The sequence below is a fragment of the Camelina sativa genome, chromosome 4, assembly GCF_030686135.1.
Source record: "Camelina sativa cultivar CO46 ecotype springtype chromosome 4, ASM3068613v1".
NCBI classification, from domain to species: Eukaryota; Viridiplantae; Streptophyta; class Magnoliopsida; order Brassicales; family Brassicaceae; genus Camelina; species Camelina sativa.
In genome coordinates, this window is record NC_141883.1 from 3,112,907 (window position 1) to 3,171,463 (window position 58,557).

Here is a 58,557-nt window from a genome sequence, read left to right on the forward strand (position 1 = left end):
TGGAAGTAAGAGAAGCTCTTACAATTTGCTCAAAAGATGGTTCTCTCCATCTTTTGAGGCTCCGGTGTTACCAGACTTTGTCGTCTCATTGTAAAGATAGATAATCTGTTACAAACTTTGTCATATATGATATCAGAGACACATTTATTAGATTGTATATATTTTTCATGAAATGTTTGAATTCTTATTATTATTCTAAAAAAAAAAACAATAAGCAAACAAAACCAAGGAGTTATATGTACAAGGGATAAAGTCATAAAGCTTTATTGGAAAAAAGAAAAACTAAAGCCGGAGCCTCAAAGAGTATGAATCATATAAACAGAGCACATAACAGAGGAATCAAAAACGAAAAAGAGAACATTCCAAACTTGATGTAGTTGAGACCACCGTATTGAGCGAGGGGATCCGACATGTAATGAGTCTGATTAATGATTATACTTTGGTTCAATTGACACGGAGAATGCTGCCCGTACATGTTGATGCTTGTGGCCGTTGCGTACGTTCACGCCAAATGTGATCAGTCACTGCCTGAATGCTTAGCCGTAGTAGAGTGAAGTCGGCAGAGGGGATACATTTTGTCAAATCAAAACAGAGCTGTTTTTTACCATTGCCAATCTCAAACTTCAAAAACGATGATGCAAGTGTAAGGATATTGTAGGATATGATTTGGTAATCAAATCATATATCTTAGTTTGAGAATCAATGAGAAATCGTAATCACTTAATATGTGATTTGATTGAATATATTTATGAAGATTTTCATATATCATTTAAGGATATATCTTTGTGTGTAGATAGAGCCTTTTGGCCATTGATAATAAACAAGAAAACCTTTTCCAAATTATGTTTTCTTGACAGCAAGGTCACATTTATTAGTTTATCTTCTTCTTTCCTCATGTTCTTACTACCAAGCGCAGATACGGATACACTTACTCCTATATTTTGTTTATGGTCGCTGATTATTAATTAGAGACCACTGTTACTTCCTCAAAACGACCAACAACTCTTCGCTACTAGAAGAGAGACATAAATAGCAATCATCAATTCAAACAATGATCGATCACATATACACATCATGTATGAATGCATCAATTCCTTTTTAAGACTAGTTACTTGTTTGCTAAGTAACAACCATTTTTAATCAATTCGCATGAATAACCTTACGTAAGATGCAAGCTATTTTATCACCTGATAATGATAGCATATACTTTCCATTCATCAAGTTCTTAAGAAATATATATGCGGCACATATGTTCAGGATTCATACACTCAATTTATCCATAAACAGCTCCAGTTCTAATATAATGCAGTATCAATCCATCACTTAAAAAATCTTATGACGTCAAGCAGTCAGTAAGCTGTAAACACCAAATAAATACTCATAGAAGTGAAGTGAGCATGCAGGGAAGAAAACATTACATAACGATCTAAAAAGACAGATTTGTAATGTTTTCTAAAGAAGTTTAGTAGAGGTTTCGCGTTCTCTAGATTCTCAAGAAGAGCACGTTCAGCACAAGACCTATAGAGTTATGAACGTTTAAAGTGACAACATCTAGACCTAGTTCTAAAACTGATATAAACGAGGATATATCAAGGTTATGATTGTCTGAAGTGGTGACAACGGTTCTGTCTAAGTCTCTAAGAGAAGGTGGAGGAGAAGAAAAAAATCAATAGTGTATTAGAGAGAGAAGTGAGAAATTTTTCAGAACTATAGTGTTGAAATTGAGGATAAGGGGAGTTGGGTAACACTCACCTTGTACTCGTCAGTCTTTCATAGTAACTTGAAGATTTCACATTTCAGTTTCAAATTTAAGAAAACAGATCAATAAGTGCATTTCATGATTTTCATCTATCGAAAAGATGAAATGGACATACTTAGATTTTCAAATGCATATCGATGATTTAGGCAAAACTGGAAGAGAGAAGTGAAGAAATACATAGGGTAAAGAGTGAATCTCAAGTCGAGTTGAAGATTTAATGTCGTATCTTAAGGCGAGGTTCAAAATTGAGGGTCTTTTCAAAATATTTCCTCAAAAGAAAATAAATGTAATTTTTTTATGAAACGATATAATTTATTAAAAACAAAGCAATAATATAAAAAAACTAAGACGATGTCAAGAAAAAAAAACTTTTACATATAAAATCTATGTGACATATTTCTATTGATCGAGTTATTTTTTTTTTCAATATTAATTCACATATAAATTCATTTGAGTTTTAATGCTTCTTTACAATCTATCTATATGTACATTTTCAAAGATATTTATGAAATAAATCCTGGATTTGGTACTTATTTACAGAAATGTCATTGGGTTAATTTTTTTAATTTATAATTTAATGTATAAATTTTAACAACCAAAATTTACATTTTACAGAAATCTATACATTAACACAATTAATTGTCGAGTATAAAATTTTCTAGCCGATATCACGGATTCACGGCTTCTCTCCAATAATTTTTCAGAATGATTTTTAGAAACAAACCAGATATTACAAGATATCTCTTTCCATCGTTTCCTCTAATATCTGTAAAAATCATATTAAAGAAACAATGATAAATGCCAAAGAGTATAATATTCCTTCAATTTTCCAAAATAAAACCGATTACAAAAGATTTTATACCTAATTTGTTTCTAAAGCCGTGATTTTGGCATTGAAAGATTATAAGAATTATCGACCTAATGATTAGCTTATAAATACTCTAAACCATCACGCCAATTACCATCATCACTAATACAAAACACACAAAAGCTTACTTAGAACCTTGAAGATCACCTTAGTTCTCTTCACAATGGAAGATGGTTTTGTTAGATGAATAGGTAAAGATCTACCTATTAAATACGACTACTAATACAGTTTTTCTTTATTCATTTCAGGGTACAAAAATTCATTCCTTAGTAAAGAAGGATTTGGGTTCCAAATATGTGAATAGGCTCCATGTTGGTGACTGGATTTTCGTCAAGACATTTGGGTGAAGAAGGTAATCATAAAGGTTGATGATTAGAACTTAAAAATCTTGCTCTCTTTCTATGCTTTATTTGATTCTTTAAGTTACTTATCTAATCAACATATAATTCATATTAACTAAACAAAACCATTTACGTAGCTCTAAGCGTGAGTCGAGTCTAAAAATCCGATTGATGAACTACTAATAACACTTCTATTTTTTTCTTTTTCGGGTCATAACGCAGTCTGTAAGGAAATGAGAATCAACTGGATAACCATGTTCACAAGCATCGTGAGATTCAACTGGATAACCATGTTCGCAAGCATCGTGAGATTAGAGGTCTCGCATCACAAGTAAAGAAGAACAGAGGTTTGCGTGGAAATGGTCATAACAACCACACTTGAGCTGCTTGGTAGTCCACATAGTCATTGTACACTATATAATATATAAATAATATATAGATATAAGAGTTGTACATTTAATAAATATAAAATATTAACTATATATATATATATTAAGTTTACTAAACTAATATTATATTATTTTTTTTAAATTAACCCCGCGATGTACCGCGGGTTCCTATCTAGTTGTAATCTATTTATGAGAAGGATTTTTTTCTCTCCCTCCCCCTCCCCACATATTATAACTATTATTACTTTCTATAGTCTTTTGGATCCAATTGGTGACCAGAAAAGAAATGAAAAGGAATGTGTTGATGATTAAATATTTAAATTTTACCAATCTAATCATCAATTTATTATATTTTTAGTTTTTAACTTTAATGTCCAGAACCGGATCAAATTCCATTCCAAACTGGACAAAAACAATTGCAAAATTGAACCAAATAGACCGGAGAAAAACCAAAACACTCTCGTCTTTTTTTTTTTTTATCGTCAAGCACTCTCGTTTATACATAACAATAACACTCTCTATCTTCTTTTCATCATCTCCACTCATCTCTCCTTCCATATCTAATCCAATCATTAACAATGGATTCCGAAATCGCGTTCGACAGGTCTCCGAGTTACCGAGTCTACAAGAGTGGACGCATTGAGCGTCCCACCTGTTGATGTATTCTAAACTGAGTTTTACAACAAGATGAAAAGAAAAGGAAAATGACATTTATGAAAGGCAAAGATGAAGATGAAGATGTTGCTGCAGTCGTTGCAATAGTTCAGAGTACTACAAGAAGTAGTTCAACGAAGAAGATAATGTGGAGCTGAAATAGGAAAATCAGCTAAGGCGGTTAATATTCAAACCATAAAGGTTATGAAGACTAGGAGCTTTGAGAAGAGTCTAGAAGCATGAAGAGTTTCCTTTTTAGTAGAAAAGGAAATATGAAGAAGACTTTCCTATTCCATAAGAGAAAAGGAAATTCGCAAAGAGATTTGGCAATTCCTATTAGGATTAGAATAGGAATTTAGGCTTGTATGGCCACGACCTATTGTGTATAAATAGGGGGCTAAGCCTTTGTAGAGGGTAGCAGAAAAAAGAGCAAGAGAATTCTTAGACATTAAGGTTATGTGGTTTCTTGTAAGAAAGGATAACGCTTAAGGGGACTAAGGGGTTTGTCTTGAGAGGTTCTTGGATTTTGTATAGATCCATGAACAAGAGAGATTAGATAATTGATTGAGTGAAACTTGTTAGTTTACTAAACAGATTATCTAATAAAGAAGTTTTATTTTGAAGAACCCCTGTCTTAGTTTGTGTCTCAGTTTCCATACATATCAATAGCTCTTGCGTTTTCAATTGGTATCAAAGCGGCACTTGTGAGATTACATACATGTGAGATCCTGTGGAGAAGATGGAGAGCTATTATGGACTCGAGTTCGGTTCAAGAGTAATATTAGGTGATGGAAACTATGGTTTTTGGAAATCAAAGATGAAGGCGGTTATAGGAGGCATTGATGTATATGCTTGGAAAGCCATTTTGGAAAAGTGGGAAGAACCAAAAATCAAGGATAAATCAGGAGTGGAATTTGCTAAGCCAGAGAAGGACTGGACTAACGACGAACTGAAGAAATCAAAATATAACGCCAGAGCACTCTCTGCTATTCACAATAATGTTGGAAGAAACCAGTTTGAACTGATTCAGGGATGTGAAACAGCAAAAGAAGCCTGAGATATCTTGCAAACTCACTTTGAAGGAACTACTAAGGTGAAAAATTTAAGGAAAGACATGTTAGCTTCAAGATTTGAAAATCTAAAGATTGAAAGCTATGAGTCAATATTTGATTTTAGTTCAAAGATAAGTTCTTTAGCCCAAGAAGCATTGACTCTTGGGAAAAAATACAAAGACAAGAAATTGGTGAAGAAATTTCTCAGATGTCTGACTACAAGATTCATGGCATACAAGACTGCCTTGAGTATGTCTCATAACACAAAAAATCTTAGCTTTGGAGAAGTGGTTGGTATGCTTCAAGCTCATGAGACTGAACTGGAAGGTGAGGATAAACGAGACATTTTTGCTCTTGAAAGAGAGAATCACGAAGTAGAAGAAGAAGATTCGATTGGTTTGTTGGCTCAGAAGTTTAGTCGAGTGTTGAAAGAAACAGAACAAGAATTAGGTCAGAGGAGGTTCAGCTCGATCAAAAATAATACAGAGAAAGGTGAAACTTTCAAGAAGACATACATGCAATGTCATGAGTGCAGAGGATATGGACACTATAAGAATAATTGTCCTACAATCAAAAGAAGAGAAATTAAATGTTTTATGTGCAAAGGTATTGGACACACTCAGCTAGAATGTGATAATGATCGGAAACTTAGAAAAGAAATATCTAAACTGAGAGTTAAAGATGATTTAAAGGAAGATAATGATAATGAAATAGTACTAAATAAGCTTGGTGCATTCTTGGGAGTCGCTACATTTGCTGAAGGAGAGGAAGTTTCAGAATCTGAATCTGAAGGAAAACAAATAGATGAATTTACAGAATGTTACAAGGAGGTGCGTGAAACACTGATTAGGATTGGAAAGGAAAATCAGACCTTATTAAAAGAGAAGCGTCGTCTTGATGCACTTATTAAGTCACTGCATATTGAATTGAGCGATACAAAGAAAATCAGTCAAGAAAGTGTAACATTAATGAAGGACAAGCAGACTGTCTCCACTAGAACAGGAAAATCTAACAGAAGTTTGGGATATACTGGAAAAGAAGGATTTCAAACAGGGCTAATCAAGTTTGTAGCTGAAGGTGTAGCTCTACCAAATCAATACAAATCTGGTAGTAATACAACCAAACATATTGGTTGTTTTTTTTGTGGGAAGAATGAGCACATAAAAGCATATTGCTATAGATTCAAAGAAAGAGTAAGTAGACTCATACATCAAGGAAAATTTATGTGAAATGGATTTCATAATCAAATATGGGTGAAGAAATCTGATCTGTATCAAATGGCATCAAGTATGTGTAAGAGAGTGGAACATCAGATTATTGATGATGGGAGTTCACATCATATGACAAAAACCTGGAGCAATCTACAAAGTGTTAAGAAAAAAGAAGGAATCATTGGAATCATTCTCAAGCAAAAGAAGAAACCTGAAACTGACTCTAAAACTGCAACAGAACGTGAATGTGTAGAAAATCCTAATTCTGCATCAGAGAATACAATTGACATAGAGACTGCAACTGTCATTGCAACAAAGAATGCAACTGCAGCAGAGACTGCAGCTAGGACTGAAACTGTTACTAAACCTACAAATACAACAGAACCTGCAACAGAAGATTACAACAAGGTAGAGATTGTCAACTACACAATGTTGTATAATAAATGGCTTAAACTAGTTGAGGAGAATTTAGTGTTGACAAGGGAGAAACTCAAGTTAGAGGCTAAGGTTGCTGAAATACAAAAATGTGTTGTAGAGAAAGAAGAAGAAGCATTACAAGCTAGAATACAACTTGAAGAAACTCAAAAGAATTTGAGAATGCTTAATAATGGCACAAAACAGTTGGATCATATTCTGAATATTGGCAAAACTGATCGATATGGTCTTGGATTTAAAGGATATCATTCAAAATCAGATCCAATGTTTGTCTCTGCTGGTTATTAGAGAGAGCTACATCAATGGGGGAGAAGAAATAAGAAAAGAATATATGGTCTACATTATCAAAGTCAAAGCCCAGAAAATCAAAAATAAAAAATTTGCTTGTAGATGATCATCATCGCATGGTTATTTCTTCTTCGTTTTCTTTGGCTGCAAATTTTGGATCATACGTCTGAAAGGTGTTCTGGAATCTTGAGAGCGAGATCTTTTCAGTGATATAAATAACGTGTTTGGGTTCATGATAGTTTCATAGGAAATCGTTTCTGAATTTGGATGCTCAGAAGATTGTCTCACTCTAGATTTGTCATAGGAATCTTGCCATATCTTTTAAACCGTAACTGTAAATTGTGATCTGTTTCTTCCTATGGCTTCATATGAAGGTTGTTGATTTATCAACCAAGTTACATAATTTTCTGGGTTGGTTTACTACTCTGGTTATTCTCTGTTTCAAGACAGATAAGTAAGAGTTGTTACAAGAGTTCTTTTATACTGGAAAGGAAACAGTGAGTGTGTCAACCTGTGAAGATGTTATTAACTTGTGTGTGCTCACAAGCAGGGGGAGAAGAAGATGGTTTTTGATGTTCAGTTCTTTGCTGGAATTATATTGTGCTTGAGAGACACACAAAGTTAAAAAGGGGGAGATGACATAATACAACAAAGTGATTCGGATGTAAAACAAAGAATGACATTTTCATCTGAGCATTAAGTATGTGTTTTGGTTCTAAAACTCAATCATCAAGGGGGAGATTGTTGGTGTTATGAAGATCGAGTTTTAGATGCTGCAGAGATATTTACTTGGAGATTAAGGGAGAGTTTGGAGATCATCAAAATAGTAGTTGAAGCTTATGTTGTGTGAAGCTTGGATTGTAAAACTCAATAAGAAAGGGAGAGATTGTTGATGTATTCTTAACTGAGTTTTAAAACAAGATGAAAAGAAAAAGAAAATGACATTTATGAAAGGCAAAGATGAAGATGAAGATGTTGCTGCAGTCGTTGCAATAGTTCAGAGTACTACAAGAAGTAGTTCAACGAAGAAGATAATGTGGAGTTGAAATAGGAAAATCAGCTAAGGCAGTTAATATTCAAACCATGAAGGTTATGAAGACTAGGAGCTTTGAGAAGAGTCTAGAAGCATGAAGAGTTTCCTTTTTAGTAGAAAAGGAAATATGAAGAAGACTTTCCTATTCCATAAGAGAAAAGGAAATTCGCAAAGAGATTTGGCAATTCCTATTAGGATTAGAATAGGAATTTAGGCTTGTATGGCCACGACCTATTGTGTATAAATAGGGGGCTAAGCCTTTGTAGAGGATAGCACAAAAAAGAGCAAGAGAATTCTTAGACATTACGGTTATGTGGTTTCTTGTAAGAAAGGATAATGCTTAAGAGGACTAAGGGGTTTGTCTTGATAGGTTCTTGGATTGTGTATAGAACAAGAGATATTAGATAATTGATTGAGTGAAACTTGTAAGTTTACTAAACATATTATCTAATAAAGAAGTTTTATTTTGAAGAACCCTTGTCTTAGTTTGTGTCTCAGTTTCCATACATATCAATAGCTCTTGTGTTTTCACCACCATCACTAACCCCACAAAATGGCATTGTCTCGAAAGACGTCGTCGTCTACTCGCCGGATAAAAACCTTTCCGCCCGCGTCTACCTCCCGGAGAAAGTGATCGATGAAAAGCTCCCGATGCTCATCTACTTTCACAGTGGTGGTTTCATCATAGAAACAGCTTTCTCTCCGACTTTCCACGATTTCCTCACATCCGTCGTCGCCGCCGCTAATTCTTTAGCCATCTCAGTAGATTACCGCCGTGCACCAAAGTTTCCGATTCCGATCCCGTACGAAGATTCATGGGATTCTCTCAAATGGGTCTTCACTCATCATATCACCGGATCCAGTCCGGAAACTTGGATAAACAAACACGGCGATTTCAACAAAGTGTTTTTCGCCGAAGATAGCGCCAGTGGGAACATAGCTCATCATCTCACGACTCGAGATAAAACAAAGAGACTCTATTGTGATAATTCTTTAATCTCTAGGATGATCTTGATTCATCCGTATTTTTGGGGAGAGACTCCAATAGATGAGTTTGAGGTTAGAGATGTAATAAGTTGGGGAAGTGCGAGTCCGAATAGTAAAGACAAAGTTGATGATCCGTTGATCGATGTGGTCGTATCAGAAGACTCTGACTTATCAGGGTTAGGATGTGGAAAGGTTCTTGTGATGGTAGCTGGAGATGATCTGTTAGTGAGACAAGGTTTGTGTTACGCGACCAAGCTGAAGAAGAGTGGATGGGATGGTGAAGTTGAAGTCATGGAGACTAAAGATGAGAGCCATGTTTTTCATTTGAAGGATCCTAAGAGCAAGTTCAAAGGTGGTTTTTAAGGAGTTTTTAAGAGATGCTTAAGATTAAAAATTAATCAAAATACATGATAAATGTTGAAATCGATTCTAAGTTAAGCATTTTTATAATCCTTTAGTTATCATATGTGTCGGTCCGTCATTGGTTGGTGAAATTAACAAAAGAAAAAAAAAATTGACCGAACTTTTTTTCTCCTCTCTCCTTCATTTCATTCCATTCTAGCCGATAATCGTTGAATTGAGAGAGTCCGTTGAATTGAGAGAAGATATGAGTCAGAAATGGGTTTCTAATCCGGCGAGCGATGTCGGTGACAACTTCGGCGATATATGGTTCCTCATTTGCAAACACCAAATCGGAAAGTAAAGAAATCGATGAGTTTGGTTCAAGGACGCTCCAATCTTGTCCCCATGGTATGCATATCTCTGATTTGAAGTATAGATCTTTAATATCTTCTGAATTAAGAGTAGATATTAGAAAATTAGAGTTTTCTGATTTATGAATTGATTGGTAAAATTAGGATTCTTTCGATTGGGTATTTATTTTAGCAAAATTAGTGTTTACAACTGTTAGTAGCTTGTGAATTTGATGATTTGAGGGTTCAATGAATTTTAGCAAAATTAGTGTTTAGGATCAGGTCTTCTTACTTCTCTCTCCTTTGTTTCCTCTGTTTGTATACGTTCAATGCTTAACATATGAAGCAATGATACAACAGATGAAACCTGCTCTCCCTGCACTTGAACTACTTCTTCATTCAAACGATGAAGAAGTCGTAAAAAATGCTTGCTTGGCACTGTGACATCTCTAATGGTTCTGAAGATGGTATCCAAAGTTTGACTGAGGCTGACTTTGTCTCAAAACTAGTTCAATTTCTCAAGTTAGTACTTCTCATAACATATTTAAACCCTTTGTGACATGTTTGGTTGCTGATGGCTGATCAATTTTTTTGTTTTTGTTTGCATACACCCTTCTCCAGCGGTGCTTGTTCATTTACTTCGTAAAGAAGCCTGCTTGCTGGGTGATTTCAAACATCACTGTAGGCACTAAGAACAAGATTCATGGGTTTGTACTTTTTTTTGTATTTTTGAGACATTTTTTTGAGGTTTTGTCTTTTGGTCTATGTTTGTTGATAATCTTAATGTCAAGTTGTGGTTTTTTTTGGTTGGAATGTATAGGTTTGGATTGAAAAAGATAGATAAAGTTGTGGCCTTTATCTCTGATGAGAGCTTCTTGTCCAATGCCGGATCTAAGCTCCAAGTAATAATAACTATCTCCACTTCAGATTTTCTTTTGTTGCTCATCTTGTTTCATGAATATTGTACCTATCCTTTTCTCTTGCATTTTGATAAACAGAGTATGCGACGTTTTTGTGGATCCTCCTGTCCAGAATGTGTTGATATCTCAGCCAGATCAAAATTGGCCAATGCACAAGATGAGGCTGAGAGGTTATTACATCCTGTGTGAAGATCTCTTGAGTTTCTGACATCAGAGTTCCATTTTCTGAACTGATTTCAGAAGTTGAAATATGCTTAGACTGTTTAGGAACCCAAAATTAGAATCTACCGTACCATTGGAACATGTCATTTTACAGATTTTTAAAAATGTTTTTAAATTAATTATTTCCAATATTATAATTACAAACATGCTTAAATACTTTTTTTTGGCACCCAACCGTTGAACATGCTCTAAGAGTGTTAATGCTCGTCAAGTTGTGATGAAACTTGCTGAGTTTATTAATTAATGTGATCTATTTTATTAACTCGATCACCTAAAGTTATATGTATTTCGAAAAGGAGTATAATTATATTGTCAAGTCACAATTTTACTTTTGAAGGTTGAATATTTTACGGTTTAACGTATGCATGCCAGCAATTGATAGGAAAGACTATAGTTTTATTTAACTTTTAATGTTTAAATGCATTTTGCTGTTTATTATATGATTAAAATTACTAAGGGGTCATTGTTTTTTGGAGTTTAATGGATTTGAAAATTCAAACAAAAAATAACTCATCTTTGTAGAATGAGTCAAATTTACAAATCCTATGTCATTTAGTTATAAATTTTAAAAAATCTAATGAAGTCCAGTGTTACTGAACTAATGATTTAAAAACTACTTTTATATCACTATTTTAAAAAGTATTTTGAGGACTTGATTTTTAATGATAATTAAATATTTGAGAGAATTTACTTAGTAAAAAAATACATAAATCTAAATTTCATGGTCTTAGTTAGAATTTAAAAAAAAAATACAATAAATCATATCAACTTTTTTAAAATCAATGAAATCATATAAAAACTCATAAAAGTCAAATCATATAAAATATTAGATTCTGTTTGTCCAAAAAAAAAAATATTAGATTCAGTACAGCCCCTTAAAATATAATAATTTAGTGTAATTGTTTTTTTTAGTTATAGAAGTATGTTTTTTAAAAAATAAAGTAGATCATTTTTGTTTTAAAATGTCTTGTATAATTTCCTATAATAATTTCTAACATTGAAGAAAATTGTTTAATCTTAGATAGTTAGTTGTACAACTAATTTAAAATGTCTTTAATTGTAGAAGTATATTTTTTAAGATAAAAAGTAATTACTTTTCTCTTAGAATGATATTGTATCATTTCCTTATCATATTCTTTAATATTATTTAAGGTCAAGCACATATTTTCTTTGGTTCTAAACATTAAAACCAAACCCTAGGTCCACAGAATGCTCGGGAGGTAAATGCATACATGGATACATTGACCGATTTGATGAGAGAGGAGACACAAAAAGTGTCTGAAAATCATGATTGGTCCAAGCTTTGTCCTGATCTTTTGAGAATGTTCATCGAAAGCCTGAGGTCTCATGATTTTTACCGAGCAAAAATTGTTTGCTTAGATTGGCATTCCGTTTGGAAAACATGCGTGAAGCGGCCTCTGCGTCCATGGCGGATCATATACAAGAGATTCTTTGATGTTGTTCGATCCCGTCGAAGACAAGATTTATACGAAACTCATCGGAATTTCGGACAAGAACTATTATTATATGGCTAGCTGTGGGAACTGGCTCTTGATGGTAGATTATTCTCGTCTTGGTTTCTATATTTGTAACCTGTTAACGGGCAAAAGGATCGATCTTCAATCAATGGAGTCTAAAATTGGTGGTGCAGAAACGAGATTTGAGCAATACGACCGTATGGGATACTTTCTCGTCGACCTTAGAGTGTCGGACGAAATATACGAACGACAAGCTTTATCTCTATACTACCGATTTTTGATATAGAGATTTTTGATCTCTCTGGAGATTCCCCTATAGAAGAGATCGAAAATAACCTGTATCGAGATTGTCCTTGTAACTACATTACGGGACCATTGGACACCATTTGGAATAGGAGAATAGCGATTCAGAAATCGGGAGAGGTTTTGATCATCTTGAGAGTTGAAAAAGGACATGAATGTTCCTTTTGGATCTTTAAAATGAATTTTGAGAGTAGAAAATGGGAAAGAGTATATTCTATTGGAGATGATGAGATGATTATATTCGGACATGGGGTGACAATAAAAGCACCGGTTCAAGATGTTGGTGATGGGGTCAAGAGTGGTTCAATCTGTTTCGTAGAATATGACCATCAGCCATATTCCGGTTTCTTCAATCTTGCCAAAGGTCAATTTATAAGGCCTAATAAATTTGATCATTTTATGAGTCATAGTCATTGGATTGTTCCAGGATTTGCTTAGTCTTTCTCTTGTTATTCTAATTTTTCTTTTAATTCGATTTAGCATGATTTGAAGTTATGTTCAAAGGGTTTAACTCCGAGTACAATTAAAAGATGTTATTTATTTCAATTATAGTATGTCGAAACCCAAATACCAATCAGTTGTTACACAACCACCGATTTTAAAGTATACATTGATATGTTGTTTCTAACGAATTTTGAGTTAAAAAATAAAATGCATAAGTACAACCTTAAGTTAAAGAAACTTCTATATAGACGATATTGATACAGAGATGTTCAAAGTCATTCCAACCCCCACCTTTTTTATTACCCGTACGTGATGCCTACGGTCACATAATTGGTGTCTACAATCTGGCTTAGCTGTTCCTTATCTTCTATAGACACATTTGTACTTTAACCGAACCGAACATTTGTGCTAAACCAATTAAACAGCTAGAAGTTTTAATTGGCTGTAGAGTTTCTGTTAAACCAAAGAACAAAGAAGTAATATTTTATAGGGAAAAATGTCATTTAAACCATGAACTTTCAAATTTTGGTCATTTAAATCATGAATTTTGTTGTAGGCCATTTAAAACAACAACAATTTTTTTGATTAGTTTTTTTAAATATGAAGTTTCGTTGACCAAGCCAAAAAAGACATGACGTGAAATCCGATAGTTGACCTACTAACAGACGTTACTATGCCGTTAATCACTCCGTTAATAACAAAACAGCGTCGTTTTGATGGAAGTTTTAGTCCGATAGTTGATCTACTAACATACGTTACTATACCTTAATCGATCTGATTAAACCGATCGCCTAGCGTAATGGAAAACTGGAAACTTAGAAACGTAAAACGAAACTCTAGCTAAAACTGGAATGTATATATATATCGCATTAATTTAGATTTCTTGAGTTACAAAACCTAAAACGAAACCCTAAATTCAATAGAGTCCTCTCGGTAGGTAAGAAACATTTATGGCCGAACATTTTTTTTTTTAATAAAATGTTAAATTATATTCAAAAGAAAAATAACGTTTTACATCTGCAGTTTGGAGTGTAATTTAAAGAGAAGTAAACAGAGCATTTATCTAGAAATCAGCAGAAATCAGCAGAAAAAACTACTAGGTCCTTGTAGCAAACCAAGCTTGGAGTCCATCCGCAAAGTGTTTATCACCATGGGATGTAAGAACTAGAAGCTGAGCGCGCAATTGTTTGTCGATCCAGCCTACAAGTTGAGTGTCAAATCGTGGGGCTTCACCAGGGCCGTGCCTATGAGTTAAAAAAAAAGGCATTTGGCTTAGGCCCCCTAATATTAATATTTTATTGGCCTTCTAATTGGTCCCCAAATTTAAATAATTATTTGATATATTAGTAAAATATATATTTTCAATGTTCTTTTTTTAAGTTTCAAAAATTTGTTTAATATATTAAAAAGTATCTCTATTTATCTCTAGTATTTTACAATATATACTTTTAAAAATTATTATATTTTCGTAGATATAAAGTGTTAATTAAGAAAATAGATTTAAAAATTGTATAATATTATATATTTATAGTATATAACATAAAGTTTTATTTTCATAGATTAAAAACAAAGTACTAATTATCTATAATTTATTATAAAAAATATATCTAATTTTAGTTATAAGTTATAACATTTTTGATCACGAAAATGTATAAATTTTTATTTTTTGCCTTAGGCCTCCGGGAGTCTAGGCACGACCCTGGGCTTCACCATGACGTCTAGCATTCCGCTCACGCCAAACTATATGCAGAGTGAGTTGAAAAATGTTCCGTATCAAGAACCCATGAAGTCGATCAGAGTGATCTTCGGAGATGTAATCCACCAAATGCTGCCATGTATTAGTGAATCGGTGCTTATAGAGGGGCTTCGCAATGGCAGACCATACTGCAGAAGTATATGAACAGGAAAAAAACAGATGTTCCCTGGTCTCGAGAGTTGTTGAACAGAAAGCACAGCCCACGACACCACCACTAGTCCATTGTGCCATGCGTTCCCCTGTAGAGAGTCGATTATGCAGAGCTAGCCAGGTACAAAAAGAGTATTTTGGGGATGCATGTGCAAACCATACTCCCTTGTGCCAGGCGACTGGTTGAGATGTTTATCGAATAATATTCCAGGTATGCTTTGTGGAGAAAGAGGGGTGAAAACCATCCCTCTTTCCCCTCCACAACACTACATCCCTTTGGCCAATAATACTATTCCGAGACGTCTGAGCCAACACTACTTCAATATCTCTCAATATGTCAGCGCGGTGATTGGTTCTCCGTCGGCGAGACCATGCTTCCTTAACAGTCAGATGTTTACCAACTCCCAGATCAATCAATCCTCTGTCCCCGAGAAAATCCATCAAACAACCCTTCTCCGACCAGTTATCAAACCAAAAGGATGCAAGTTCTCCATTACGTACCTCCACCTTAACAAAAGTCCTTGCCACTTCTCGATAGTTCAATAACTTCATCCACATCCAGGATCCCAACGTAGTCGTAGACTTGAGAGACCAAAAAGATTTATTCTTGAGTAGGTGCATTCGAGACCATTGAACCCACAAGGAATCACAGATCAGTCTCCATATCAGCTTCAGACTGCAGACATTATTTGCATCTTTCAGAGAACGTAATCCTAAACCCCCTTCCCTCTTAGGTTTACAAACCTCCTCCCCTGATAACTTAGCCTTGTTTGGATTCATATCCGGACCTGACCATAAAAACGATGAGCAAATACTCTCAATCTCCTTAAGACACCTCCGCGGCAACCGAAAAGCACTCATCCAGAAGTTTACTGTGCTCCATAAAACTGAACCAATCAAATTGAGTCGTCCCGCAAAAGAAAGATGTCGAGTCGTCCAGGTACCTACTCTGTTCCGTAATTGCTCAAACAACGGAGAGAGATCCATTAGTGAGAGTCGCTTTGTTACCAAGGGTAGACCTAGATACCGAACAGGAAGCTGTCCTAATCCAAATGCATATCGACTGGCCATCAGCTCTCGTGTACTGTCTGATACCCCGGAGAGATATAGAGTTGTTTTCTCCAAGCTAATCGTCAGTCCAGACCGCTTAGCAAACATATTCAACACGTCCACAATGCCATCCACAGATCGAACTTTCCCATCCGTAAGAATCATAGGCCGAACACTTTAATAAGAGAAGAGAAGAGTAGAAAAATGTCTGAGAATCACGACTTGTCCTGACCTTTTATTGATGGTAGATTCTCGTCTAGATTTCTATATCTTTAACTTGATAACGTGCAAAGGATCAATGGAATCTCCAATACGTGGTGCACAAGTGAGATTCAAGCGAAGGCATAAGTCCAGATATGGCGAGTGGGGACACTTCGTCGAGCCTTGTCGTAAGGATAATGTGTCCAAAAACATCTTCGGATGCAAACGATCAGGAGCTGCTATGTGGATAAACGAGAAGACAGGGGATTATTTCGTTGCTTGGATTTTGAAACAGCATTACTTGTTCACATACAAGAAAGGAGATGATTCTTGGTGGAATTGGAATAGGGATTGGATTACCGGTGGCACAAATTTGGGTTATCTTGATTTGGCTTATAAGAACAACAACAAGCTTTAATTATCTCTATACTACCGATGATTACATCAATATTATAGATTTCTTGGGAGATTTCCCTAAGGAGGAAATTGAAGATAACCCGTATTGGGATCTTTCGTTACACCTTGGATTGGGACACATTTGGTAGAAGTGTCTAAGGTCTGATTGGTTACGGCTGTAGCTTTAGATTTTTTTTACTATAGATTTTAAGCTTTAGATTTTTTTTACTATAGATTTTAAGCTTTAGATTTTTGTGTTGTAGCTGTAGATTTTATTGCTGTCTTATTTTGGCGGTAGATATTAAAATTCTGGAAAGCTTAAAATTGTTGACTTTAGAAAAAATGCTTTCTACAGAAGAAAAAAAAATGAAAAAATGAAAAATTTTAGCTGTAGATAAAATTAAATAAAGCCAAAGCTTCTAAAGCTTGATTAGATACATTTCAATATTTTTAACAAAAATTGGTTTCGTAAAGTTTCTGTAATTTCAAGTCTCTCTAAAAGTATTTCAAGTATTTTCTAATTCTGAGGATTTCTCATTTTAATATTTTCGAGTCTCTCGTGGTGTTAGAGCAACATTGGAGGTTTCTGACCAAAATTTATCACTTACAAAAAAAAAAAAAAATTGTTATGAGAGTTTCTCATAAAAGCTGAGAAAGATTCTCATTTGGGAATCTTTGATAAACTTTCTCTTTTGTTTTGAAAAATTTTTACAATAAAATTTTATTATCTCACATTTTATTAATTTTTTTTGTTAATGAGAAACTTGGTGAGAAACTAACTACCGCACATAGACTTACGATCTTGAGGTAGATCTAATTAAACACTATTATTATATTGGAGTTGCTTTACCAAAAACTAGTCTTGGGCATTCGGGTTTCTGAACCCGATCAAGTTCGAGTTTTCAGGTTTTCGGCTTTAGGCATATAGAACCCGTTCGGGGTTTTTGTTTTGGGTCGGGTTCGGGTATTACCCGTTCGGATTCGGGTTTTTTTTTATCATTTTATAAATTACAGAACACATGTATATATATAAATATTTAATATTTCACATTAAGACAAAGAAACTAAGATGGCAAAATGGTTTAATATGCATCCTTAAATGTCCAAGTACTGGGTTTGATTCCCCCTAAATGTATTTTTACATTTTGGTTCGGGTTCGGGATTTGGGTTCGGATTTTGTGTAAAACCCGATCGGGTTCAGTACCTCTGAGGTTCGGATACCCAAACGGTTCGGATAATATCCGAACCCGAAATAAAACCCAGAGCTACTAGGCTTGGGCATTCGGGGTTCCCGTTCGGGTTCGGTTTGGATATTTCGGGTTTTCGGGTTTACAGGTATAAAACCCGTTCAGGTATTTCTAGACTTCGGATTCGGATCGGGTTCGGTTCGGGTATTTTGGGTTCGGATTCAGATTACCCGAAGGTCACAAAATTCAAAATTTTAGTATCTAATTTAGTCTAAATTATTCAATAATACGCAATTTATCTAAAAATTTAGAATAAAATTTTACTCAAATTTACTAATAAACAGTTTAAATATTTCAAATTATTAAAAATATCTAAAAATCTGAATATTTTAAACACTTATATTATTAAAATTATAAATATTACTAATATATTACTACTATATATTAATAATGTGGATATATTCGGATACCCGTTCGGATTTCGGTTCGGATCGGGTTCGGATTCGGGTTTTTGGATTTAGAGATTTAAAACCCATTCGGGTATTTTACAACTTCGAATACGGGTTCGGATCAGGTTTTTTGGATCGGGTTCGGATTGGATCTTTGGATCCGGGTATTTTGGCCAGGCCTAAGAGCTACCAAAATCTCTATCAAGAAAAGCATTACTAAATCAAAGCAGATATGTTCACTTATTAAACCAATATAATTTAACTTTACCAGCAATAAAAAAACCAAAATAATTTAATACTACAATCTAATTTACAAAAAAAAAACTAAAATTCAAAAAAAAAGTCAATCTACACTAAAATTACAGAAGAAAACCGAATTGAATTGAATTTTGATCTAATTCGTTACACATTCTTACTTACCAAACAGAACATTTAAACCACACCAAACTGAATTTCTATGCCTCTTTAATTACTCCGGTAGAGTTTTTGTCAAACTGAAGAACAAACAACCAATATTTTAGACCGAAACAATCTGATTAAACCGATTGTCATGCCATTATCCTAACCAGGAAATTATTCTTTGAGTATCCTTTTAGACAAACAAAAAAAAGGTTGCAAAATTGATAATTCAGTCATAGGAATTTATTCGTTGTTGAGTCTATTAACAGATCATATTCTACGAATAACCTTCTCATGTAAAGAATAGCTTAGAACGGAAATTATTCGTCTTCTATAATATTCGACCCAAAACAAAAGATTAAATATTATATTCTATATGAAAATATGTGTATATATAAAACGGCTCCCATCATTACGATGAAACCAAAACATAAGACATTTCTATATATATAAAATACTTTAAAAAAAAAAAAACTTACATTGTGTATATATTCATATATTATCTATGGAAAAACTCTACTAAAGTTTACGCATTTTACCAAACGCGTGGGCTAAAATGTAGTGGTTGTAATCTTGGTAAAAACTATTTTAGTGATGGTTATCGTTGCTTTCGTTCTGGACTCTTCTTTCATAAAGACTGTGCCGAATCCAAACCAAATATTTGCAACTTTTACCATCCACAGCATTCTTTGTACATCAAGGTACTTGCAGAAAATGAAAAAGCCTATGGAAATTGCAAGCTTTGTAGAGGTAACTTGTCAAAGATGTATTATTATTGTTTAATATGTGATTTTACCATTGATTTGATATGCGCAAGAAAAGATGTTATGATAACAATTGAGAGTCTGGATACCCATGAGCACCCTTTATCCCTTGTTCCAAAGATGGATTTGTTTACTTGTCATTTATGTGGATTCCATAGTGACCGGTTCCCTTATGCATGTAAGTTATGCAATTTGAGTTTTCACAAAGATTGTGCCGAATCCACACCGGAGATTAAGTATTCTTGTCATCCTAAACACATTCTTAAGCGTCTCACATATGTTCCAAAGTACACTAATGGAAAATGTTGTTTGTGTGGAAACAAACTTCATTACATATTTTATCATTGCTCTATTTGCAATTTCAGTGTGGATGTCAATTGTGTAAAGAATCCACTCCCTTCCACTCTTGTTAACTTTAAAGCTCATGAGCATTTACTCACTCTTATGCTTCAACGGAATTTTGTTTGCGACGCTTGTGGAATGGATGATGATCCAAATCCATATGTATGTCTTCCATGTAATTTCATGATTCATCGAAATTGTATTGATATACCACGCGTCATAAAGGTCTATCGTCATAATCATCGTATTTATTACAATCATTATCTTGACGTTGGAGATCGGAAATGTGGAGTGTGCAATAAAGAGATAAATTGGACATGTGGGGTTTGCATTTGTTCAAAATGTCCTGATTTTGCCATTCATTCAAGATGTGCCACAAGGTTCGAGATTTGGGATGGGATTGAACTCGAAGACGTTCCAGAAACAAATCTAGAGGTAAATTCATACGAGGTGATCAAAGAAGAAGAAATAAAGCATTTTAGTCACGCGAAGCATAATTTAAAGCGTAAAGAAGAGAGTGATGCTAATGACAAATGCATGTCGTGCAAAGCATGCAAGTATCCTATATATTCTGGCTCATTCTACAGTAGCATGGAATGTGATAATTATATTCTCCATGAAAAATGTGCTTATCTCCCACAAAAGAAAATAGATTCCTTCTATAACATGCTTACTACTCTAATCACAGATGATGTTCGCATATTCATTTGCAATGCTTGTCAAAACATTTCTCAAGGCTTTCGTTACACAAGTAATGACAGTAAGACTATCTTGGATGTGCGATGTGGTTCTATCTCTGAGCCTTTTGTCCATGAAAGTCATCCTTTTCATTCATTATAAATTAACCACTTAACGGAAGATAAGGTTTGTAATGCTTGCGGAGTTAATGCTACGATGGTTTTGAGTTGCGCGGAGTGTGAATTTGTTTTAGACATCAAATGTTCTGTTTTACCAAAGATAGTTAAACATAAAAATGATGAAAATCATTTTCTGTCTCTATGCTATGGAGAAAAAACGAGTGAACAATACTGGTGTGAGATATGCGAGGAAGAACTAAATCCAGATAAATGGTTTTATTCATGTGATGATTGTGGTATCACTAATCACATCAAATGTGTACTCGGAGACTTCATATGGATCAATAGGGAAAAAGATAATGAGTCATTCCCAGCTTATATGGTTTTCAATAATCGTATGAATCGGCCAATTTGTTTATTTTGTGGATCTCGCTGTCAATTATTTTCCATCTTAAAATCATATGGAAAAACATGTTGTTCTCGACTATGTTTTCAAAACTACTTTAAAATGTGGGATAAGATATCCTGGGATTAGGCTTGCTAGTAATTTAGCTGAAGTGGATTTGATACAAATGCATCGTTGATTGGTTGCTTCACCTTAAAAATACTTTGTACAAAACATTTAAACATAAAATTATATTAAAAATAATAGAAAATATTTGATTTCATAAGATAAGTTTGTTTTTTTTGGTTTTTTTCTACATATGTTTTTTTTTTTGTTAAATCTTGTACCTTCTTCGTAATCACAGATTTATTCTCACTTGAACTTGAATATAAAAAGAAACTCATATTTTAATTTACTAGATGATAATCCACGTGATGATCAATGAATAAATAAATTGGTGAAAAAATATGTTTAAAACATTGTAATAATAGTTTGGCAAAAAAAAAAAAAAACATTGTAATAATCTAAATATATACGAACATTTTCATACATTATGCATTAAAAAAAGTTATTTTATTTCAACAACTTATACATTATGCTAACTCACATAACACAACAACTTGTACAAATTTGTGTGGATAATGTATATATATCAAATATAGGTCCCTCATAAGATACGAATGCTATACCATTAGATTAGATGGACGTCTAAGTCAGTGGCTTGTTCCAGGATTTAAGTAGTCTGAGAAAAGATCAAATAAAGACAAGATTGTGTCAGCCGTTGACTTATGATCAACTAAGAATCTAATCTGAACGCATCTCGAGACTGATTTATTTATTTAATACGAAATTATACTATTTGTCAAAAAAAAAAAAAATAAGAGGAAGAAGGTGTTGAATCTTTCTGGACTCTGGATTCGCAAATCATATGACAGCCACGAGCAATTATTCTGAATCTCCTCAGCAAATGGGAAGCAGCTACTAATCAAAAATTTCTTCTTTCTTGTTCTCTGGTTAAAGTTAGAACAAAAGCTTCCAAAAGGTAAATAAATCTCTTGCAAGAAGAAACTCATTTAGTCAAAGATGTTTACGTTTTGGTCTCTATGTTCTTGATTGCTTTTCTTGAATCCAAAAAGATTTGGTCTCTTTCCTTGCCTTGTGGTTGTCTAAAATATCTGTTTTCCTGGGAACTCAGAAGTAACCGAAAGAATCTTCCTTTTTGTTTTTCTTCATGATTTTGTAAGTATATAAAAGAGAGAGAGTGAGAGAGAAAGATGTATATGATAGAGAGCAAAGGAGGAGCAATCACTTGTATGCTCTTGGCTCTGCTCTTCTTAGGGACATGGCCAGCTATCATGACTCTAACCGAAAGACGCGGTCGACTTCCTCAGCACACTTATCTTGACTACACACTCACAAACCTGTTAGCTGCTGTGATCATAGCGTTGACACTAGGGGAAATAGGTCCAAGCAGACCCAATTTCATCACACAGCTTTCTCAAGTCAGTCCCATATTCATTCATACTTCTCTTTAAAAATCTTGTCTAAAAATATTTTGTTGAAACGCGGTTTTGTATTATTATAGGATAATTGGCAGTCAGTGATGTTTGCAATGGCTGGAGGAATAGTTCTTAGCCTTGGAAACTTAGCAACACAATATGCTTGGGCTTATGTTGGTTTATCAGTTACTGAAGTCATTACAGCTAGTATCACCGTTGTTATTGGTAAAAAAAAAGTCTTTTAACTGATTTTTTTCCTCCGTCTCTTCTTCTCTTGTTCTAATGAACTTTCTTGTTTTTCTAGAACAGGCACAACTTTGAACTATTTCTTGGATGATAGAATCAACAGAGCTGAGGTCCTTTTCCCCGGGGTCGCTTGTTTCTTGATCGCTGTTTGTTTTGGCTCAGCTGTTCATAAATCAAATGCAGCTGATAACAAATCCAAACTCCAAGATTTCAAAAGGTTTGGAAAAACATTCACAACTAGATACTTATCTATACTTCGGTTTGGTACTAATCTTGTTCCTGTTTCAGTCTAGAGACTGCTTCATCCCTCGAAATGGAAAACATTTCTTCAAACAACGGGAAAGCGAAAGAAGGGACTGCAGCTTTTCTCATACAGATTGAGAAACAAAGAGCCATAAAGGTTGTAACACTAAACATACTCTTCCTTCACCATATAACTGATATGTATATACATTCTCTCAAAGATTCATGATTGGTATTAACGACAGGTCTTTGGGAAAAGTACAATAATTGGATTGGCGATAACTTTCTTTGCCGGTATTTGCTTCTCTCTGTTCTCACCTGCATTCAACTTAGCTACAAACGATCAATGGCACACTTTGAAACATGGAGTTCCAAAACTCAATGTGTACACTGCCTTCTTCTACTTCTCAGTCTCCGCGTTTGTGATTGCTCTCATACTAAACATTAGATTTCTCTATTGGCCTATACTTGGTCTTCCAAGATCTTCTTTCAAGGCTTATCTAAATGACTGGAACGGGAGAGGCTGGTCTTTCTTGGCTGGATTTCTCTGTGGATTTGGAAACGGTCTTCAGTTCATGGGAGGTCAAGCCGCAGGATATGCAGCTGCAGACGCTGTTCAGGCACTTCCACTTGTGAGTACATTTTGGGGGATATTGTTGTTTGGAGAATACAGGAGATCATCAAGAAGAACATATACACTTCTCATCAGTATGCTTCTTATGTTCATAGTAGCTGTCGCGGTTCTTATGGCCTCTTCGGGGCATAGAAAATGAACTCATAGAAACGTCTACAAGCTAAACTGCCAAAAGGATCATAACTTTATTTCATAAACTTGCAAAAAAACCAAAGATAGAACAGCTTTCGAAATGGTTCTTGAGAGGATGGAGAAGACCACTAAAGATAGAGTGTGTAACTTCACTAATGGTTGCAAAATGTTCAAGTCTTTGTTTATATTTTTACCAAAGAGTACTTCTTTGTTGGTTTCTGTGTAAACATTCACAACATAATAGGTTAAAAGCTGATTTACAAGTAGTGCTTTTTTTCGGTTCAGGTTGGTGGCACTAATCTTGATCTCGTTTTCAGTTTAGAGACTACTTCTTCCTTCCAAACAGACACAAATCCTGAAACCAACGGGTTAACAAAAAAAGGGACTGCAGCTTTCTTATAGAGCTTGAGAAACAAAGAGCCATCAAGGTTGAAACAGGCTTTAACTTTATCATTCCTAAAAGAAACAATATCAAGGTTATTCTCTAACAGTTCAAGATTTGCATGGACAGGTTTTTGGTAAAAGCACAATAATTGGACTGGTGTTAACATTCTTTGCTGGCGTATGTATCTCTTTAATCTCACCAGCAGTTAGTTTAGCGACAAATGATCAGTGGAACACTTTGAAAAATGGGGTTCCAAAACTTAATGTTTACACAGCCTATTTCTACTTCTCAGTTTCTGCATTTGTGATTGCTCTGATACTAAACATCAGATTTCTATATTGGCCTATACTTGGTCTCCCAAGATCTTCTTTTAAGGCTTACTTAAATGACTGGAACGGTCGAGGCTTGTCTTTCTTGGCTGGATTTCTCTGTGGATTTGGTGATGGTCTTCAGTTTATGGGCGGTCAAGCCGCTGGCTATGCTGCTGCAGGAGCTGTTCAGGTTTAGACTAGAAGCCTCTTCTCTGTTTCAATGATTTAAAGAATTAAGAATAATCCTTACTTTTGAATTTGATGAGTTTCAGGCACTTCCACTTGTTAGCACGTTTTGGGGGATATTGCTGTTTGGAGAATACAGGAGATCATCAAGAAAAACATATATACTTCTTATGTGTATGCTTTTTATGTTCATAGTTGCAGTCGCGGTTCTGATGGCCTCATCAGGACATAGAAGATGAGTTGAAAATGCATTTCACGGAAACAACCAAAAGGTTCACAACTTCAGTTTATAAACTTGTAAGAAACGGTTCATGAGAGCCTTGAAAGGAAGAGTGAGTAACTAATCTAATGGCTGCAACATGTTCAAGATGTTGGTGATGTTATCAAGAGTGATTCAATCGTTGACAATGATCTTTTGCCGAACTCTGATCGTCCTGCAAATTGCGATATCTTCAATCTTGCCACAAGTAAGATCACACGGCCTAATAAGTTCGGTGTTTATGTAGATCAAACTCAGTGGTTTGTTCAAGGTTATGTTTAAGTCCTATGTGTTTTTGCTTTGACATTCGTAAGCTTTTATCAACACTCTTCAATAACCCAAATCTTACTTATTATCATTAATCTTAAAACACATCAAGTAGTTACACTATAGGTTAAGCCTAAGCTCAGTTGTTTTTGAAACTGCAAAAGCCATTAGTTGTTCATATATCTACAATAGAAGAAGCTCCATGGGTCTTATTCTTCTTCTCTAACACAAGTTTTTCAGAGAGGGAATACTTTTTTGTGCTTGAAGTATAACACAAAACCAAAATACAATAATCCGCATCCTACACCTGTTATCAGCAAAACATACTGGAATGTCGTCGGATTCTGGAATACAGAGTCTTGCAAATTCATCCCAAAGATAGCCGTTACAGCGGCAAAAATGGCAGCTACAAATGTTGCCGCAGTGAGAAGCAGTTGAAACTGAATCAACTGATTCTGTACGTTTCCCTAAAAAAAAGTGGACAAAGTCAGAGACCCTGAGAATATTGGGATGGAACAAGAACAAGAGTACACGACTTGAACTTTGTCTGTCCTTACCAGCTTAATGTTGATCAGATCCTCTGTATCATCTATATACTCTTTCAGCTGCAAACACAAGATGATGATCAAAACGATGAAACAACATATAGTTGAGAAGATAGATTAAAGAATCTAACCGATGATAATTTGCTCAGAGTGTTATCAACAACGACGAAGTAAGCTTCTAGTAACATCTCTAGTTGATCGATGTTGTCTCCGCTGCTAGAGGAGCTTAACAAGCTTCTATGTGAGCCAACAATACTGCTAAAAGCTCTTTGAAGCTTCCCAAAGGTTCCACTTGTTGAGCCCACAGGTGAAACGGGCGCAGACTTCGAAACTATTCCAGAAGAGTCATAGTCCTCACCAATGTTATCTCCTAGATCCTCTGACGCATGAGCTTCAGCTCTTTCTTTTTTCTCAGTCAAGTACATCTCAGCCATGTCATCATCATCATCCATTAAATGTTCTATTTCATCACAAACCTGCAAGTTTTGACCTCCAAAATCAAATTATGGTACTAGGCTTTTTTCAAATTTGAAGAATCTTTTGTGTTTTCACCTTCTGAACTTTCTGTGTTAAGGTAAGAAGACGGCCTTTTAGCCTGCGCACGTGTTCTAGATTAAGGGTGCTGATGTTAGTGGCTAGTTCATCAAGAACAGGATACACCTCCATCTCAAGCTCATTCACCTATCAAAATTACATTCACCAAAACTTTTGAGCTTAACTATAGCTTAAAAGCTCATTTTATAGTTACACGAGAAGCCCAAAACTAAAACATTAGAGAAGGCAGTGTGGCATACCTGTGCATCTAAAGACAAGCAAGACAATTCTAAAACCAACTCCAACGCTTTAAATTCAAAAGGTAAATCATCTGAAAAACAACACATATAACAGTTTTGGTCAGCAATCTAATCAAATATCATAATTCCTGGCCACCAACCAAAGCTTATATCAAAATCAACTGACCTATAAGATTTAAGTGTTGGTTCGATTGGAGGCGTTTACACAATTCAGACTGGTACTGAACAACAGATGCATCCCTAGCATTCATGAGAATAACCTCTTCAGCTGTGATTATACACCTGATCTTCTCAAGGCTGACCACTATCGCTCTCTCACGCCCCAAAATACTCGAAGGGTAGATAAACAAAGGGTCAAGTAGTCTCAAATCCCTAGATGGTAAGGAACAACGCTTCATTATAGTCGCCTTGTCAAGCTCCAAAACCGCCGAGTTCCCATCTTGATCAATCTTCACCCAAGAACGACTAGATTGGCCTCTCTTTTTAAGGCCAGAAAACGGATGTCCACGGTTACTTTGTCCTTCGAGATTAACCGGTCTACCAATTTTTTGCGAGGATATGAAATCGGGAAGATTAGAAACGGAGAATGGATCCAGCTGTTCTCCCATGTTTGCTCTATCCTCTCTTTATTACTATATACTAACCAAACTCTCACCACTCGGATGAACAGTTTACAGTGAAGCAGAAGCAGTCGAAGTAAAGCCTTTTTTGCAACAATTCTCCAACCTGAAAACAACATGAAACTCAAAATTCAATTTTGCAAACTCACAAATCAAAAGATAATACTTTTCACCAAGAATCCACCTTTAGGAAAATCCTCAAATCTCTAACCAATCTAGGTTTGAATAACTTCGTCTTAAGTTCTTAAAGATGCTAAAATGAAGAAAAGGCACATAATTTACAGTTAAGGAAGATCCAATTCTCAGATTCAGTATCTCAATTCCAAGAATTCGACCTAAAAAAAAACTATAAAATACAAATCGCACTGATCAATTAGGTCTACAGTATCATATCCATTCCCAAATACATCGCCCAACAAAAGGCAAGAATCCAAAAAAAGGAAGAAAATTTGAAAGACCATAAACATCGTCAAGCAAAATAAAAACCCCAAATTCCAAAATAAAAACTTCACCTTTCGTTTACAAAGCTTTCACTTTTCCAAAAGTGCAGCAGCAACAGAAGAAAAAAAGAAAGAACAACAACAACAAAGCTTTTGTTCTTTAACGTATCTGAAAGCCACGTGTTATAAAGTCAAGGCGTAAATCTATTGGATAGAACACGGTTTCTTAAAAAGACCGTCACACAGAGGATCATTTTTATAAAACAGAATCAGATAAGAGTCGTCGACATGGCGCGTAACGCAGCCATGGTTTTGTTAGTTAAAGTTCCGAACTTTACGAGATACCTTTCGTTCTGCTTCTCACCAAAACTACGAACAGAAACCAAACCCTAGATCCCCTTTTCCTCATCTTGATTTTTCTTCTTCCTTCGTTTTCTCTAACAAGAACAAAAAACGAAATTTTCACAACTTAATCCCACAAGTGAAACCAGAATCTTCATCAGTGAGATCAGATTGTTTTAGCTTGATCAAAACCGTTTTCAAGGTATGTATTTTGGTTTTGATTTGTTCGATTTAACACGAGAAAATGGCTAAAAGAGGATGATTGATTTGCTTGTTAGTTTTGGTGTTATGGAGTCTGAACATGAAGAAGATGTGTTATCAAAACCAAAACATGATGAAGATGGAAACAAGGAAGGCTCATTAGGGGATGGAGAAAATGGAGATGCTGATGGTGAGCATAAAAGGATATTTTCAGAGGAAACAGGAAGTGTGATCATTCACTCAGAAGCACATTCAAGATCATCATCATCGTCTTCTTCATCATCATCTTCTTCATATTTATCGCCACCAAAAGATCTACCTGAAGACGGCATAGAATCATCGAATGAACCGGAGATTTCTTCACCTCCTGTTCAAGTAATGGATAGGGATGATGATGATGATAACGGAAACTATGACCCAAATAGGATTCCATCTTCGGTTTTCGAGAGAAGCAAATCGAATATACCAGCTGAATGGAGCTGTACTTCGAACGAATCTCTCTTCAGCATTCATTTAGGACGCAACAGTTTCACTGCTGATTTGATGAAATCAGGCGAGCTCTATAAATCAGGAGAGTTACTCGCGTACAGTCCCGCACTTCCTATGCCTCCTCCACCAGGATCAGAACCAAAACCAGTCGTAGAAGAACCGAAAGTTGTTGATTCGAGAAAGGAAGAGGAAGTTGTACTAGTAGAAGATGCACAGACATCTTCATCTGATGAAGAAGAGGAAGAGAAGAGAGAAAGCCATGAGAAAGAACAACAACCAGCTGTTTCGTGGAAAACTCCTTCAACTTCTTACCATTCTAACCAAAGCTCAAACAGCGCACATTCCTTCTCTTTCCCAATGTACACAATCCATCCATGAACATGCCTTGATATACATTCCCTTCTCTCGCTTTCTCTGGCATTGTTTTAATGAAAGTTTCTCGCCTTTTTGTTTTACAGTTTGGCAGGAGCTGCAAGTGATTCAAGAAAGGGAGAAACAGAGGAACAGAAGAAACAAGCACAAGAAGCAAAACAGCCACAAGAGTCAGAAAAACCAGCAGATGCAGCAAATCAAAAGCAGCCACTGTGTAGGTGGTTCTCATGTTTTCCTCCATGTCCTTGGTGTTGTTCTTCCTGCTCTTGTGCTTGATTCTGTTTTGCTGTTTTATTAGACAAAAAACAAAGCTGTGGAGTTTATCTCCTGAAAAAAAGGTCAGGTAGGTCAATAGAACCTTAAATCAATTTAATTTTTTATCTCCCCTTTGTTCATGAGAGGATGCATAGATCAAAGAGTGAAGAAATATGTTCCAGATTTATCCCAAAACAAAATCTCAAACCGAAAAGATCATCAACTAGAATATCAACGAAAACTAAAATCTGTTTTAACATAGCCTAAAACCTCAGATTCTCAACCAATGAGCAAAATTTGGAAGAAGCAAAAACTAGTCTAGTTTTTGGCCTCAGTATTGCCATGGCCGTTGTTCTGGTGTGTTTTACCATCCCCATCAGACTCACTGTTCCGTCTGCCATAGCCTCGTCCTCCATTGACACCATTGCCCCGAGGTTTGTATCCATCGTTTCTGTAACCATTCTCACTCCTATAGTAACCACCGTTGTTTCGTGCAGAGGATCTGCTGCCATTTTGATTGTTGCTAGCTCCTGCAGAATCCAAAAACAACAATAAAGATTAGGCTTTTGCTTTTACATTTGAATAAAGTTAATGTTGGATACATTATTGCCTTAAGAAACTTGCCTCGCTTTTCTTCAATAGATGCTCTTCGGTTTCCAACTATGATTGGAGATTCCTTGTGAGCCTAGAATTGTGCAGTTAAAGATCAGAAAACAAAAAGTTCAAATTACAGTACATTATAGTTGAGAGTTTGATTGACAAAACATAAACATACCAAGAAGACATTTTTGATTGCTTCACCATTTTCGAATGCCACAAAACCGAAACAGTTTTTATGTTCCTGCAAAGTCAAAGGAGTTTTTAAGCGAGTGAACTAGGGACTAAGGTTTCGCAACCATGCAAATACATTTTGTGTTAAGATCATTGAAAGAATAACTGACCGGGTAACTTCTGACTTGGATACCATCTTTTCTAATAGCTCCAAAACCTTTGAAGGTTTCATAGAGTTGATCGATAGTCGCATCCATAGGCAAGTTTGCAACAAATATGGAACTACTACCCTTGGCTGATACACAGAAATATAATTAATCAAATGAACAACGGCAACAAGAAGATTCCAGTTTCATCGTTCTTAACACTACTATGCTGAATAACCAACCTGGCTGTTCAATGGCTTTAGCAGAAGCCTGTCCAGGAATTGGGGAAGGAGCCTTAGCCTTAGGCTCAGGAGCAACAGTCGGTTTCTCGACACGTTTAGGCTTAGTTGGTGAAGCTGTAACATGGAATGAACTTCCGTTTTGAGCCAGAGATTGAACCTGTATGATTGAAGTACACCAGGAGATTAGAGGAGATTAGAGGATATTAAACGGAAAAAAAATCTAATAGATTACGGAACCAAGCTCAAAGGAGGAGACTCACAAGAATTGATGCAAAGGATTTCTTGGGAGCCTCCTCTTGGAGTTTGGCTTCCGCAGCTTTAGTGACATTGGGGACATTTGCATGTCCGTTTGTGGGTTTTGTCACCGTAGTTTTAGCTTGAGTAGGGACAATAACCGCCTCTACAGTTTCCTTTGCAGGCTCTGCTAGTCAAAACCAATACCATATGAATCAAAACAATGTCAAGATGGTGAACTTTTCAAATTCTTGATAAATTAAACCATTGGTAAAGTACTTACCGGTTACACTCTCTGTCGGCTCGATGACTTCAGGAGTCTCCTCAACCTCCTTGGTAGCTTCTGGTTCAAAAACCACATCAGACACATACCTAAAGGTATCAGTCAGCACAAAGTAGCTTCCATTGCGAGGCACAAGGAAGAAACTTTGAGAAAACTTCCTTCTTCCTCCATCTTTTCCAATCACTAAACCCGTGACTAGAGTCACAACACCATTCTTCAAAGATGGTTGAGAATCAGCAGTCAGAATCTCGATCTCCGAGTTTTTGTAGTCAATGGACATGATCTGATCATTAATAGCCTGCAAAAAAAACACAATGAAACAAATTTAAAAAAAAACTATCTTGATTCCATTAAGACAAGACTATCTTGGTGACTATGACATTAAAGGAACTTACTTTCAAGGATTTGATAGGAACCATCTGACCATCGAGACCTGGCCGTAATAGACCACTGTTCTCAAGATAGAATTTGTGAACTTCAGCAGGTGATTCATAAAGGTGGGTATAGTATTTCTGAACAAAGGCATTGCCCACAGTGCCTGGATCTACTGACGGAGCCTTTGATTTAGTTGTCATCTCTGCACAAATCGAAACAGAATCATACGCAAATCAAACTGAAACCGCACAAGCTCTTATCATCAAGTAAAAGAAGTCCAAAGTTAGTTCATGTTTCTTGAACTCCCTAACTCTAATCTATAATATGCCAATTCAATATAACTGTAGAAAAATCTTTAAAGTTGTACAAAACCCCACAAAACAAAGGACTTAGAACTGTACTTTGTGGATCTAATTGTATGGTACGAAACTGCAAAGTACAGATATTTTATTTCTCCAGAAGTTAAACTGAAGTTCAACAGATCTAAAGTGAGAAGGTTTAAACTTTGCTGCAAACTGAAGCAATTAAAAGGGATTGGAAAATAGAGTAAGAAGTATGAAGCAGAAGCGATTACCTGGTCAATTGGAGAAGACAATAAGAATCAATTTCACAACAAGAGAGAGAGAGAGAGAGAGAGAGGAAGAGTTTACATTTCAATCTAGGGTTATATATGGCTTCTAGGGTTTTTTTACATTTCAATCTCCGACCAGAATTGGGATTTCGTTTCTTTTTTTTTTTCTACTTTGCAGATATCATCCAGTAATATATGGCCACGTAATCATATAGCACTGAGTAATGTAAGCATGGGATCTTTTTTTTATATATACCTTTTTGTTTTTTTTTCTATCTAATAAAAATATTAGCGAAGATTTATTTCCTTTTCCAGATCCTACACATTGATTTGATTAGCTGTTTTAATGATTTTCAAATCCTGTATTAATTGGTGAAAGAAGAAAAATAAAATCCTATTTTGATTTCCAAATTCCAATTAATTGTTTCTAGAACCTTTTGATTTTTGAAACAATTGGCTTTCGTATAAAATCAGTAAAACCTCTATAAATTAATAATGTTGAGACCAAGAAAATTTATTAATTTATAGAGGTTTTAATTTCTCGATAAATTAATAAATATTAATTTATAGAGAGGTTTTCCTAATTTAGTAAAAAAAATAAAATAAGATTTAATAGTTATAACTAATATTTGTATAAAATCAATTACAAGGAAAATAACAATTATCATGTTTTGAATATAATACTTAAAGATTTTTATATAGTAAAAAAATTAAAAATGAACTCTAATAAAAATTAATGTGTATATATACATATACTTAGATAATTTTTTATAATTAATTTATATTACTGATGGGACCATATATTTACAAAGGATTTTCAAAAAAAAAATATTATCTTATTATATTATCGAATTGTTTTAAAATTACACTAGTCTCATCTTGGGACCGGAATAAATTATTAATTTATAGAGATTATTAATTTATCGAGTATTAATTTATAGAGGTTCTACTGTATATGATTTTTGGTTTGTTTTGGTTTGGTTTCAAATCTATTAGGGGGTTATTGGATCCTTGATTTTAATGGATTTGAAATCCTTATAAGATTTGCAAATCCACATGGAATCCATGGATTTTAAAATCAAATAATATGGATTTGAAAATCAAATAATGTGGATTTTAAAATCTTAGAGAATAGAATTCAAAAGTTATAAAAGAAATAGAACTTATAAAAATAATCTCTCATGTAGCATTCTCATGTGAACCAGTCCACATGTTTGATGCTATTTTCTCTCTCCATATTCTCTTTGTTGTTCTTGGGTTGTAAGTACTTCAGCATTATTATCGTCATTAATTTCTTCGACAACTTCTTCTGCACTCTCGATTTCTTCTGGAAAAATATCCGTTCGACAAAACTTTCGCAAAAAATATCCGTTCAACTTCTTCTGAAGGAGAGAGAGAGAGAGAGATAAGAAAGAAAGAATGAGAGGGAAAGTGATGCAAAAATATCATGTCCGATATAAACGTATTGTTAAGTTCTTGCATGAACACCATTTATGCTTTTTATTATTACGTTAGTTTTTTTTCTAAATCCACCCAAATAACTAGGTGGAGACCGTTTTTCCTCTCCCCCAACAAACGACGCTAGAGGCGATTAACCAAGACTATGGCTTCGACAGACGTCGGCTCCAGCGTCGGACGTACTCCTTCTGTTCGTCTTCCATCTTCTTAATTTATCTTATTCCTTCATAGATCTAGTTTTTTGTAAGATTCAGATTGTGTTCCAAGTCTTCTCTCATAAAAAAGAGTGTTCCAGGAAAGAAGATATTCATTTTTAAGGCAAGGTCTATCCTAATTATCTCAAGCATCCATTTTGGTGATTATGATTATGGGTGTAAAATATGAAATGGATCTCGTTTATGGTTATACAAAACTTATAGCAGATCTTCAAGTGGCGCCATGGCTATTGTCTCCCAGATATTTTTAAAGGCAGAGGAAGACAATCATACATATATCACAGATCTATATATATATATATATATAGTTTATATATAATAATTGTTTTTATTTTATATCTCTTCAATAGAGTTTGATTCCGGCGAATGATCATCTGCGAATTCTTCTGCCGGTTGGTGTTTTAATGATTGCGAAGTGAATTTGGTATTTTCATAGTTGGATGATAGCCAAGAATCGCAACGACTTGGGTTCGAGCACGAAGAAGGAAAATAACAGACTTGATTATCTGTTAGCGAGTAAGTTCTTCTAGACAAGAAGCATCATTAAATTCACTTCTTTTGTTGTATCGTTTCTTCTTTATTGATCATAAATGTATCTTTATGTGGATCATTTCTCTATAACTTTGTAAACTCTTATTCGAAGTAAATAAAAATAGATGTTAAAAAAAAACTAGGTGGAGACCAAGGATTTCAATCTCTATATTTATAAGTAAAACATATTTTCAAATCCATCCAAATTCAATATGAAATCAAATCCATACTCAAATCTTTAATAATGAATAAGGGGTGATTTTAGTTAGGATTTAGAATTCATAGATCCAATAACACATAATTTTAATAAAGATTTTAAAATGAATGATTGAATAACACATGATTTAACTTGGATTTCTAAATCCATTAAAATCAAGGATCCAATAACCCCCTTAGGTTGCGACCTAACGTGTTATAAGAAAAGAGTTAAGGAAGGGAAGAAAGAGGTAGGCAAGATAAGAAGGAGGCAAGAATAGAAGATTAATGTTTTGATTTCATAAGATAAGGAAACACTAATGTTTCAAGTTTCAATTAAGGGGGAGGTATTGGTTTAGGATTTAGAAAGAGATTGTTTAGGAAGTTTTTTAAAATCTTGATGATTTGTTTTTTCTAATCTTGTAAAATCTTTCTATTCGATGAAAGAATTTTCATGACTTTTGTTATGAAGGAAATGATATAAAATCATAAACCAATAACATTAAATTTGAATTCATTAACAATCCAAGATTCTTTTGTTTTACTTGAATAACATAAAACTTTTAATGACTTTATAAAACTCTTAATCCAATAACACTAGATTTATCAAGATTTTAGATAACTTTTTACAAATCCACAACCAATAACACCAAATTTTTAAAGAGTTTTTAAAAGTCTTGATTGAATAACAACATATTTTACCTAACTTTTAAAGTCATTAAAATTCTTTCTAAATCCTAAACCAATACCTTCCCCTAAATACACATTGCAATAAGTAAAACGACAGTGCATTAACATAGATTGAACTCTCTTCTTCTCCAAGAGGGTTGAATACTCCTTAAGCCACCCTTAGCCACTTTTGATATTTTACTTCTTCTCCATTTGTCTAGCTCTTCTACCAATAGTCCTCAGCTTCTTCCTCATACACGCTAATGGGATCCTCAACCTATCAAAATCCTGTGTTAATTGGTGAAAAAAAAAATTCATATTTTGATTTCCAAATTTCAAGTACTTGTTTATAGAATCAGATTTTTTAAAAAATTGGCTTTTATATAAAATTGTATGTGATTTTGGTTTGTATTGGTTTGAAAATAATAATTGGTTTGTTTGGATTCCAAATTCTAATTACTGGTTTCTAGAACCTTCAGATTTTTGAAAAAATTTCGTACAAAATTGTATGTGATTTTGATTTCCAAATTCTAATTACTTGTTTCTAGAACCTTCAAATTTTTTTAAAAAATTGGCTTTCGTATAAAATTGTATGTGATTTTGGTTTGTATTTGTTTGAAAATAATAATTGGTTCATTTGGATTCTAAATTCTAATTACTTGTTTCTAGAATATTCGGTTTTTGGAAAAAATTGGCTTTCGTATAAAATTGTATGTGATCTTGATTTCCAAATCCCAATTACTTGTTTATAGGAATCTTGGGATTTTTGAAAAAAATGGTTTCGTCTAAAATTGTATGTGATTTTGATTTCTAAATTCCAATTACTTATTTTTGGAACCTTCAGATTTAAAAAAAATATATAGATTTCGTATAAAATTGTATGTGATTTTGGTTTGTATTTGTTTGAAAATAATAATTGGTTCGTTTAGGTGGGGTTATTGGTTCTATGATTTTAATGGATTTGGAAATCCAAAGAAAAATCATATGTTATTCAATCATTGATTTTAAAATAATTATCAAAATTCTGTGTTATTGGTTATATGATTTACAAATACTTTTTAAAATCCCATGTTATTCATTTAATGATTTGTTTTTGGATTTCAAAATCCACATTATGTTTTAAATGGATTTACATGGATTTGAAAGTGTAAAATAGAAAGATTCAAATCCAAGGATAAAACATGTTATTTCAAAATCCATATGTTTTGATTTCCATTATTTACAATTCTATATGGATTTACAAATCACATCTCCAATAACACCCCGTTAGATTCGATTTTTAGAGGGTGTTATTCAACACTGTATTTTAAAGGAATCTAATGTATTTTGAAATGAAGTGTTATTCAATTAGGTATTTAAAAAAGTCCATTAAAATTTGGTGTTATTGGATTATGTATTTATTTGATGGATTTTAGAATACATAAAAAAACTCAGTTATTCAATGTCCATTTGATTTGGTGTCATTTTAGATTTTAATGGACTTTATTTAGAATACACAATCCAACATAATTCTTAATTATTTCAATGTCTTTCTCTCTCTCTTCAAAATTGATTCAGAGATTAGTGGAAGAATTAAGAAGATGTCCTTCCACATGTGTTTTTCACCAGCGGTTCCGTTCGTGATCAATTATTGCTTCATAGTCAATATCTCTCAGATGGCCTCCTCTCTCGGCGTTTTTGCGATTCCGGTTAGGTTCCCATCGGTGATTTTAGCAGATCCGCTTCTCCCTCATTATTGTTGCAAAACCAATTACGTATTGAGTATTGATAACAAATAATATTTTAGTTCAATTTATTTTTGCTTTGATTTTTTCTTTAATTTTTGGTTAACAACGCAATTATGGGTAAATTTATTTTATTTAAGTTAAATAATAAAGTCCAGTTAATAATGATTTTCAAATCCATTATTGCCTTTCAAATCCACTATTAATGACAACAAATCTACGTTAAATGCATTAGAAAATCATTGAATTTTAAAATCCACAAATAACTGAAATCAATTAAAATGCTTCCTCCAATAACACCCCCTTAGTTTCATTTTATATAATTTTTAAAACAAAAAAAAAACAAAAAAGCCCCCGGCGAGGATCGAACTCACGACCTTTCGCTTACGAAGCGAACGCAATACCACTATGCTACGGAGGCGATTTGTTTTACTTGGTCAATAATAGACTAGAACTTAAATGTTTGATTAACAGGCTTAAGCCATTTCGTTAACTCTTTTCTTTTGACGGAAGGAGACGGACGAGAAAGAGACGACGCCGGCGGCGAAATGTGCGGAATCGCAATTGTAGTGTGCGGCGTTCGTATCGAACTCTCGACGCTTGCTTCGTTTCTCTCAGCCCCTGAGCCTCCTTTCGAACGAGTAAATCTCTTCCTCTGATGTCACTTGTGATTTACATCTCTTACCGTATTGGCGTTTGAGTTCATAGCTTTTAGTATGAATTGCTTTTGGGTTTGAAGTTTAGGGTTTTGGTTCTGTCTGAAGTTTACCATTACTGATAAAGCTTGAATCTTTATTTGAATTGGAAGACTGATTGTTCTTATGTAACTGTTTTGTTGGATGAATTTTCAAATTCTGATATTTGGGTAGAAAGAAAGATTTACTCTTTTTTTGAGTTTTGATCGATGGCTAATGAATAATGTATTGAGATAAGGGAATTGGTTGTCCATAGATCAGTTCTTATTTGATCAATCACATCAGAATTTCAAGTTTGCTAATTTGGTGTTTTCTTGGTGTTAAACCAGTTGCAAGTCTCTGTTGAAGATGTTAAAGCTGTCTTAAGCCAAAGAGGTCCTGATAGTGTAGGCGAAAAGACGATTCATCTTCGACCTGATGTACCAAATTGTGCTCAAGAGTCTGCGACTCTCTCTGTTGTTGCGGCTGGTGAAGAAACTTATAAGCTTGAGGAGACTACTCTTTTGGGTGAATTGCATTTTATTGGTTCTACATTACAGCTTAGAGGAACTAGTCCTATTAGACAGCCATTAGTGGATTCTTCTGGAAACATTCTAGCTTACAATGGTCTGCTTTACTTCTTAAGCTTTCTTCTAATTATCACGAGTATTGGTTTGCACTATACAATATTGATTAGTATATTTTCCTTTTAGGCGAAGTATTCGGAGGAATTGAACTCAATAGCTATGATAATGATACTGAAGTTCTTCTGAAGTCTTTAGAGAAAGCAAAAGCTTTAGTTCCAGATGTTCTTTCTATGATCAAAGGCCCCTGGGCCATTATTTATTGGCAGGTAGTTCTGTAACTTATCGATTTACTTTTTATAGCAGTTTTATTTGCTCTTTGAACATTTGTCTCCATCAGGAAAGCTCAAGAACGCTATGGTTTGGTAAAGATGCTTTTGGTCGGAGGAGCCTTCTTGTTCACTGGCCAACTGTTGAAGACCCTCGTTTTCTTCTATCATCTGTTTCACCAGCTTCTTCTGTCGCTCACGGCTCAGGTTTGTATTGCTTAATTAGAGTCATTTTCGTGTCTCTATGTACACTCCAGTTTTTGTATTGCTTTATGTACAGAGGATTATTTTTGGCAGTATCAGATGCTGAAAATGGTAATAGCGGTCATCGGTTTTGGGAAGAGCTTCCATGTGGAGTGTACAGCATTTCTTTTGGGGTTTCAGAATCTGGTTTATGTATTCATGGTGAAGTCAAGAAGCACGAATGGAGAAATCCCATGTGGAAAGAATTGATTGAATGGGAAAGGAAATCTGTTGTACCAAGACCTGAAGATTTGTCAACATCATCGCTTAGTGGATTCCAAGAAGAGGGAGACAATGCTGTTTCAAGTTCTTCAGGTACTGCTTCAGATTCGTTTGACTCCTCCAGTTCTGTCTGAATCTCATATGCCTGATAAAGTTTAGCTTTAGGACTTGCGCAGAGAGTTTTAGTTGTGTTAAAGGAATCAGTGAGGCGGAGAACTTCACTTCATAACATTTTTCAGGTATGAGCTTTAACTTTCTCTTTCTCCAAGCATATTGTGTTTTTTTTCTTAACACCTTATTGGCATAAACAGGGAGAAAAAGAAGTTGTCCCAGTAGCTGTTCTTTTCTCTGGTGGATTGGATTCGATGATTCTTGCTGCGCTGTTGGATCAGTGCCTTGATCCAAAATGTAACCATTCCTTCCCACTGTCTTTGTCTTAGGCATCAATTCTGAAACTAATCCAAAAGAAAAATGTCTATTTCTCCAGATGAAGTTGATCTCCTTAATGTCAGTTTTGACGGTCCTAATGCTCCTGACAGGATCTCCGCCAAGGCTGGAATAAAGGAACTTCAAAAGGTTGCACCTTTGAGAAGGTTGAATTCTCAAACCTTTTTGTCAGAAATGCATATATTTGTTACTATTTACGCTTGAAACAAATGTTCTTGGAATTTTTCAGGTGGAAACTTGTTGAGGTTAATGCTGATCTGTCAAAACTAACCTTTGAGACAAAACGTGTTATGTCACTCATAAATCCTGCAGACACTTACATGGTAAACTTCAAAGTCTTGGAGGATTCTGATTACAATCTTCCGAACTTGATGTGAATTACACAATCTTCTTTTGCAATGTTCTAGGACCTCAACATTGGAACAGCACTTTGGCTTGCTGCTCGGGGTGATGGTTGGATTCATGAAGAAAGCGACAATCAAGCAGTAGAAGAAGATAACAGGCGGGTCAAATATAAGTCTGATGCTAGAATTCTGCTTGTTGGCGCTGGTGCTGATGAGCAATGTGCTGGTTATGGTAGGCACAGAACAAAATACCGAAATGGGAGGTAAATATATGTCTACAGATATATTCTCTTATGGATGTAAACGAACAATAACCTCATCTCATATGTTTTATTCATTTTTTTTCAGTTGGGTTGCGTTGGATCAAGAAATGAAATTAGATATGCAGAGAATTTGGAAAAGAAATTTAGGTCGAGATGATCGATGCATTGCAGATAACGGTAAAGAGGTATATGTCACACCACAACAAGAAACCGAAATCACTTTCTTCTTTGTGCTTTGTTCTTAAATGTTCAACATTACATTTTCAGGGGAGATTCCCGTTCTTAGATGAAGATGTGATAAAGACTCTCCTTGACATTCCCTTGTGGGAAATTGCGGATCTTGAGCAACCAAGTGGAAAGGGAGACAAGAAGATTCTTAGACAGGTGAGTAAACAACAAAAGCTACCATTTTTACTTTAAGAATGCCACAAGAATCATCCTAGAAACTTCATAAACTTGACATGTTACCAAAAATCTTGAAGGTTGCAAAGTTGCTTGGTTTACATGAAGTTGCAAAGATGCCTAAGAGAGCAATTCAGGTAAAGAGAGGTTAAAAAGCCTGAGAACAGACTTCAAACTAGTACAGTTGAGAGTCTTTTCTTGTTGTGTGTTTATGCTAATCTTACTGTCGTTGTGGACTTTGGTTGTGGTTTTTAGTTTGGATCAAGAATCGCTCGTGAATCAAACCGGAAGAATTTTGGAAGTAACCGCGCCGCAAACCAGGCTTCTGCCGGGAGCGCGAGATTCCACACACCGTCACACTAAATTCCTCAGATTCATGATGTTAGACAACTATTGTTAGATATATCCATGTTGTTATCCATTGTATTCTATACAGATGACTCAATTTTAGAAAAAGTTACATGTTTTGAGTTTGATTGAACAAGAAGGGACTAAGAGGACTGTTAAACTTAAAACGACTTTACCATTTCGCCCAATTTCAAACAGTTTATAGAAAATAGGGTAAAATTGGAAAATCACAAGGAAAACAAAACAAAGAAAAACAAAAACCCTAAATTTAGTGTCTTAATCAGATTTGCTCCTCCGGTGATATTCGTGCTCCTCAGGCGCACCATAAACCCCTGTAAAGCCGTAAATGCCAAAGTTTGGTTCTTTTTGATGGAAATCGAAAGCAGTGTCTGCGACAACATCGTCGGCGAAGAGAAATGGCGAGCGGAAGCAGAAGTTGGTGGCAACGAGAGAGCTCTGCAAGCACTTCGAGAACTCATTATCTTCCCTTTTCGCTACCCTCTCGAAGCTCGAACTCTTGGTCTCAAAGTACACATCCAACACCTCTGATTAGATTCATAGCTTCTGTATTTTGTTTTTCAATTGGTTTGATTAGCTTTGCTTTTACTTATCATTGCAGTGGCCTAGAGGATTGCTTCTCTACGGTCCCCCTGGAACCGGCAAGGTTAATACTCTGTTTCAAGCTTGAACTTTTCATTGTGCGTTGGAAACTTCAAAGTTCTCAACTTTGATCTTAATTCTTACATAAGCTAATTCGCTCTGTATCGCAATTTTGATTATTGTAGACAAGCTTGGTCCGTGCTGTTGTCCAGGAATGTGATGCACATTTGATTGTTGTGAGGTACTTCCTTTTGTGTTGTAGCTTCTGTATTTTTTTATGGTCTAGAGGAATAGGCTAAAGCTAAGCTAAGTTATGGTCTTTGTGTGTCAATGCTCTGTTCAGCCCTCATTCTGTACATCGTGCACATGCTGGTGAAAGCGAAAAGGTCTTAAGGGAAGCTTTTGCCGAGGCTTCTTCTCACGCTTTTTCAGACAAGCCCTCTGTGATTTTTATCGATGAAATCGACGTTCTTTGTCCTCGACGTGATGCTAGGTATTGCATCACCCAAGTATCTGTTACTTTGAGATTATAATTGTCATCTTGGTTTAGAGTTTTTAGAGCTCGAGCTTCTCTCTAAAACGCAGGCGAGAGCAAGATGTTCGTATTGCATCTCAACTCTTTACACTAATGGACTCAAACAAGCCTTCATCATCTGCACCAAGTGTTGTTGTTGTAGCATCCACAAATAGGTTCTTGTCTACCTTAAACAGTATACTAGTTTTTAAGTAACATCGTTGTGTTTGAATGTAATGTTTCAACGGTTTTTCCCGATCTTGTCAAAAGGTTAGATGCGATTGACCCAGCACTAAGAAGGGCGGGACGATTTGATGCTTTAGTTGAAGTGAGCACGCCAAATGAGGAGGATCGTTTGAAAATCCTCCAGGTATTTTCTAGTTCTTTAGTGGAATTGCTTATTGCTGTTTTTCATGTAACTATTTTGTGAGCTTAGGGTTTCCTATTTTTTTTCAGCTGTACACAAAGAAAGTAAATTTAGATCCTAGTGTTGATCTGCAAGCCATAGCAACATCTTGCAACGGTTATGTTGGGGCAGATTTGGAAGCTCTATGTCGTGAAGCCACCATATCTGCAAGTAAAAGATCCTCAGATTCTCTTATCCTAACATCGGAAGACTTCAAGATTGCGAAATCTGTGGTTGGTCCAAGTATAACAAGAGGCATCACAGTTGAAATCCCTAAGGTGACATGGGAAGATGTTGGTGGTCTTAAAGACCTAAAGGTCAATGCTCATCTGATCCATATTTTTACTTTGTTGTACTGTTTTTTTCCATTGAGATTAATGGGTTTGTTTTCGTTGTGACAGAAAAAGCTCCAGCAAGCTGTTGAATGGCCAATCAAACATTCAGCTGCATTTGTAAAAATGGGCATATCGCCAATGCGTGGGATACTTCTCCATGGTCCTCCAGGTTGCTCAAAGACTACCCTTGCGAAAGCTGCTGCAAATGCTTGCATCCTTCTTTTCTTTAAGGTATAGTTTTTGCAGATGAGAAATATCTCTTTTGGTTGTAAAACTTGTTTAAAGGAACTGATGTTTTCTTGTCTTTTTGTGTGTGGTGCGATATAGCTGTGCGGAGCTATTTTCTATGTATGTTGGAGAAGGTGAAGCATTATTGCGGAATACATTTCAAAGAGCACGACTTGCTTCTCCAAGTATAATATTCTTTGATGAAGCTGATGTTGTTGCCTGTAAAAGGTTTGTTACTATCTCTCCTAACACTTGCTTCGCGTCATAGACTGTTTAACATGTTTCTTTCCACTGATCATTGTAGAGGCGATGAAAGCTCAAGTAATAGCTCTACAGTTGGAGAAAGGCTTCTTTCTACATTGTTAACCGAAATGGACGGTCTTGAAGAAGCAAAGGTAAACAAAAACTCATAGGCTTTAATAGATTCTATCTCTGTTATCAGGTTGCAGTAATATCGATGGTTTTTGGTTTAGGGAATTCTTGTCTTGGCTGCCACAAACCGCCCCTATGCAATTGATGCTGCTCTAATGCGACCTGGTCGATTTGATCTCGTAAGTCCTCATACATGGATCTTTTGATCAGACAAGTTCTTCAGAAATAACAACCTCATTGTTACTCTCTTCTTGAAATGACTTGTTTTAGGTGCTATACGTGCCACCACCTGATCTCGAAGCTCGTTTTGAAATACTTCAAGTGCATACACGCAACATGACACTAGGAGACGACATTGATCTCAGAAAAATCGCTGAAGAAACTGAGCTCTTCACAGGTGCTGAGCTCGAGGGTCTATGCAGAGAAAGTGGAACTGTCTCCCTTAGAGAAAACATTGCAGCAACCGCCGTCTTCAATCGCCATTTCCAAACCGCAAAGAACTCGCTTAAACCCGCATTAACAATCGAAGAGGTCGAAACTTATTCATCATTCAGGAAGTCCAAAAGATCGCCTTCGAAACCGATTCCGGTTAAGAAAAAGAAGGAGAGTTCTAAAGTTTTCGGTTTAGGATTCTCATGGCAATTTGGTGTTTTAAGCTTAATGTTACTTGCTACTGGAAACTATTACTTCAACAACTCAAAACATGAACTATTAGTAGCTTCTGCTACATGAGACTTGATCTGCTCAGAGTTAAAAAGTTTCTAATTTTTGACCGGTTTGCTTAAACTATTACTCCAAATCCAAATCCAAAATAATTATCTGAACCGGTTTGCAAACCTCCAATTAATTTTAACCAGTTTTGGAATCATATCTTTTTTAATCAAAGGTCGTTGAAAAATGTAAACCTTTGTTTTAATTAATCAAAACTTTGGTTTTGTCGGTGAACCGATCAATTGAACCGGAACCCAGACACTAGCTAAACCGGAGTGCGTTTGCTTCTTCTTCTTCAGTTTCTTTTCCTCTTTTACATCTGATCGCGATTTTCCACCAAAGGTGTGTTTCTTAAACCCTAAAATTCTCCAGATCGCTTTGATTTCGTTTCTCTGATGTAGCTTCGATCGTATATTCCACTGTTTTAAATCCTCGATTATGCTTATGAATTATGGCGTTTAATCCAAAATTTTAGGAGATTTTGTCTCTTCGTAGATTCAGGAATTTAGAATTGGTGATTCGATTTCAATGGTTTTTTGGTTCTGATTGTTCTTCGCCTTTAATCAGAGAGATCTCTACGAACGATGATCATCGAAAGAGCTCGAGTTCCGTTGAGGCTATGGCAACAAGCTGCGGTGGCCATGGGATCTGCTATCGGTGCGTTGGTAGATCCTCGTCGAGCTGATCTGATCGCAGCTCTCGGTGAAACCACTGGTAAACCAGCTTTTGAAATGGTTCTTGAGAGGATGAAGAAGAGCGAAGAAGGAAGAGTGAGTTTCTTCAAATCTCTCTCGCTTCTCTTTATTGTATTAGCGAATCGATTTGATTTTGATTACCAACTGTGCAATGAGTGATTATGAACAAATTCTTAGGTTGAGTTTGTGAATTTGATTCTTTCCTTCGATGGATTTGGTTTTGATCTTTTGGTGGTATCTTTACTTTGAAGGCTATATTACTGGAGCGTCCTCGTGTAGTGTCAGAGCAAGTAGGTCATGCTTGGGATCTACCAGACAACACATTTGGAGCTGCATATGCTAAATTCATGGGATCTAGAAACTTCTCTCCTGATGATCGTCCTCCCGTAAGATTCATGGAGACGGATGAATTGGCTTACGTAGCGACACGGGCACGAGAAGTTCATGACTTATGGCACACTCTGTTTGGCCTTCCTACGAATCTTATCGGAGAGTCGGCTTTGAAAGTTATAGAGTTTGAGCAGATGTATCTACCGATGTGTATGCTCTCTGTGATTGGAGGCACTGTGAGGTTTAACGAGAAGCAGAGATCAATGTTCTTGAAACATTACTTTCCTTGGGCTGTTCGAGCAGGAAGATAATGCACTGACCTCATGTCTGTGTACTATGAGCGTCACTTTAGTGAAGACTTGGAACAAGTTCGAAGAAAATGGGGGATCATCCCAGCTCCTCAACATCCTAAATGATAAAAATCCAGTTCCGTTTAGTTGAGCTCAATTCTCCTTAGACTAGGAATTGCTTGCTCTTACTCACCAACAAAAAAAGGGATTGCTTGCTCTTTGGGCGGGGTTAATACTATCTCTCATGTTCTAAAATTACTATGTTGAATACAATCAAAATTCAACATTATTACATTTGAACATTATTAGATTTTTTTAAAATGTTTGTCTAAAGCACATTTTGATTAGTAACATATAATGATAAAAAGTTTTATAATAGTGCAATGATGACAATAAAATACTTAATGGTTTCATATCATTGGTAGTTTATGATATTTATGCTTACCACTTTACGAGAATAAAAAGAACAAAAAAAATACTCATCCAAATCTCAATAGTTCTATTTTTAATCATCCGATCTCTATCCATTTTTATGTATTACGTAATAAAGAAGTTTAAATTATTATAAATATTTAAATTTATGGGGACACAAACAACTACGGGTTTGGGGACCTCAAGATCTTATACAAAATTAGTTCGTTAAATTTTGGAGGTCCAACACGAATGATTCATCCCGATGTGCTCGGGGACAGTCATGATTGCTGGAAAGTAGAAACTATTACTTCAACCACACTAAACATGAATTACTAGTAGATTCTGCTACATGAGACTTAAAGAAATAGCACAAAGTTAAAACAAAAAGTTTCGAAATTTTGTTTTCTTCATAAATACCAAAATTATCTTTTTGTTTCAAAATTTTAAATGATAAAAAACGGCTAATAATTAGTTTCGAACAAAAATGACAAAAGACTTTGCCATTACATATTATATAACATTGGCCCACGAACCTCACCACCGTCGCGAAAATTTCTTAAAGCACCAATAATTTCACTGGTTTAGTGGTGGTTTACTACAATTGAATAGTAATTGTTACTTGTTTCACTACAAATCCAAAATAATTATAAACAACTTTTCACAAAGCTCCAATTAAACTTTAACCGGTTTTGGAATCGTTATCTTTTCAAAGCAAGATAACTATTTCGTCGAAAAATGTGAAGTTTTGTTTTTGACTAATCAAAATTTGGAAGTCTTTTGTTTAAGTTGGTTAACCGGTCAATTAAACCGGAACCCTGATACTAGCTAAACCGGAGTGAGCTTATAAATTGACTGGCTCGTTTATGACTCAGTAGTCAGTGCTGCGTTTGCTTCTTCTTCTTCTTCTTCTTCAGGTGTCTTCTTCTTAGATCTGATCGCGAGTTTTCACCAAAGGTGTGTTTCTGTAACCCTAAAATTCTCCAGATCGCTTTAATTTCGTTTCTCTGATGTCTTAGTCGAGGCTTAGATCGTAGATTCATCTGATTTGATCCCTTAATTTTAGGAGATTTCGACTGTCTTACTTGATTTCGTAGATTCAGGAATTCACAAATGGTGATTCGATTTCGATTGTTTTAGATCTGAGACTGTTCTTCACAATTGTTCCGTATATATTAACCTCTCGTCCTTCAGAATTTGGCAATAAAACTAGGTTTCTTCGTGAATTTTGTTTTTCGTTTTTGAGCTGTGGATTTTGCATTTGGTCTATGTGAAATTGTAAGATTACAAACTCGGAATCTTTTATCTATGCGTTGATTCCAGAAACAGCATTGATTTCAAGTCTCGCTTTATACAGAATTGTGGGATTTTAAGTTCATAGTTTTGCTTTTTGTTGTTAGGTTTTAGTTTTTATACAATGGGTCGTGGAAACAGCTGTGGTGGAGGTCAAAGCTCATTGAATTATCTTTTTGGTGGTGCTGGTGACGCTCCTGCTCCTAACCCTGTTCCAGCTCCTCATCCTGCGCCTACTGAAGCTAACAACACCACTGCAGCAGCACCACCACCACCTGTATCAACTGCCACTGCAACCGCACTCACCACTGCTACTACTCCTGTTGAGCCAGCAGAGCTTAACAAGCAGATTCCTGCTGGTATCAAAACTCCTGTCAACAACTATGCCAGAGCTGAAGGACAGAACACCGGCAACTTCCTCACTGTAAATGTTTTGTTTTTTTCCGTGTCCATAACTTTAATACCCGTGAGTGAAATGGTATTTGATACTCACTCACTCTCGTTCTTTGTCTCTCCAGGACCGTCCTTCGACCAAAGTTCATGCAGCTCCTGGAGGAGGATCATCCTTGGATTATCTCTTCACTGGTGGGAAGTAGAATGAATAATTTGCAAAGGCGTAGCTTATGCATTGTCTCTGCTATCTATGAAACTGTTTGATGTGAGCCTTTAAATGATAAGAAGTCGGTTTCTTGTCTCTCCTTATCTGTAATATTCTCCTCAAAAAATGTTTGAATTTAAAAAGAAAACTTCAAGTTGTCTGTTATTAGCCATCAATGCAAAGCACAAGTTCTGAAAATAACACCCGAGTAATCGAATACATTACAGACTACCTAGCATAGGATCCACACGTATTGTATGACAAACTTGTTTGATATTAAATTTTAAAACATCAGCTAATATATTAAAGGATTAGTCGAAAGGGCTCAAAAGCTTTTTTAGCCTATTTAGGTTGGTGAAAGGCACCACATTCATTCTCAAACTTAAATTACTAATTTGTCATTAATGAGATTTAAATCTAGACGTTTTTATCTTTTATTATAATTTTGAAAAATTATTAAAAAATTAATTACGAAAATATATGAATTAAATGTCAAAATTCATTTAAAAAAATGACAAAAAATCTAGATGGACTTCTATTAAAAAAATCTGTCAAGAATACACTGTCTTAGTCAAAACCCTAAAATCATATATCATTTACTATTATAAATACTAGATACCCTAACCATCTTCCATAACTCAAAAACAAGAAAAAAAAACCCTAAACTATTATCATGTTCTCAAATTTATTTTTGTATTATAATTTTGGTCTTTCATATGATTCATCATATTCTAATTTTTCTTCCTCTCTTTTTGTTCTTTTAATAGTGGTTGTTTGGTAATCAAGATCAAGCAATTTCTCCATATTTTAAAACAGGTATGTTGTGTTGATCTCTATATTTTGTTTTATACTTTAGAAATTTGAAATAAACTCATAATTGTTTTTTTAGTTTCAGGTAAATTCATGGATGATCATAATTATAGATCTACAAAACTGAATATAATGAAATTCAGGTATTACTCTTTGTTAACCCGAATCCTTAATTTTTAAAAATAAAATTGATGCTAATGTTTTTTTGTTATAGTTGCAAAAAAACTATGGTGGATTATATTCATGGAAAATTTATGGTAATTCTCTAAAAACTTGGATTTCTTTCTTTTTACAAGTAGATTTAAATTATAATTATGTTTTTTTTAAATAATATAATATGTGTGCCTAATAAATTATAATTCTATTTTTTTAAATAATATAATATGTGTGCTCAATTTATTTTGAATTATAATCTTGGTCTTTTATATGAGTATCGGATTCTAATTTTTCATTCCCTCTTTTTGTAGTGGTTGTTTGGAAATCATGATCAAACAATTTCTCTATATTTTATTTTATCCTTTGGTTATTTGAAATAAACTCATAATTTTTTTTTGTTTCAAGGAAATTCATGGATGATCATAATTGTAGATCTATAAAACTGAATATAATGAAATTCAGGTATTAAACTTTGTTAACCCGAATCCTTAATTTTTAAAAATAATATTGATGCTAATGTTTTTTATCCTAATGTTATAGTTGCAGAAAAATTATGGTTGATTCTATTCATGGAAAATTTATGGTAATTTTCTAAAAAATTGGATTTCTTCCTCTATACAAATAGATTTAAATTGTAATTCTATTTTTTGAATAATAATAATATAATCTTTTTGTAAACTCTTCTCCTCCTGTTTGGGCAACCAATCTTGGAGTTCTCTTCTAATTTAATTATATGTTTGGTTGAAAAAAATAATAATATAATCTTTGTGCCTAATAAATTATTTACCCCTCTTGAATAAATAGAAAGAAGATGGAATTTCAATTATAATTCTGTTTATTTTTTAAAAAATAATAGAATAATTAGAACGGATATTTTTTCTATTAAATTGATAGAAAGAAGGAGAAAGGAATATTAATTAAATTCAGTACTTCATATCTCAGAGGTTTTTCAAGAAAGAAAAAGATTAAGGAAAATTTGGAAGAGTTTTCTTTTAACAGTTTACAATTATTGTTTATTTGAAATTGCTTTAGATGGATAAATATATATAATTTCTAAAATTCTCATTTTTTTAATAAAAAAGAAAAATCTAAAAATCTAAATTTTATATTTCATTTAAAATTTAAAAGTAATAGAAGATAAATACTTGAATATATTGTAAATATTTCTTTGAGAATCCCTGTTTTTTAAAATATTAAATTTCCACAGATTATTTGTTTTACTTTTAATTTTTTTTTAAATGAAAATTAGGAAAAAAGGAAATCAAATGTTCATATCCCATTTTTTTTTAAATGGAAAATAAATACTATAATCTATTGTAAATATTTGTTTTAAGAAAAATTCTATTTTCTAAAATGTTAAATTTCTATAGATAATTATGACGGTTTGAACTAAAAATCTCGAAAGGATATACTACAAATATCCATTTAATTTGAAGGTATGACAAAATCTTTTGTGATCCCGACAAAATCTCATAGGGTTGCTACAAATCTCCAGAAAAAAACTATGTTTTTTCTGCTGGATACTCTACCAAAAAGAGGAATAAATCCTTTATCTTATAAATCACAAGTCACTTGTCCAATAAAAATTTGCCACATAAATTTTGTGTAATTAAAAAACATTTAAAAACATAACAGTTTATTTTTTTTTGTTGGTACGCAAAAAAAAACCCCTAGATTTTATTGGTTTCTAAACTGTTCTACGATTTTGTCAAAAAAAAACTGTTCAACGATCTCCACCTCTTTTTCATGAACTGCTCAAGAACCAATATATATAACCTTCTCTCTATTAGCAATTCAGCGAAACAAATATCTTCTATTTTTCCAATGAATAATCTTCATAAATTTAAAATGCTCGAGCATTTTGGAAATAATCATAGATTCATATTGGAGAGGGAGAGATTCAACAACAATAAATGATGTAGAAGCATGGTTTTCAGAAATTTGGTGGAAGTTATTCAGCAAATTCTGGGTAAGTGATTAAATCAAGCATCAACAGTAAAATATTATGGTGTTTGCAGTTTTGATTTTTATTTAGGGGGTGTTATTAGAGAGGTGATTTCTAAATCAATGTGGAATTGTAAATTCTAGAAATCAAAACACATGGATTTTGAAACAACATGTTTTATCCTTGGATTTAAATCTTTCTATTTTACACTTTCAAATCCATTCAAGTCCATTTAAAACATAATGTGAATTTTGAAATCCAAAAACAATTCATTAAATGAATAACATGGGATTTTAAAAAGTATTTATAAATCATAGAACCAATAACACATAATTTTGATAAGTATTTTAAAATCAATGATTGAATAACACATGATTTTTGTTTGGATTTCCAAATCCATTAAAATCATAGATCCAATAACCCCCTCTTAATTTTCTGTAAACAAATCATTGTTGCCAGATACAAGCCACTTTTCGAATGTCAAAACTCAAAAGGCTGAAACACGATCTTTCGTAAATAAATAGAAGAATAAACAAGGAGAGACTCAAACCATGTGTTGAATTCATTAGCAGGTCATAGCTAAACCTTTTTTGCTCATTCAAAATTTTACAAATAGTACAAATATTTGCATTTCATTGTCAATCATTTGTTGCACTAAATAAATGATGTCAACTATCTTTTGTATAATTGTTTTGAATGTTTTGTGAATATATTTTAATTGTGACATTGCATATCATAAAATGAACCACTTTACTTTACCAATAATATTGTGAGTTGTGACATGTATCAAAGTATCATAAATTCAGAAATAATTTATAGTTTTGGTAACAATTTTTTAGATAGTATTATAAATTTTCAAATTGGAAATTTTAAATATTATGTTAAACAGGAAAATAATTTGCACTTTTAGATAGTACTACTAATCCAATTTTAAATTCCAAAAGTTTAAATATAATTTTATCACATGATATCTCAACAGCTATCTAACAACTTCAATCTTTTAAAACAGAAAATATATATCTCAGTTAATATTATATGTTAAAATGTTTTATATACTCTTATTAATGAGATTATTGAAAATGTTGCGGAAAAATGAATTACATTGCAAAAAGTAATTTTAAAGAATAATTTTTCTTTCACTTTTAAAAATAAATTTAAAAAAAAAGAATTATTTTTTAAAAAAACGAAAATTAGAAAAAATAGGAATAAAATAATAGTATCCTATTTAAAATTATTAAAAAATGGAAAATAAATACTAAAATCTTTTGTAAATATTTTTTCGAGAAAATTATATTTTTAGAAATGTTAAATTTCTATAGATAATTATGAATATTTGACTTGGATACTAAGCTATCAATATAGAGACGCTCAATCACAACATTAGAAGTTAGGTTTGTTAGGCTTAAACATTTGGTCGTGTATACTCGCGGGTAACTCTCATAACTATGTTACTTTATGTTTATATTAGAAAAATTACTCCGTTCCTTATTATTGAAGATTAAATTATAGCTTCTCTTTTGGTTAATTTTTTTCCATTTACATTTTTTTGTTGGAATCCTTTTTAGTCTTATAATTATTTTAACTTTTGATTTGTTAAATTAATTGAAATATTATTTAAAAATATATTTGCCCATACAAGCATATAAAAGAATTGAATTAGTGATATATTTGACCATAAAAAGTTTAGAAAATATTTCTTTTAAAAAAGTTTTTGCTCACACAAGAGTGCGGGAAACTCCCTAGTTTAGTTGTATATATTAAGCAAATGTTACATGTATGTATACTTTCTTAACTAGTCAAAACGATGGACCATGTTAATGACTTGGTTAATGAAAACTGTGTTAAGCCAAAAATTAAATAATTGAAATATTTCTAATAGGTTGGGGTAGGGTTTAAATCGGATTTGGATTCGGTTTTAGTTTATGTTATTTCGGTATATAATCAAGGTACATCTATTTCAGAACAGGAATCCCATCTTGTCTCGTATTTCAGTACTTGTCGAGATACATATCAACATTTATTTAGTATAAATTCTTAGTAGGGTATCTATTTTTATTCTTTTAAACTTATGACATGGTCCAATAGTTTTACATTTAATGAACTCAAAAGGAAAAAAAAATGGTGATTCCAAGATACTTGTTGAGTTCAGTTGTGTGCCTATAAAACATTTATATAAACTTTTAATAACATTACTAGGGATATAATATCCCACATCGAAAGCTGGACAAAGATCCTGACAGTATATAAGATATATGGATCTCTCCACTCATTGCCAATTGGTTTTAAGTTGGAAGCCCACAATATAATATGGTATCAGAGCCCGATCTACACATTGTCCAACCCGATCCATCAATCTGACCCAAATTTGGTCCACTGATCATTGTCCGAAAATACTGAGATCTATCTCTAGAAGAGCCATCATCTCGAGAGGGCGTATTAAGGATATAATATCCCCCATCGGAAGCTGGACAAGGATTCTGACAATATATAAGATATATGGATCTTTCCACTCATTGCCAATTGATTTTGAGTTGGAAGCCCACAATCTAATAAATATTTTAATTTTTTGTAAAATTTAAATATTAATGATACTGAAACAGAAATGTTTTGTAGTATTTTAAAATTTAAATAGATAGTAAAAATATTAATATCGGTTTAACTGAAGAACTGGATTAAACCAAAAAACTTTTAAAATTTGGAGGTTTGGTAAATCAAGTTAATTTGTGGAAATGATTAAACTAGAACTCATAACTTCATACGTAAGTATTTGGGCCATTGTCAACAAAACAGCCAAAATAAACTGTTGATAGAGGACATAGATAAGAGAATTTTTGGCCCATTTAACTAAAGTAAGTATTGATAAAAGATTAAGAAACTAAGGATATATAATGCCAAATGTATGGGACGAGCGTCGAGCCTCATTATACTAAAGTATCGATAAAAGTTAAGGATATGTAAAATGGGAAATGATGAAGCCTCCGGTGAGGATTGAACTCACGACCTTTCGCTTACCTCGCTATACCACTATGCTACGGAGGCACTCATTCCTTAAAATATTTATTCCAATATTTAATTAAATAATATTATTTTATAGTAATTTAAAGTCATAAAAAGATAAAAATTAAAAAGTCATTAAAAAATAGAAAAGCAGCTTAATCATAATACGATATGGTGTGAGAAAAATTGTCGAAACGATCAAATCAGATAAATATTAGAAGAGATGTAACTCTTAATCCTATTTTTTGAATGTTTTGGAAATGATTACTTTTTAACTTGTGATTTTGAGTCAATTATCCAAAACGTTGATTCTCGCCGAAATGAGAACGGTTGCATCTTTCGAATCTTGTGTTAACTTAAATACAAGAATGTAAAACAGTTATAAAGAAAATCGGAAATGGATTCGAAAGAAAGACATCACTTAAATACAACTTACATATAATTATCTATAATCTGTTTGTTATTATATAACAAAAACTTAACTCTAGTTTTGGTTCATTCATATTCACAAACCCAACTCTAGTTTTGGTTCAGTTCTGTTGCTCCTTTCTCCGATGAGAATCTAGATCTAACTCGATAAGAACCAACGAATCCTCTTTCTCACTCACTCGTTTGTAAAGATCGAACAAGAAAACGAAACGACACACAACACTTTTACGAGTTCGGATCTTTAGGTAGGATCCTACGTCTTGCCGGAGAGATCTTCGGAATCCACTAGAACAGTTGCTCGAAACTGAGCTTTCTCTCTCTACAATCGTTTCACCTCTCTCTTACTCTCTCTCTAACTACTAACAAACTTGAGTCAATTCAGAAAAAGAATAAGGAAAAAGAAGATATAACAAAGTTGGACCATTGACTTCCGTTAGCTGCGAGTAGACCGAGTAGACCAGATCACTCCATGTGTCGCAATCTCAACCGCTCAACCTTCCTTCTCCACCAGAGTATCTTCAATACTTAAGAGATATTCCAAGTATAAAGGTCATATGCCACAAGTTCGCATCAGTTTTCTTTAACTCCAACGATATCGTATCAAAAACTTAAAAGGCAGTAATAGGTCGACACGTGTCAGTCCAGGCACGTGATGTACGTATGGACTGTTCCGTTCAATCAACCAACACATCCGAAAACAAAACTATTAATTCCGCCAATAAATCGACACGTAACCTACTCTGTCCCCTTGCATTTTCAACCTGCGTATGCTTCCCTCATCTTACGTTGCCATTGTTAAAAAAAGTGATGAGAGCAGCTTAAAGAGACTGTGAAGAGTATCTCTAATAACAAAAATACAATTAAAAAGATGTTATTGTCAGAAAAATCATATTGAATGTGTTACGACTTTTTTGCCCAACCTTTACTTCGTGTGTAAACCTCGTATTATGAACTAGGTTTAAAGTTACTTTTTTTTTCTAGTATTTATATCTTCTTTTTTCTTCCTTTTTCTATTGTGTTATTTTTCAGAACTTTTTTTCTTTTTATTCTTTTCTCCAGAAATTTATTGTTATATATATAGAGTAACTAAATAGTCTAGTGTCCAAATTCATATTAATCATACAATTTTATGTACTTTAAATTCATTTTAGCTACATCTTGATATTTGGTAATTGATAAGAAGACGTTGAACATGAAATGATAATATATATATATATATATATATATATACTTACAAGATAGAGAGTTTTGATTCGAATTAAGACACAGACTCATATACTTATATTACAATATGTAATATCCTCGATGGCTCGATACATTATCCAAAATGTTCATAAATAAACACTACAATAAACTTTCATCCTATGTAGTTTTTGTTAAGTTAAATTTAATCTATTATACGTAATTAATTTATTTTAATTTCTTAGTTCATTATTCAATGTTTTTCTCCCAAATTTGATGAATGAACTTGTTGAGCGAGTAAAGTGTGGAAGCCATTTCTAACCAAGGGGTATATATTTTCTCATAAGTTAATTAAGAAATATATAACATGTAGTACAATATTTGAAAGAGATTCCAATTAATACTAGATGCTGCAGAAAGCCAGAAAAGTTGTTAGAAGTACGTGTCTCAACATTTTCAAATGCCTATGCATATGGTCCATGGAGTAACAACTAGGGTTTTAGCCCATCATGGGGTCTAATGTAGCTCTAATTTGTTAGTCTAAATATGCAGAAGAAGCCTGCAACCATCAGAGATGCTACGATTCCTGTATTATTACGTATCGTGTTTGTAACCTATATATACGGCTATACCCAATTAACCAAAAATATATTATAATAGTTACATGGACCGTATTATATGCTAGGTTGCATGGAAACAGAAATGGATACGCGGAAACGAAACGTTTCGGAAACAAGAAACGGTTTTTTTCAAAAATTAGGAAATGGAAACGTTTTAGAAACGTATGTACATATACATATACATATATATATATATATATATATATATATTTATATTTTTATATCTATATATATATAATAAAACACCAAACATAAAAACCATATCAAAAAGCTTCAAACAATAAAACTTCAAATATAAATATTAAATAGTTGAATTAAAACACTAATAATATTATATATTTATATCTATAATGAAGTTTTATATTTTAAAAATATTTATTTATTAAGTTTCAAATAAAAAAAGAAGTTTCCGTCGTGTTTCCAAAACGGAAATGGAATTTCCATCGTGTTTCCAAACAAAAATTTCTAGGAATCGTGTTTTTGTGCCTTGTTTCCGACTTTCCACAAGTTTCTGTTTCCGAAACGTTTCGGAAACGGAAAACGGACCTCGAAAAGAATTTCCATGCAACATAGATTATATGGACCTACGGTTTTCATTATCTTGGTCTACAAAACAATATAAAATGATAATCGTACATCCAATGGACCTCACCCCCAACAAAAGATAGAATTGCTAGTAGCTACTAGCTACCCCCAAATATATACATAAATGAACAGAAACAATAATCGAGTTTCTGAAATTGACTATTGTTTTTTCTTGCAAAACTATTCTTCTCTTTGGATTTTTCTTTCTCAACTAGACCTTCTGTTTTTTTATGTCAACCACTCAAAATAAGTTAGCCAACAATCACTTCTGACAATATTTAGTAATTTGTGGAAATATATATAGAGAATGGTTATCGTGACTAGGGGTATCAATTGGGCTGGCCCGGCCCGGCCCGGCCCAAAACCCATAAAATCCGCATATGTTTGAGTCCGGTCCGGTTCGGCGCGAAATATTTCCGAGCCTTTATTTCAAAGTCCAAGTCCGGCCCTAACAGGGCTACAGGGCTTTTCGGGCTTATCTTACCGATCAAAAATTCAAACTTATAAGCCTTAAAAAATAGTGTTTGAAGGTGCAATATAAAATAAATCAATCAAAAATTGAATAACTCATCTATATTCACTACCAACTTAATTTAATAGAAAAAGTTTAAAAGTAAATAAAATTTCGATACTTTAACCAAATAAACCAATATATAATTATATAAAATATATAGATAAAAGGAGTTAGCGTCGCGGTCCTTCACCTCTTCATTCGGAGCTTCAAGCTTTGCTTTGGGCGATGGCTTCCATTAAAGCGTTAGGCGTTGACTAATTTGAACAAAGAACCTCTCACTTGGCATATAAGGTCAGCTCTGAAGGCTTATGTCAGTTTTTTGAGACGGATTGTGCTGAATTACTGGCGATGGTGCAGTCCCCGATGATTGGTCCGCTTTTTCCACCCTGCTAGATGAATTCAGTTTACTCCGCTCCTCCTTTCTCTCTTTCATGCTTTCGAGGATACCGCGCAGTTTCTAATGTGCGGGCTGACTGTCTTGCTCGCTCTTCGAGAATGTTAAATTCAGCTTCTTCTTTTGTAAACACTTTTCCTCCGGTTTGGGCGACCAATATTGGAGTTATCTTTTAATTAATGTTTGGTTGACAAAAAAAAAATATATAGATAAAATTTTTAAAAGTATTAAGTATGATTATTAAGTAAATATGAAAACTAGGATTAGAGTTTAAAACTTTATTTACAATAAATTATTAATCAAATATTGCAATCAAACAAAAATGTTAACAAAAAGATACAAATATATTTGTTATACGGCTTTTCGGACTGACCCGAGCCCGGTCGGACTAAGCCCAAAAAACCCTATAGCCCAAACGGGCTGAATCCAAAAAACTCGATTTTTTCTAGATATATATATATTTAAGCCTGAGCCCGGTGTTTTTCAGGGACAGGCCTATCCCGCGGGCTTTGGCCATGTTGACATGCCTAATCATGACTAATAAAATTAGAGATAATTTCTCAAGATATTTTAAAGCTATCTACCTAAACTATCCATCCATATAGTTGATGGAATAGCATATTACAAGTATTCTCTCATATTTATTCTTTTTTTAGATGTTTACTAAAGCATCTATCTATATGTTGCATATTGTTATAAGGTGACCACTTGGAACCATAAAAGAATGGTGGAGGATAGCGAGTGCGTAGATGATAAGGATCATTTTTTTACTTGATTATGATAAAGATAAGATATATACATCAAGTTTCCATCAAGCAGATTAATTAACAAAAATGACAAAGAAAAAAATTAGCCTAAAAGATTTTTTTTTTTAAAGATATTGAATTGATGAATAGGTTGAACAAGATAACTAAGATGTACCAAGTGAAACATGAGTCAGCAAGCAAATTTTGGAAAAGAGTTGTATGAGACATGTCACATGAGTAATTTAACAACCATCATCATCATGATGTAGATATATAGTATAAGATGCCATGAGAAGAAATGAGAAAAACAAATTAACCTGACACATGAAGCATCCTACAAATTAACCTGTCAAGCAATTACCGAACCTTTTTCTTTAAGTTAAAAAAAAAAATTTTGAACACACAGAAAAGTTAAAAACTATTTGTATTAAAAGCTAGAAGCATCCTACAGAAAAGTTGAAAATCCTAGGAATTTGAGAGATTAACTGTTCATAAAAAAATCCCTTTTCCTTTTTCTTGCTATGATAAATCCGCAATATTTGTTTCAAGCATCTATGAGTCAATATTGTTATAAATAAATCTGAAATCTATATAGCCATTATACGTGAATTATACATGTATCTTACAAAACTCGATTAACAACTTTGATTAGACATGATAATCAAATACATCAACCTCCTTTAGAAGGGAACCTAAACACGAAACCCCTCTAATTAATGCTAGATTATATATTCTTCTTACACATCTATTAATGTCAAAAATAATCCATGAATTTTTTTTCTTCAACATCTAAATACTGGCATATATAAAAAGACATATATATAGTACACGTGAAACGTAAAAAAACCTTGTGAATAAAAATTTCTCTTTAAAATAGGAAATAGTACGTACTATATCAGATTAACCATTTCAGTGTGACATAATTAGTTTGCAACCGTATAGATCCGTTCGATGCATTTAAACGATCGTGAAGTAGCTGTCATACGAAAGAACCTGTCGGCAAGAGAAGCAAAG

At 34.0% G+C, this 58,557-nt stretch overlaps 10 protein-coding genes, 1 non-coding gene and 2 pseudogenes across 35 annotated transcripts; 10 read left to right on the top strand and 3 right to left on the bottom strand.

Annotated features, from left to right (window-relative positions):
• Nucleotides 1-3,921: 3,921 nt before the first annotated feature.
• On the top strand, nucleotides 3,922-11,095 carry LOC104779680 (putative carboxylesterase 7). The gene is made up of 3 exons (XM_010504076.3): nucleotides 3,922-4,011; nucleotides 8,548-9,361; nucleotides 11,047-11,095. Exons 1-3 carry the CDS (start codon nucleotides 3,936-3,938, stop codon nucleotides 11,093-11,095), a joined length of 939 nt encoding a protein of 312 aa, XP_010502378.2. The 5' UTR covers nucleotides 3,922-3,935.
• Nucleotides 11,096-12,083: 988 nt separating this feature from the next.
• On the top strand, nucleotides 12,084-25,184 carry LOC109132628 (F-box only protein 7 pseudogene; annotated as a pseudogene).
• Nucleotides 19,090-21,238, top strand: LOC109132574 (uncharacterized). The gene has a single exon (XM_019244285.2). It carries the CDS (start codon nucleotides 19,429-19,431, stop codon nucleotides 20,608-20,610), a length of 1,182 nt encoding a protein of 393 aa, XP_019099830.2. The 5' UTR covers nucleotides 19,090-19,428; the 3' UTR covers nucleotides 20,611-21,238.
• On the top strand, nucleotides 21,718-23,969 carry LOC104779682 (ureide permease 1). 4 transcript variants are annotated; one of them, XM_010504079.3, is made up of 6 exons: nucleotides 21,718-21,994; nucleotides 22,197-22,454; nucleotides 22,538-22,676; nucleotides 22,761-22,914; nucleotides 22,986-23,097; nucleotides 23,186-23,969. In XM_010504079.3, the coding sequence occupies exons 2-6, from the start codon at nucleotides 22,227-22,229 to the stop codon at nucleotides 23,711-23,713; spliced, it is 1,161 nt and encodes a 386-aa protein (XP_010502381.1). In that variant the 5' UTR covers nucleotides 21,718-21,994; nucleotides 22,197-22,226; the 3' UTR covers nucleotides 23,714-23,969. The 4 variants fall into 4 exon arrangements, with proteins under 4 accessions (XP_010502381.1, XP_087365943.1, XP_087365942.1 ...); XM_087509817.1 differs by having other exon boundaries at nucleotides 21,781-21,994; nucleotides 22,756-22,914; XM_087509816.1 differs by having other exon boundaries at nucleotides 21,785-21,994; nucleotides 22,291-22,454.
• Nucleotides 23,807-25,237, top strand: LOC147945277 (ureide permease 1-like; annotated as a pseudogene). The gene is made up of 4 exons (XR_015597416.1): nucleotides 23,807-23,845; nucleotides 23,974-24,134; nucleotides 24,218-24,592; nucleotides 24,675-25,237. The product of XR_015597416.1 is annotated as an ureide permease 1-like (transcript).
• On the bottom strand, nucleotides 25,182-27,798 carry LOC104779681 (magnesium transporter MRS2-5). 2 transcript variants are annotated; one of them, XM_010504077.2, is made up of 7 exons: nucleotides 27,586-27,798; nucleotides 26,620-27,179; nucleotides 26,454-26,524; nucleotides 26,212-26,340; nucleotides 25,791-26,135; nucleotides 25,672-25,719; nucleotides 25,182-25,581 (listed from the first exon to the last, which is right to left on the bottom strand). In XM_010504077.2, exons 2-7 carry the CDS (start codon nucleotides 27,059-27,061, stop codon nucleotides 25,351-25,353), a joined length of 1,266 nt encoding a protein of 421 aa, XP_010502379.1. In that variant the 5' UTR covers nucleotides 27,062-27,179; nucleotides 27,586-27,798; the 3' UTR covers nucleotides 25,182-25,350. The 2 variants fall into 2 exon arrangements, with proteins under 2 accessions (XP_010502379.1, XP_010502380.1); XM_010504078.3 differs by having other exon boundaries at nucleotides 27,258-27,596.
• Nucleotides 27,799-27,815: 17 nt separating this feature from the next.
• Nucleotides 27,816-29,312, top strand: LOC104779684 (uncharacterized). Of its 2 annotated transcripts, XM_010504082.2 has the most exons (3): nucleotides 27,816-28,057; nucleotides 28,134-28,904; nucleotides 29,004-29,312. In XM_010504082.2, exons 2-3 carry the CDS (start codon nucleotides 28,144-28,146, stop codon nucleotides 29,191-29,193), a joined length of 951 nt encoding a protein of 316 aa, XP_010502384.1. In that variant the 5' UTR covers nucleotides 27,816-28,057; nucleotides 28,134-28,143; the 3' UTR covers nucleotides 29,194-29,312. The 2 variants fall into 2 exon arrangements, with proteins under 2 accessions (XP_010502384.1, XP_019100045.1); XM_019244500.2 differs by lacking the exon at nucleotides 27,816-28,057 and having other exon boundaries at nucleotides 28,088-28,904.
• On the bottom strand, nucleotides 29,262-31,989 carry LOC104779683 (nuclear transport factor 2). Of its 4 annotated transcripts, none has more exons than XM_087509815.1 (10): nucleotides 31,916-31,936; nucleotides 31,798-31,881; nucleotides 31,244-31,425; nucleotides 30,849-31,146; nucleotides 30,592-30,752; nucleotides 30,332-30,488; nucleotides 30,114-30,238; nucleotides 29,948-30,013; nucleotides 29,797-29,857; nucleotides 29,262-29,702 (listed from the first exon to the last, which is right to left on the bottom strand). In XM_087509815.1, exons 3-10 carry the CDS (start codon nucleotides 31,421-31,423, stop codon nucleotides 29,491-29,493), a joined length of 1,260 nt encoding a protein of 419 aa, XP_087365941.1. In that variant the 5' UTR covers nucleotides 31,424-31,425; nucleotides 31,798-31,881; nucleotides 31,916-31,936; the 3' UTR covers nucleotides 29,262-29,490. The 4 variants fall into 4 exon arrangements, with proteins under 4 accessions (XP_087365941.1, XP_087365939.1, XP_087365940.1 ...); XM_087509813.1 differs by having other exon boundaries at nucleotides 30,592-30,755; nucleotides 31,916-31,927; XM_087509814.1 differs by having other exon boundaries at nucleotides 31,798-31,989.
• A 4,946-nt stretch (nucleotides 31,990-36,935) lies between these two features.
• TRNAT-CGU (transfer RNA threonine (anticodon CGU)) lies at nucleotides 36,936-37,007 on the bottom strand. Its single transcript has one exon. It is a non-coding gene; the product is annotated as a tRNA-Thr (tRNA).
• A 45-nt stretch (nucleotides 37,008-37,052) lies between these two features.
• On the top strand, nucleotides 37,053-40,549 carry LOC104779685 (uncharacterized). 15 transcript variants are annotated; one of them, XR_015596470.1, is made up of 14 exons: nucleotides 37,053-37,227; nucleotides 37,611-37,887; nucleotides 37,974-38,113; nucleotides 38,185-38,320; nucleotides 38,411-38,671; nucleotides 38,744-38,817; nucleotides 38,890-38,986; nucleotides 39,118-39,171; nucleotides 39,255-39,348; nucleotides 39,433-39,632; nucleotides 39,718-39,817; nucleotides 39,900-40,016; nucleotides 40,115-40,171; nucleotides 40,290-40,549. XR_015596470.1 is itself a non-coding variant. In XM_087509819.1 (14 exons), the coding sequence occupies exons 1-14, from the start codon at nucleotides 37,135-37,137 to the stop codon at nucleotides 40,395-40,397; spliced, it is 1,860 nt and encodes a 619-aa protein (XP_087365945.1). In that variant the 5' UTR covers nucleotides 37,053-37,134; the 3' UTR covers nucleotides 40,398-40,549. The 15 variants fall into 15 exon arrangements, 10 of the variants coding, with proteins under 10 accessions (XP_087365945.1, XP_010502386.1, XP_087365946.1 ...); XR_015596473.1 differs by having other exon boundaries at nucleotides 38,755-38,817; XM_087509819.1 differs by having other exon boundaries at nucleotides 39,066-39,171.
• A 60-nt stretch (nucleotides 40,550-40,609) lies between these two features.
• On the top strand, nucleotides 40,610-43,604 carry LOC104779686 (cell division control protein 48 homolog B-like). 2 transcript variants are annotated; one of them, XR_015596475.1, is made up of 12 exons: nucleotides 40,610-40,910; nucleotides 41,002-41,046; nucleotides 41,168-41,223; nucleotides 41,326-41,475; nucleotides 41,568-41,672; nucleotides 41,767-41,866; nucleotides 41,953-42,219; nucleotides 42,304-42,468; nucleotides 42,565-42,693; nucleotides 42,770-42,860; nucleotides 42,939-43,016; nucleotides 43,108-43,604. XR_015596475.1 is itself a non-coding variant. In XM_010504085.3 (12 exons), exons 1-12 carry the CDS (start codon nucleotides 40,752-40,754, stop codon nucleotides 43,567-43,569), a joined length of 1,812 nt encoding a protein of 603 aa, XP_010502387.2. In that variant the 5' UTR covers nucleotides 40,644-40,751; the 3' UTR covers nucleotides 43,570-43,604. The 2 variants fall into 2 exon arrangements, 1 of the variants encoding a protein (XP_010502387.2); XM_010504085.3 differs by having other exon boundaries at nucleotides 40,644-40,910; nucleotides 42,304-42,473.
• A 176-nt stretch (nucleotides 43,605-43,780) lies between these two features.
• Nucleotides 43,781-45,241, top strand: LOC104779687 (ubiquinone biosynthesis protein COQ4 homolog, mitochondrial). The gene is made up of 3 exons (XM_010504087.3): nucleotides 43,781-43,890; nucleotides 44,116-44,318; nucleotides 44,495-45,241. Exons 2-3 carry the CDS (start codon nucleotides 44,133-44,135, stop codon nucleotides 44,882-44,884), a joined length of 576 nt encoding a protein of 191 aa, XP_010502389.2. The 5' UTR covers nucleotides 43,781-43,890; nucleotides 44,116-44,132; the 3' UTR covers nucleotides 44,885-45,241.
• A 577-nt stretch (nucleotides 45,242-45,818) lies between these two features.
• Nucleotides 45,819-47,363, top strand: LOC104779688 (protein SPIRAL1). The gene is made up of 3 exons (XM_010504088.3): nucleotides 45,819-46,231; nucleotides 46,675-46,991; nucleotides 47,086-47,363. Exons 2-3 carry the CDS (start codon nucleotides 46,692-46,694, stop codon nucleotides 47,161-47,163), a joined length of 378 nt encoding a protein of 125 aa, XP_010502390.1. The 5' UTR covers nucleotides 45,819-46,231; nucleotides 46,675-46,691; the 3' UTR covers nucleotides 47,164-47,363.
• Nucleotides 47,364-58,557: the final 11,194 nt, after the last annotated feature.

Bases quoted from the DNA above. Each gene is read 5' to 3' on its own strand.
- LOC104779682 (XM_010504079.3), top strand. From the start codon at position 22,227: ATGTATATGATAGAGAGCAAAGGAGGAGCAATCACTTGTATGCTCTTG. The intron at 22,455-22,537 runs GTCAGTCCCATA...GTATTATTATAG, and splicing joins TCATCACACAGCTTTCTCAA to GATAATTGGCAGTCAGTGAT. The intron at 22,677-22,760 runs GTAAAAAAAAAG...TTTCTAGAACAG, and splicing joins TAGTATCACCGTTGTTATTG to GCACAACTTTGAACTATTTC.
- LOC104779687 (XM_010504087.3), top strand. From the start codon at position 44,133: ATGATCATCGAAAGAGCTCGAGTTCCGTTGAGGCTATGGCAACAAGCT. The intron at 44,319-44,494 runs GTGAGTTTCTTC...TTTACTTTGAAG, and splicing joins AGAAGAGCGAAGAAGGAAGA to GCTATATTACTGGAGCGTCC.
- LOC104779680 (XM_010504076.3), top strand. From the start codon at position 3,936: ATGGATTCCGAAATCGCGTTCGACAGGTCTCCGAGTTACCGAGTCTAC. The intron at 4,012-8,547 runs GTTGATGTATTC...ACATATCAATAG, and splicing joins ACGCATTGAGCGTCCCACCT to CTCTTGTGTTTTCACCACCA. The intron at 9,362-11,046 runs GTTCAAAGGTGG...ATGCTCTAAGAG, and splicing joins TTGAAGGATCCTAAGAGCAA to TGTTAATGCTCGTCAAGTTG.
- LOC104779688 (XM_010504088.3), top strand. From the start codon at position 46,692: ATGGGTCGTGGAAACAGCTGTGGTGGAGGTCAAAGCTCATTGAATTAT. The intron at 46,992-47,085 runs GTAAATGTTTTG...TTGTCTCTCCAG, and splicing joins ACACCGGCAACTTCCTCACT to GACCGTCCTTCGACCAAAGT.
- LOC104779681 (XM_010504077.2), bottom strand. From the start codon at position 27,061: ATGGGAGAACAGCTGGATCCATTCTCCGTTTCTAATCTTCCCGATTTC. The intron at 26,525-26,619 runs GTCAGTTGATTT...GTTGTTTTTCAG, and splicing joins CCAACACTTAAATCTTATAG to ATGATTTACCTTTTGAATTT. The intron at 25,720-25,790 runs GTTAGATTCTTT...TTGTGTTTGCAG, and splicing joins CTCTGAGCAAATTATCATCG to CTGAAAGAGTATATAGATGA.
- LOC104779686 (XM_010504085.3), top strand. From the start codon at position 40,752: ATGGAAATCGAAAGCAGTGTCTGCGACAACATCGTCGGCGAAGAGAAA. The intron at 42,474-42,564 runs GTTTTTGCAGAT...GGTGCGATATAG, and splicing joins CTTCTTTTCTTTAAGGTATA to CTGTGCGGAGCTATTTTCTA. The intron at 42,694-42,769 runs GTTTGTTACTAT...TGATCATTGTAG, and splicing joins GATGTTGTTGCCTGTAAAAG to AGGCGATGAAAGCTCAAGTA.
- LOC104779685 (XM_087509819.1), top strand. From the start codon at position 37,135: ATGTGCGGAATCGCAATTGTAGTGTGCGGCGTTCGTATCGAACTCTCG. The intron at 37,888-37,973 runs GTCTGCTTTACT...TTTTCCTTTTAG, and splicing joins AAACATTCTAGCTTACAATG to GCGAAGTATTCGGAGGAATT. The intron at 38,321-38,410 runs GTTTGTATTGCT...TATTTTTGGCAG, and splicing joins TTCTGTCGCTCACGGCTCAG to TATCAGATGCTGAAAATGGT.
- LOC104779684 (XM_019244500.2), top strand. From the start codon at position 28,114: ATGATTGATTTGCTTGTTAGTTTTGGTGTTATGGAGTCTGAACATGAA. The intron at 28,905-29,003 runs GTACACAATCCA...TTTGTTTTACAG, and splicing joins CATTCCTTCTCTTTCCCAAT to TTTGGCAGGAGCTGCAAGTG.
- LOC109132574 (XM_019244285.2), top strand. From the start codon at position 19,429: ATGTATTATTATTGTTTAATATGTGATTTTACCATTGATTTGATATGC.
- LOC104779683 (XM_010504081.3), bottom strand. From the start codon at position 31,423: ATGACAACTAAATCAAAGGCTCCGTCAGTAGATCCAGGCACTGTGGGC. The intron at 31,147-31,243 runs GTAAGTTCCTTT...TTTTTTTTGCAG, and splicing joins TTCCTATCAAATCCTTGAAA to GCTATTAATGATCAGATCAT. The intron at 29,858-29,947 runs GTATGTTTATGT...GCACAATTCTAG, and splicing joins CAATCAAAAATGTCTTCTTG to GCTCACAAGGAATCTCCAAT.